This window comes from Scomber scombrus, chromosome 19 (genome assembly GCF_963691925.1).
Source record: "Scomber scombrus chromosome 19, fScoSco1.1, whole genome shotgun sequence".
Lineage (NCBI taxonomy): Eukaryota > Metazoa > Chordata > Actinopteri > Scombriformes > Scombridae > Scomber > Scomber scombrus.
Window position 1 is genome coordinate 14,389,907 of NC_084988.1, and position 58,707 is coordinate 14,448,613.

General features: G+C 39.4%; 5 protein-coding genes across 9 annotated transcripts; 3 read left to right on the top strand and 2 right to left on the bottom strand.

The window, feature by feature from the left end:
- Positions 1-688: 688 nt before the first annotated feature.
- bahd1 (bromo adjacent homology domain containing 1) lies at positions 689-31,759 on the top strand. The gene is made up of 7 exons (XM_062439835.1): positions 689-990; positions 18,349-20,124; positions 24,410-24,819; positions 25,133-25,292; positions 25,438-25,517; positions 26,717-26,808; positions 27,055-31,759. The coding sequence occupies exons 2-7, from the start codon at positions 18,471-18,473 to the stop codon at positions 27,245-27,247; spliced, it is 2,589 nt and encodes an 862-aa protein (XP_062295819.1). The 5' UTR covers positions 689-990; positions 18,349-18,470; the 3' UTR covers positions 27,248-31,759.
- Positions 31,760-40,276: 8,517 nt separating this feature from the next.
- On the bottom strand, positions 40,277-42,360 carry prlh2r (prolactin releasing hormone 2 receptor). Its single transcript, XM_062440876.1, has 2 exons — positions 41,476-42,360; positions 40,277-40,603 (listed from the first exon to the last, which is right to left on the bottom strand). Exons 1-2 carry the CDS (start codon positions 42,358-42,360, stop codon positions 40,277-40,279), a joined length of 1,212 nt encoding a protein of 403 aa, XP_062296860.1.
- Positions 42,361-46,021: 3,661 nt separating this feature from the next.
- On the bottom strand, positions 46,022-48,616 carry ccdc32 (coiled-coil domain containing 32). Its single transcript, XM_062439842.1, has 4 exons — positions 48,508-48,616; positions 47,969-48,228; positions 47,140-47,293; positions 46,022-46,820 (listed from the first exon to the last, which is right to left on the bottom strand). Exons 2-4 carry the CDS (start codon positions 48,213-48,215, stop codon positions 46,631-46,633), a joined length of 591 nt encoding a protein of 196 aa, XP_062295826.1. The 5' UTR covers positions 48,216-48,228; positions 48,508-48,616; the 3' UTR covers positions 46,022-46,630.
- Positions 48,617-48,734: 118 nt separating this feature from the next.
- Positions 48,735-52,592, top strand: pcmtl (l-isoaspartyl protein carboxyl methyltransferase, like). 5 transcript variants are annotated; one of them, XM_062439839.1, is made up of 9 exons: positions 48,735-48,782; positions 49,103-49,238; positions 50,329-50,433; positions 50,576-50,607; positions 50,723-50,827; positions 50,966-51,086; positions 51,174-51,259; positions 51,489-51,658; positions 51,875-52,592. In XM_062439839.1, the coding sequence occupies exons 2-9, from the start codon at positions 49,121-49,123 to the stop codon at positions 51,909-51,911; spliced, it is 774 nt and encodes a 257-aa protein (XP_062295823.1). In that variant the 5' UTR covers positions 48,735-48,782; positions 49,103-49,120; the 3' UTR covers positions 51,912-52,592. The 5 variants fall into 5 exon arrangements, with proteins under 5 accessions (XP_062295823.1, XP_062295822.1, XP_062295824.1 ...); XM_062439838.1 differs by having other exon boundaries at positions 48,746-48,782; positions 49,071-49,238; XM_062439840.1 differs by having other exon boundaries at positions 48,747-48,821.
- A 915-nt stretch (positions 52,593-53,507) lies between these two features.
- Positions 53,508-56,290, top strand: rpusd2 (RNA pseudouridine synthase domain containing 2). Its single transcript, XM_062440498.1, has 3 exons — positions 53,508-54,210; positions 54,629-54,925; positions 55,042-56,290. The coding sequence occupies exons 1-3, from the start codon at positions 53,617-53,619 to the stop codon at positions 55,885-55,887; spliced, it is 1,737 nt and encodes a 578-aa protein (XP_062296482.1). The 5' UTR covers positions 53,508-53,616; the 3' UTR covers positions 55,888-56,290.
- Positions 56,291-58,707: the final 2,417 nt, after the last annotated feature.

Genomic DNA, 58,707 nt, shown 5'->3' on the forward strand with positions numbered 1-58,707 from the left:
TGCTCACACAGGCCTTATATGACACAATCCTAGATGTAATTAAAGAATATAAAATGGTAGACCAGTAGTTTTCAAACTTGTTCCATGTCAAGGACCCCTCAACTGACACAAATTAGACCATGCACCCCCATTTCATAATTTATTTAGCTTTTAGGTGTTTTATTATGGTAAGTGTATGAAATCCATGACCACAATAGTTATACATTCTGTCATTGTGTTACTTATGGATGAAATTATAAAGGAAAAAAAGGATTCCCCTTTTTGCTGTAACCCCCTGTAACCCTTTCAAGGACCCCTGGTTTTCTGCGGACCACACTTTGAGAACCACTGATGTTGAAAACCTAAATACAATGTCACATGTAAGAGATAACTTCTTCCCTGTATCAGTGCTCCAGGAGGCACCATGCAGTCACATGTCAAAGCAGGTTTGGTCATGAATAAGCCACCGATCCCTCATTCAGCCCCAGCTCTTTCTGTCACTGCTGCCAGGGTTAAAACAAGTGTCAAGAGAACATGGCTTAAAGACATTAACTAGGTGAAAGCCATCTGTCAGTCACAGCGGGGCTGCCGGGGGACGGTGACATGTGGACGGCGCGTCCGTGGCCCTTTAAGAAACTCCATGTTTTCGCTACATGATGCGTCAACATAAAAAGCGGATGATGCTGTTATGTAAAAACATGCTGAAGTGAGCTGTAGTTTGCTGGAGCGCTGCTGAATGCTTGGCACACCTCACTTCGTCTTACCAACCAGGATTGTAGTTTAAAGTGTGAACGACTGGCGATTTTTACGCGTAGCGCATGGAGCAGCGCAGTTTGGAGTAAAGAAAAAAAAAGGGCTTCAGCCGATCAACTCAACATGAGTCGCCCTCCACTCTGTTTTCCTCCTTCACTTGCGGGAAGCGTACACCTGACGCATCGCTCTCTTGCCCTGTGGAAGTGATCTTCCTTTTAAAATCGTCTCTGCTGGGTTATTCTCCACTCTGCCAAAAAGGTAAGACACAAAGCCTTCAACTCTTTATCGCCTTCAGGCTAAACTGAAAGCGTCAGGCAGGACAAGACCGAGCGATGAGGCTGCTCGGGGTTGGAATAATGTGGCAGCTACAGAAATAACGCGATCCTTGCTCCTGGTGATCTTTAAAGAGCAAACTTTTCTAAATCCTGGTTGTGCAAGTGGCACAGTCGTCCTTTTTTCTCGCCAAAATGGTGAATAAAGAGCCTCGGCTGAGACTCCAGCTCGTGATCGCAGAAAATGTCACACAGGCAGCTTCTGTGCGGCTCAAGTTTGAGGCTCGACTCCGCCGCCGTGGAGTTTTTGTTTGTAGGTTTTTTAGGTTGTTTGCTGGGGATGAAAGATATGATGGAAAATAACTGCAGTATTTGTTAGGGTCTGCAAATATCACAGCACGTCTTTTTAGCCAGGAAATTGAGAGACACTGTAAACGTGCTGCTGGAATTTAAAGTGACTGTTTTTATGATCCAGAACTGAAACTATTCGACTAATCGATTAGTCAGCTGACAGAAAAGGGATCGGCAACAATGCTGATAATCAATGAATTGCGTATGTACATTTTGATATTTAAAAAGATCAAAAGCTCACAGGTTGCAGCTTCTATAGACGTCAAGTCGGCTGGTTTTCCCCTTTTGGTTTTGGACTGTTGGTCAGCTGTAGTACTTTTAATCAAGTGTCCTATTTTGTAACATTTTGAGGTAGGAATACTTCACATGTGCATTTTTATGCTGAGTTACACCTCTGCTCCACTACGTTTCAGAGAGAAATCTTGGACTTTTAACTCCACATGGGCTAAATTTAAGTGACAGCTGTACTATGCAGATTAAGATCTCAAAAACTCTAATGAGCATATAAACAATGATGCATTATAATACAGTCAACTGAACTTCCCAAAATCATATAAAATAGTTGAAAACATTTGCTTTTTGGAGTAATAACCCAATAATTTAATTATAAAACAGTAGCATGAGCCATTCTGTTTGCATAATGATTTTTACCAGTGCTGATAATACTTCTGTACACAGAGGTATTTGTACTTTTGCATAAGGATCTGAATGCTTCTTTTGTTGGTCAGACAAAACAAACACTTTGAAAACTTCAGTTTGTGCTCTGGGAACTTGTGTTAGACATTTTTCATCTTTTTGGACATTTTATAGGTGGAATGATTAATCAATAATAAACTGAAAATAAATCATTATTTGTAGCCCTCCAGTATTTGGATCAACGCTTCTGCTTTGTGTGGAGTTGATCATCTCCTGCTGTGAAAGGCCACTGGAAATTGTAGCTTATGACATGACATCAGGGTCATGATGCATGAAATACAAGTTGCCTGGTGAGTTCCTCAGTATAATGGCGTTTGTAAAGCCTCTCATGAACAGAAAAAGCCGGACAATAGAGCTTCAGTTTTGGAGGTTGTGGTAGATTTGTGTCTAGTCGGTTCTCCACAGCCTACCTAGACAGGCCTGTCATAGCAGCATGCTGAAAAGAGCTGCACTGCCCACACGTGAGCTATAAAGCTGGATATCAATCCTGGACATAATCCCATTAATTCTGAAGAAGTGTCCTGTTGTGGCCGTAGACTGAGAGGGGGTGGAGGGCGGGGGGGAACGTGCCTCCTGTCACCCAAACACACTGTCCCCGCTGTCCTGAAGGAGACAAATCCTTCCTGTGGTGGAAAGGACAGCAGACAATGGAATAATATAGAATACTGTAGGTGTTGATAAAATATAAACAAACAGGAAAGCTCTGAGATCACTTTGACAAGAAAACATTTTAAATATCAACAGTTTATTCTTGTCATTTTACACCTTAATTATACACAAAGGTATTTTAGTTTAGGGAATGATTTCCTGGAAGGGAAAACAACATGGCACGCAGCATGAATGGCTTATTGTTCATAAAGTGGCAGGAAAAGTACACACAGTGATGTTCAAACAGGGACTTTGATGGCTCACTGAGTTTGAATACCACTCAGTATAAGACACCTTATTCTTTCTTTAAAGAACAAAACCGATTGCTGTCACTTATTCATACTTATTTCTTCCTTTTTCAGTTGCTTCAGCTGTTTTGGTGAAGATTTGCATGGCAATGTGGGTGCAGTGAACTTGTATATACAAATACAGAGAATCTTACTTTAGATGTCCAAGCTAATGGTACAGCATGACATTAGGAAATATATGTTACAGCCTAATGTGAAATTGAACAATGTATTGTTTGCTGATTGTTCAAGTTTCATTTTAAAGGATAATTCAGCTTTATTACAACTTTGGTCTTCTTATTATAGTTTTGGTCATCATTTCTATTGGTAATAATAATACTATTAAGCAAGTTAATTAGCTGGGATTCGGGAAAACAGCAACATCATTAAAAAGACTTCCAAGAGGAAAAAAACATAAGCTTCCAGGATTTTAAAACATACCTCCAGGTTAGCCCGACTTCTGTTAAAAACAGTAGGAGGATAGTAAAATTATGACCCATACTGTCAGTCGTAAACATCCATTTCCTGGCTCAACTTTGACCTACTGTGTATACTTTTTCCTGCATGAGGAGAGATTATTACAGACATTATGGGTGTGTTCGGTGCACATTTAAAGTAGTGTAAAATAATCTGGCATGTTTACAACCTGTCTGATCATGACTTTTAAGCTGTTTTCACACTCTTGCCTCATTGGAATTGGTTGTAGTGTTGTCGGCATGTTCCCAGACCTCAGCAGTTACTTAAGTGAATACAAAATTAGAAATAATGGTCTTAAAACAGTGGTACCCACTCTTGAGGTCAGGACACCCAAAAGGTTTCCAGGAAAAATCTGAGGAGTCACAGATGATTAAAGCGATAAGTGAGAAAATAATAATTTCTTCCTGGACATCCACACTCTGGCCGTAACCTGCAATGAGGCATCACAAGTAGACATTTTAAGAAGTCGCAAGCCAAAAAAGGTTGGGAAACACTTTTCACGAATACAGAAATAAGACCCGTGTTGTAATAAACCAAGTTTATCCCTTGTGGCTACCATACAAACCATAACATTTGCAGGACTCTGCACGTGTATGTTTTGTAATGCTAATGAGTTTTGCAGTTGGATCTTAATCTTGCACAGTTGTTTGAATATTTCTCTGGTTTGAATGAGCAGTGAATCTTGAGTGGCTCAGGATTAGCAAAGCCGTGCTGCAGCCTGTAGTCCTCTAAAAGCCATTAGCCAACCCCTCTCTCTCACTCTCTTCTGTCTCTGTCTCTCTTTCCCTGACTCACCCTGGCACAATGCCCAAGACACAGCTGTGAAAATTACAGGTCTGTTTCATGGAAACATAGGAGAAGAGGAGGCAGGGTTGTTGGAGAAGGAAGGAGAAAGAGAGCATAGATCCACAGCTCGGCGTCAGCTGTCAGCCGGCCCACAGCTGCAGTGGATGTGGAGCTTACAGAGCCGGTGTGTCGATCACTTATCACACACACTGGGATTGTTTACATGGGGTGGGAGTGTGTGTAGGATGGGGAGGGAGGGCATTAAACCCTGTTTGGCTGAGACCGAACAGAACAGAAGCCCTCACTGTGACTGACAAACGTCAGACTCCTTCACTGAAAAGCACATGGCACCAAGCGTCCTTCAGTTTGGCAGATGCTAAAAGCATGACTGAGGCCCTGGCAGGTGGGCAGGCGGGTGACCGACCCCTCCTCACTCCTTGCTCAGCTGGGTTGAAAATATACAGCGACAGGCCTCTTCTATCAGCGAGACATTGTTCATGATGATGATGACAATCTCTCTCTGTCTCCACTCTCTGTGCTATCTCAATCCATCACTCTTGCCCCCCCACCCACCCACCCTTTCCATCACTGTCTCTCACACTTTCTCTTAATTTTTCTTCCCTCTTGTTCTCACCCGCTCTCTCAGAAAGTCTATGTCAGACGTCTGTATCTCTGAGGAGCTGTCAAACAAAGGAGGGTGAATGTGAAAAATTGCCCCTCTGATTTCTACCAAGTTTGACTTTTCTCCTGCTCGATGAAATGTAAGGTGTGAGATTCTCCTTCCACTCTCCTCACTCCTCTCTAGCGCTTTGCTTCGATCTTTTTTGAATTCAGTCGTCCTCACTATCTCTCTATATCTGGCTCTCCTCTTTTTTTTTTATCCTTCTCTCTCTCTTTGCCAGTCAGGCTGTCTGGCATCTTGCCCCATCTCTTTGAAGATGAACAGTAGAAGCAGATAATTACACTTCCTGTCCTGCATCTGCTCTGTAGTGCTGAACTGTCATCTTTGCATCTGTGGACTACATGCTGAAGCTGAGAAATAACAGCTGACTACTTGTTCTATTGAGCAGCAAATGTAAGGTTTTCACAGCATGATGTGCTGTTCTGCACTCATGTGAATTTAAGACATTTTGTGCACTTAAGCTGTTATCTTTTAAGCTAAGTCCCTGAGCACCAATTATTTTAAGAATATTGACTTTAATCTACTTTTGCACCATCAAGATCTCAGCTATTTCCAGGCTTAAGCATCATTCTGTGCCTTGTCTGTTTCATCTATACTTTCATTCTCACCTTTGGGCCTTCGTGCCATGGCCCAAAGCACATGGCTTTTTTTTGTCTGCTGAAAGACATGCTGCGGCCTAACAGGAAAGATAAAGGCCTCAATTTGAGTGTCTTCGGCCTTTAAACAAAGGGAAGAGCATCAAGGGGGCTCTCGACCCCCTCCCTGCCCTCTCTCATCCCCTCGGACTACGGTCAAATCACCCTGAGCTCAACATCCCATAATCCCTCGGTTCTCGTACTGTACAACGTCATTTTCGGTTTACAAAAGTCCGCTGCACAACGTAAACTCTGCCTTTCATAGTTATCCTGCTGTAAGAGACGTTCGTCCCCTCTGCCAAAGCGGGAGACTGATAAAGGTACCACGCGTGACACCACTTCCCCCACCTCCGGAGCATCTTCACCCTCGCTGGACGAAACAAGATTTCAGCTGTTTGACCAAAGGGTAACAGTAAAAAGATCCTGAAGCGCCGCTAGCTTTCGACTAGCGCCTTTAGAAAACGCTGGATTGATCCCAGTTTTGAATCCATGGATGATTTATTCCCACAAAGAGCCCATGGATGATTCATACCCGTGAGAGCTGGCTGATTTTTCCGTCCGTGGAGACCCGAAATCAGCACCGTTAGCCTGACGGACCTTGAACGCACCACTCGCCCATCTACCACACAGGTAGACTAATGGACAGTAAGAGGTTGTCGTCTGGGCAGAGTTATTAGTGTGTATAATACTAGCTATAATACTAGATAATTTTGTATTTCTGCTTAAAGTCTGTGTAAAGTAAAAATAAATGTGTTCTGAGTTTGACATACCACAGAAAAGTGTGTTGTTAACCACCCTGCCAAATGTGAATGATTAAAAAAATCGCCAAATATATGAAATTAGGCTTCAAAGTTGTGTAAAAGTCTGCCTATTTCTCTTCTCACAAATGCTGTGGGAGTGGCCACCGAGTTCGCTGAAACCCCGCCCCCTGCCAAGTGTCAATCAAAGTCACCACCTCTACCAGAAACATGGACTTGGTCTGAGAGCTTTCTGCTGCTAACTCAGCTGTTAGCTCGGCAGCTAACTCGGCGGCTAGCTCGGCGGCTAACTCAGCTAACTGGCTACCTGTAGACTGTAGTAGTAGTGTGCGCTGGATGTATTTATACCTACAGCAGCAGGGACGGGTTTATGCTCCGGTGTGTAACCGTGCTATTGGTTAACCGCGGTGTTACGTAACCCGGCGGTGATTTTCAGACCCGCCTATTAAATCCAGACACAGAAATCTTGAAAAACATTTTGTGAAGCCTAGCTCCACAATTCAAATCTAAATGGTTGAAATGCTTTTTACACCTTTTTTAGAAATGCATGTATGACCTATTTAATGTGTTTAGAAGAAAATGTCTGAATTCACTTTACACTGTCTTTAAGCTTGTGCTTTTTGACCTCTCGGCCCTCACTTGCTGGAGACTCTGACATTAATATTTTAATTAATAATTATTTATGATAATTATTTGTCATTATTAATAACCAAACGCATTCCTTTCTACTCTTACATGTATGGTTGCCTTGTAGCAAGGCTATCACCAACAATGCTACATTCCCATTTTTGTAAATTTCAAACAGACATGATCAGTTATGGTTCCTCTATTCCTCTCAGTATTCTGCCTCAAAAGGTTTTTAACCCTCACAAACACTATCTTGCATGAATATGGTGTTGTCACAAATAAATTAGTTGTGTACCACATTGTTGCTACCTGAAATGTATGACACTGTTACAGCTGTATAACTGGCTGAATGACAGGTTGCTAAAGTGGTTAGAATGGATGAGGGCTCCTGAATGATTTCACTGGATCGTCACACTGAAACTGCATTTCTATTTAATGTCAAAAGTGAGCTGTACTCTTCCTCTCCTACTCTATGGTAAAATTGACAGTAAACACTCAACCTCATATTTATGAGCACTGCCAGTCCATTTCCAGCAGCTATTTTCTACTTTACTCTATGTGGTGAAATTTATTGCACTGACAGGTTGTTTAGGCTACTTCAACTTTGGTCCATCATGCTCTTTGTGATTTTCTGTCATTTATACACTGTTGTGATGTCGGATGTCAAAGTTCCAAAATATGTGGTGGCATCAGCCTGTTCTGAACACTATCTTAGTAATGTTACCTCTACTTCCCCCATAAAACTGACATCAGATTGTTCACACACGGCCACAAATGGTCATCCATCTCGTAGCCTTTGTTGCCAAGGTTGTTCCACTGGTTCTTTATGTTGTCCAGTAGCAGATTTTGGACTGGATTTGGCCTCAAACATGCACAGATGTATTTGAGGAAGTTTAAGTTTATATTTTAAGTAAAGAGAAAAAGAATTGGAAAAACTGACTACATCTGTTTGTTTACGTAGCGTCTGTAGATGGCTACAGTCTGCTGAAGGTCAGGGGAAGACAAAACAGTGTATACCGTGTCTAATGGACACACTTGAAAAAGGCAAAGAAAGCAGCTGTCAAAGAGCGGCAGGAAGTGGTAAATTGTACAAATGGGGATAACTTACTCATTTTGACAGTCTCACCTCACAGGTATGAATGGTGCTGCACACAGTGTTACACACAACACATGTAAGAAATAGTTAAACAGGTGAGATAAACTTCCATACTCTGGACACTTTCAGAAAGTTACAAAGTTGTTAAGTTGTTGGGAAACAATGTAGGGAAAAGTGTGACAGGAGGGGCTGTTCTGAGATCTTACAAACTCACTGACACACTGAGTCATTACAAACTCTTGTGGACATCCCAGAGTACCCAGTGAGTTTCCAAGGGTGCATTTTGAGGAAATGTGTATAAAATTATGCTCAAGGCAACTGGAATATTTCAGTTTGACGGGATGATGCAGCTATAATGAATAATTAATATTTCACTCTTCATATAGCTTCAATGAAGTTACGAAATAGTACATATATAAATATATGCGATCCTGCTAGACAGTGTGTGATTTTTCTAGCCTTGAAGCTACTGAAAAATAAAAAGAGAAAGGGACTCTAGCAGTTGCAGAATAATTATAGTGCTAAAGTGTAGTGTGACAGTATTTAGAGGAGTCATAAATCAATCAATCAAACAAACTTTATTTAAAGCACCTTTCATACAGACTAATGTAGTTCAAAGTGCTTTGCAATTAGTTGATCGACAAGCTGATTAAAAAAAGTCAATAAACTGATTTAGAAATGTCAGTTATACAGCAATATCCAGCTTAAGAATGCTAACTAACACTAGCCTCCATAAGATGTGATCATATGTCTAACATCTTTTAAAATGATTGAGCAGAACTCACATGGCAGCTGTTCATGTTCTTTTGTCAAAGGTGCAGCTTGTAAAGTTGTCTCTTTATATAAAAACTCTTTTAGTCCAAGTGAGCAGAACTGAACTGAACCTCAGGCAGCTCGAGGGCGGCTGGTCTGTAGCAGAATAGGAGCTCTGACTTTTCAGGCAGAGGCAGAAAGGGATCAATATAAGTATAACAGCATTATTTCACTGCTATCTCTCTACCTTCAGTTTGAAGAATTCATCATCTTTGGCAAATATCTCCTCAGATGAGCTTTGAAGAGAGATCTTGTCAGATGGAGGTGTGAGCTAATGTAAATAACTTTGTATATGTCTGAGGTGTAAATGATCCTGAACATATTAAGACAACAAAGGACCATAAAACTGTTGATTTGCTAGAACAAATGTTTTTAAAGTGAGCCCAGGGCAAAGAAAATACACTTTGGTTTGTAGTTGCAGGCTAGAAGTATTTAGTGAATGTATGCATACGCTCACTTTTATCAGGAAATGATCACAAATTCCACAATGACCAAAGTAAGACAAACCATAAATGTGTTATTTCTATTGGAAATGTGTCATTAAAGCTTACAATATTTTTAAAATGACAACGGATTAAATTGCTGCGTGTAAGGTAAAGGAAACTTTCTCATCACTCTGATCAGTTAGCTGGTAACTAATGAACAAATAGGAGGATTTAGCAGCTAGAGACAGATATTTCCCTGATGGGGAGCAAACCAGAGGTAAAAGGAGAGTCAATATTGGACTTACAGTCACCAGGTGGCCAGAAACATGACTCCAAATGAATGTTAATGCTGCTCCGTGTCTGCTGGATGTGTAAAAAGGCAACTGTACTGCATACTAACCACTTGGACATATGAAATTAAACTTGTTTGGTCCCTAAGTAGCTTAAAAAAATATTATTGCAGTTTAATGTTGGATGAAGGAAGTATTAAATATCTGAGACATGCGCACAATAAGTATCATATTCAGGCCGAATGAAAGTGTCTCGATATCCATCATTTTCAGAATCACATTTCCGTTGTGCATTTGTCATTGTTTCAGTTGACTGGATGGCATTATGAATCGAAATGCAAAGGTTAAAAAAGGAATTGCCACTAAAAAAAACTGTTTCTGTATTATCACTGTGAGTGAGTGAGTGAGTGAGTGAGTGAGTGAGTGAGTGAGTGAGTGAGTGAGTGAGTGAGTGAGTGAGTGAGTGAGTGAGTGAGTGAGTGAGTGAGTGAGTGAGTGAGTGAGTGAGTGAGTGAGTGAGTGAGTGAGTGAGTGAGTCCTGCTTATAGGAAGCATTTAGTCCTGCGGGTCATTGTTGTGCATCTCTCTGCGGTGTGTTTATTGCAGTACAGGTCAGCTCTCAGCAGTCTATACTCCCCCAGTGCTCATGCCTCATTTACTTAACACGTTCAGCTCGTTTACAACTGTTAATTACTTACTGTTAAGCTGATATTGATGAGGATGATCAGCATTTATCCCAATTAAGGTTGATTTTGACTACATGCTAACTTGATAACATGCTGACTTTCCAAACAGTTTGTTGTTAAAAGATTTGAAGCTACTGTTTGGCGCAGATATTAAAGTTTTCCTGTACTGTAAATTAAGCAACTCCGGCATCCGAGTGGTCACCACTGACAATGTGTGATTTGTGTGTGTGTGTGTGTGTGTGTGTGTCGTAACAGGCTGATCTTATCTGTGTTTCCTCAAGGAGTAAAGTAATAAATGATGAGCAGCCACTCACTGACATTATTAGATTTCGTGTATCATTAAGAGAAGAGGATATACTGTAAATGAGTCTAATTAAGAAGGATGCATGCTTCTTTTATCTGCTGTCATCAATCTGGATGAAAAAAATCACTGGATTTATATTATGGAACACTCGTTAGTGAGTTGACAATGATCTTCTATTTAACAATGTCGTTGTTACACTGCAAAGTGTTAGTTTATAATGATGTTGAGTAATGTCATGATCATATTTTATAGTGTCTATTCAGAGCTCCAACTAACAAATCTTGTCGTTATCGATTCACCTACCAGTTGTTTTCTCAATTAATCAATTCACTTAGTCTATAAAGTGTCAGCAGGTAGTAAAAAAATGTCCAGTGTGATGTCATTAAGTGTGTGTAACAGACGAAAGCGTTGAGATATTCAGTTTACAATTGTGCATGTAAAAGTACACTTTTGCCATTTTTGCTTCAGAAAAATACTCAAAAGATTAATTGATTATCAGTTTTGCTGCTGACAAGTTTCTGTTGACCGACTAATCAACTAACAAACAATAATTGCAGCTATATAGTCAATAGTTTTTATTAACTGTATACATAGAGACTGCTTTACACACAGTGTGTTTGACATCATTTTCTAGTGGTTCTTAATTTACACAACAATCTTCAGAAAGATAAACAAGGACAACAAGCCAAAATATAATTAATTATAAACATCACTATTATGTACAAGCAAATAGGTGAATAGATACATTCATACACGTGAGTGCAAAGGTCATGTCTAGGTGGTAACCCTAGATTTGTGAAGATTTGTAATAGTTGTAAGTTTAACCTGCACCATGTTTCAAGTGATCATTTTAACCCAAACCAGACCATAACCACAGTGTTGTCACGCCATAAAACAGCAAATCTAGGGTTACCATGTAGACACAACTGCAAACAACCTGGAGATTTACAGAGTGGTGTGACTCTGTTGTGTAAAGTTGTAGGTAAATATACACATATCTTATAAAATGTTCCTGTGCAAATAGTTAAACAATGTTATCTGTTGATATTTTAATGGGATGGTTGGATTTACTGTAATTCATTGACTGCTGTGTTCTCAGATGCATGGCAAGGTAGTGTCAGTGTGCATAAAGCCATACTGTGCTATTCTACTTTGTCATTAGAAAAGTGGCACTGGTTTTATATTGATTTTAAGTTTGTTTGAATAGAAACAACAGTATTGAGTTATGCAATCTCAGTGAAGTTCCTTGTGGGTTTGGTGAAACGTTTTGGAACACAAGTGTCCTTTACAATTATACATTGTACGTTCCCCGGTTATCTTTGCAGGTTTATGGATGTTAAATATGTATTGATGGGGTTTTATGCTATGTTTTTTGTTAATAATCATAGCCCATTACCGTGTTTAGTTTTCTGTGCTTTTCTTCTTTTTGTTTTTTTTCTAAATAAACTGTGCAATAAACTGTGAAAGCACATAAGCTGCTCTGTAAAAGGACTCAGTAGCTCTTAACACACTCTGTTAAAATGACCTGTTGTAAATGTGGTCAACAATGAAATATAACCCACAGGAACCCCTGAAGTAACTCTGTCCTGTGTGGCATCTAATTCCACAGACTACATGTATATTACTGCTAACTGTTCACATATAGGGACTTACTGACTTTATAGCTACACAGTGAGTTTATGGTGAATCAATAGTTTTTTTTTTTTTTTTTTAATTATTTCAGTATGGATTCAAAATTCAAATTCATTCTGCTTTATCAAAGTCAGAATCAGTTTTATTGTCCAAGTATGTAAAAGCATAAAAGGAACCAATTACATTTTGTAATTCTTGCTTCAAAAGGAAATGTAATTGATTATCAGTGTTACTGCTGATATCTTTCTATTGAAATTAACTAAATAACTAATATTACAGCTATATACTGAATAATATTTATGTTACTGTTAACTATATACATATAGGATATACTGTGCTGTATACACAGTGAGTTTATAGTGAATCAATAGTTGTTTGTTTTGCTTTTGTTTGTTTTTTGTTTTTTTTTACAGTATTTTAGTATGAACTTGTTAGATATTAATTCTGCTTTATAATCAGCTTCATTGACCAAGTATGTTAAAGCATACAAGGAATTTGACTCTGGTGTCTAGTGGCTCTCAATGTATTTACACACAACAATCTTCAGAAAGACACACAAGGACAACAAGCTGAACAAGGATAACTAAACATAAATATAACTATTATGTACAAGCAAATGAGTGGGGGAAAAAAATACACATGGACAACAACATACAGTGTCTATATACAGGTGAAACGTTTATGTGAAGTGTAAACAGGATGCAAATGTGCTGAAATAACACTCACTTTCCTGCATTTCTCGTGATTTTCCTTGTGCGTGGATCTTATTTTAGGGGCAAAATGAATTTCTTTCATTACACATCTCCCAGATGATCACTTTTTTTTTTTTTTAAGGAGTGAATTTTATAGCCTATTGAAGGAAGTTTGGTATTTTCCAGCGGGGTGTTTCTGTTCTCACTAAAATAGAGCTACTTTCCTCTCATAAAAAACGATATTATAGAACACGGTGCAGAAGGAGGAAATACAAGCGCCTTTTCTATTAGGGATTAAACATAGTGTGAAGTGTGGAAAAATCCCCACTAGATAATTTCAGGCAGTTTAGTTCCTGCAGGACTATGCCGGGAACATGATTTTGCGTTATACAGACAGAGGGATGTCCCGGTGCAACGGCGAAATGTGAACGCAGGCAGCGCATGAATATTATCTCCAGCATGCTGCCACTTCGGAAGTAGGTCACCGCTCACCGATTTTGTTCACCATGTCTCCGGCTACTGTGGGCTGCTCGGTCCGCGGATCGCTCCCCGGGTCGACACACGGAGCCCGAGACTGACCAAAAGAAAAACAGGACGGGATTTTATTTTATTTCTTCTTTTATTTTAATCCTCTCTCGCTCTCTCTTCATTCCCGACGGGACACGCAAGGTAATGATGAATCCGCGGCTGTAATTCCCGTCACAGTTGGAGATGATAGGGTCGGTGGGTCGGCTGTAACACGAGCTCCTAATGATATTGATATTAACTAGCAGCCCGCTTCAAACCCACTCCCCACGATTGATCGCCGATGCTCGGGTTTTTTGACTCGTTTCCCCCCCGCTGAGGAGATTTTTTTCGGACTTCTGATAGATATCACAGCCTGCACTCTTGCTACGGCATGCTGTCACATTAACACTGTCCACCACCATGGCAAACTACAAGCTCCAGGAGGCGAGTCTGTTTCCACAAACCCTGCTTCTTTACAATATATGCATAACGCTGCCCTTAATTGCATTTTCTCCCACCCCCCCTGCTTATTATAATACTGCTAATTGTGTGTGTGTGTGTGTGTTTGTGTGGGTGGGTGGGTGGGTGTGTATGTGTGTGTGTAACTGCTGCTGGTGCCTCAACCTGCATGGAGGTGGAGGAGGATGGTGGTGGAGGATGATTATAGTGTTGTTGGTGGTGTAGGACTGCTGATTATTTGCTCCAGGAAAAGTGTGTGTGTGTGTGTGTGTGTGTGTGTGTGTGTGTGTGTGTGTGTGTGTGTGTGTGTGTGTGTGTGTGTGTGTGTGTGTGTGTGTGTGAAGCTGCACACACAGCAGCTGAGATGCCTGAGAGCTATCCTGCCTCAGGGCTTTTTCTCTCTCATGATGACAGCTCTACACCATGTACTTCTTCTGAATGAGTCTGTGTGGCAGCCAGTCAGCTCTGCCGCCTCCTCTTCTGTGTGGCATGAAATTACATTCAATTAATCAGGAGGAGACAGAGAAATTCACAGCACAATAGTATTCTTAAACAAGCTTTATAAGTCTACTTTATATATCCTAATTGTTGTAGGAAGGTTGTGAGTAGAAATATGTGTTTATGTGTGATCTACTGAATCAGTGTTTTGGGGTCAGCATGGAGTCGCAGGGTAGTCTGAAGGGTCACAAGGTAATTACAGGGATAAGAAAAATACATAATATCTCTGTTATGTAAAATGATGCTTATTTTTTACCGACTTTTCTCTCTTTTTGGGTTGCTTTTTCACTCCTTCAGGGCTCTAAAAATCTTTGATGATGGTTCACAAATTGGCATTGCCTTATTTTAAGGGGTTACACTCCACAAATGTTCTACATCACTGGTTCCCAACTATTTCTGACCTGTTTCCCTAAAACCAAGTCATGTCTACATGTGTGACACCTCATCACAGGTGTAATGTGTTTTTTGATCAGTCAAAGATAAGGGACTTTCTGTTCTCACCATTTGAATCATGTTTAGAGGCCTGAATGAGTCAAATTAGCCAGAATTTCACACACAAAAAAGAAGTTGAGTAGGTCGTGTTTACCACTGTTTAAAATAACAAAATTAAGCCTCTGAGATGTTACTCTCTGTCATTTCTTGCACACCTGTAGGAGTTCTTTAAGGTTAAAAATGGAGGAAAAATTGTCAAAAGTTTTACTATATGTTGAGAATAAAGAAAAAAAGAATGTGTTTAACCAATAGTCATTGGTTCATATATACATTTTAAAGATGAAAGCATCCAAAATCTCCTCTATAAAGGAGTCAACAAGAAATATAAGAAATGCGTATACAAATAGAGAAACTGGAAAAGAAGAGTATATTTCTAAACTATATTATTATCAGAAGCTTAAAAGAAATCTCAAAGCAGCATGTCTTTGTGTGTATGTGGCTACATGTATGTTAGGCTCAGTGTGAAAAACACTTGCACAGCACACTGGTTTAAATTCTAAACAGTATGAAAAAAAACAAGCAAATACTGTATATGACCACTGTATTAATTTTACCCAAAAATCTATGGTGTTATTGGTTGCGGTCGTTGTGGTAAAGGTCTAGCTGAGGGGAAATAATGATGCTGCTCTTCAGTGAGCTCCTTTCCTTCCATTGTGCATGCTTGTCTTATTCAAATGAAGCAACTTGATTTGATATCCACAGACAGAAACTCAATGCGAGGCTCCTTTTGTCCTCTTGTTATCTGGAAATTAAATTTCTCTGTCATGGATTGCATTTCACGGTTCACTGAGTCATTCGGCAGTAAGGGCAAACTGAGCTATGAGACGGTTTGAAGATGTCCAGCCAGAGAGTTCTGTCCACTGCGGAGTCAAAGTGTGTTTTCAGTACCGCTCAACTCTGGGTATGTTCTCAATTTTATGAAAAATGCTGCAGCAGATCAGACAGCTTACATGAAAGTAAAGGATTCCTGCTGATTCCAAATGTTGGGAAGGATTAGAGTCAAAATGTATTCAGTTTTTAGAAACATCCTCTAGATGTTTCCAGCATTTTTGTGGAGGATATATTACGCACGATGAATATTGTTAGTGACATACACCAAAAAATCCTCGAGGAGCAGAATAAAACTCCTCACTCTGTCTGTTCTTTGGGGAACTTCAACAAGAGCCACACTTTGTTTTGTTTTTTCAGCCCTTCATTAGATGTTACACGATAGCAAGTTGTCATAGTAAAAGAATAGCAGATTTGTTGCATATTCGGCAACAAGGTGAAGTTGTGTGAATTCCTGAGCTGTTGATTAAAAGATTCCCGTTGTTATTATTATGCAGTGCAGAAACAGTTTCTAGCCGAATTTGCATCTTTCAGTCAAAACAAGTCATTATTCTCTTTATGGCGCATATTGCTTAGCTGCAAATGGTTGTTACCAACATCAGATCTCTTCAAATCTAAGAAAACTTATGGTACAGTGCAAACGGATGTGAGCATTGGGATGTAGAGCATGATATTTTTGTCACATTTGTCATCGCACACTGCTGCTCCACAATCATTTTAAGCCCAGTTGCAACAATGGCTACAAAAAAGATTACAGCATGTGATGTACTTTGATTTATAGAAAGCAAACATCTGTAATGACATAAATATTGTTACAATGAGCATATCCTTCAGTTGCATTCCATTATTGTTAATCGTAAATTACAACCAAGAGATGCTGCTGGGAGACATTTTTGCCCTGATATGGGATTTTTAGAGTAACATTTCTGGACATTTGACCAAACTGTCCAGTTAATTAGGGCTATGTGCCTCTCATAAAGTATCATTGCAGATAAATTTTCTTACGTCAAAGTGGGATTTTATATGTGGGTTGACGCATTCTCAATGAAAATAAAATAGAGGATGTCGGTATCACATAATTTGTCGATGAGGTTTCCATACTCACAGTAAATCCCAGCTTTCTCTGTCATTTATACTCACATGGTGTGTATAATTTTTGCTCGACTTCATTTGTTTGATACACTTAAAGCACAGCACAAGCGGTGTGTCTTGTCAGTCCAATATAGGAAATGTAATTTAATACCACTTTTAAAAATGAAGTTGACAGATGCATGAAGAATGAACAAAAACACATGAGATTGCTTGACAGCTACAACTTGAAAGAATAATTCTTCTTCACATTAATTCATTTTTAAAATGTTTGAAAATGGAAAAGAAAAAAACGCCTGTTACAATTTCCAGGAGCACAAAGTGATGTCTTCACATGCTTTTTTCATCAATCCAAAATTCACAGATATCAAAAGTACAATATATAACAGCTAATAGCAGCAAATCCTTAAACAATGTTTGTCATTTTTGGTTGGTAATTGACCTAAATAATTAAGTATTATCAAAGTTGCCAATTTATATTTTGTTACTCGACTAATCGATCACTGAACAAGGTTTCGTGGCTCAAGAGTCAACTTAGTTCTTGGAGGTGAGGTATTTTTCTTGTACTGCGAGAACAGGAAAACGTGTTAATTACAGGAGATTGTATAGCCTGTTACGCATCTTTCTACGATCAAGTTGTTGGAGACCAGCCTGTTGACATGGAAACTGAAGAAGCTCATGTGCCATCAATATGGGTGGAATAAGGATCAATTAACAAATCATTGCACCATGTTTGTTGTTCAACTTCATATCACACAGTGATTTAAAATAGTTTGTGCCCCCTTTTGACCTTGTAGATGATTGAAATATGTTCTCCTGTGGAGTGAAGCAGCCTTTTCATGTTTAATCTAATTACATACTCTTTGGTTACACCACACCACTCGCTGTAGACTGCAGCCATGGCTAAAGGTAAATTGGTGTGGCATAAAGATCCATATCACTTCTTAAAGCATCAATCATATTGCACATTAAACACATCACCTAAATGGCTGATCTGGTTTGTTCTTCTGTGTTTTCGCTGTGAGTGGGTGAATACTTGTAATGTTGGGCTCCTAGAGGATTGTGTGAGTCATTAATCTGCTTCAATATGGGTTCAATGAGCTGAAAATGTTCTGTAGTGATACAAAGGATGAAAAGGCAGGGATTTTATTATTATTTGTCTGCAATCTTAAATTAAAACAACTAGAATACAGAACAATTAATATACTGTGATCTAAGTGTTCTAACTGCAGATTTTAAATAACTACAAAAGAACTGACACATTGGACAGAGGAGTGCATATAGCCTCAGGCTTAAATCTATACCCTGGTATAATATAATGTACTTTTATCTCAATTTCTTCACCATCCTGTGTGTGCAGAGTATTTGCATGTTAAGGAGAAGGGTTGTCTAAGTGGTCATAAGCCTCAGGGACCTGGAAACTGACAGCAAACTAAGTAAAACCGGTTGTTAAATAATGCATCAGAAGATCCTGTCTGATCCTGTCTCTTACATTAAGTCACACTCACATAAAGATTGCAGGGAAGGGGGGGGTCTATGTGTGGCTTGAGCTTAAAAGTTAAATGTCTACTCTTGTCTCTCTCCAGAGAGTGTATGGACCCAAGTGATGATCCGTGATGATGCTCGCTGAAGGGCCTCTCTGAGCTCAAACACACCATCGTAGGACCCCGTGGATGAAGAGGTGGTGGATCTGCTCCAGGACGAGATCATGGTGAAAGCTCAGCGGAACCAGCCAATGAAAGGCGGGATGCCCCGGAGGGAGAAGGGAAGCAAGGAAAAAGGCGGTTTAAAGAAAGGGAAAGAGAGAAAGAATGAGCTGAGAGGAAAGAAACAGAAGGATAAGAAAGAATCACACAGACAGAAGAAGAAGACATTGGCAGCTGGTGATGGCGATGCACTGGACTGCTGTGTCCTGCTAACCCGTCTGGAGGAGAAAAGAGTTGTGGGTAAAGAAAAGGATGTACCAAAAACTGGGAAACAAAAGACTGTTAAAGTCAAAAAGAAGCTCCACTCCAGCTCCACTCAAAGAAAGACCAAATGTGGTAAATCTGGACTCAAGAAAACTTCCACAGCCAATCAGCACGCACTGGAACCAAAAATCAACCAATCTGGCGCCTTACTCATGTTGCCCACACCCGTCCTTGAGCCACGCAGGCGGAGAATGGCCTCTCTTAATGCTGAGGCTGTCAACAGCTTGCTGCTCTACAGAAACAAGTATCTCACATCACATCTCATGAAGAAACAGCAGCCTTCCACTGAAGATTCAACTAAAGACACTCTCACTAAAAAGGAACATAGAGATCATAAAACCAAAAAGGTTCCTCCAAAAGTTAAAGCAGATGTCAAAGAAAGACCCAAAAAACAGAAGCGGTCAGCAGCAGAGGCTCAGAACATTGACTGGTTGAGTTTGTTTGCGCCAACGCCTCGGCGTCAGGCAGGCCTCACTGCTGCAGCTCTGCTCAAACTCACCAGTACCCAGTACGGGACCAAGAGGCAAAAAAAGCCAGAGTCCAAGAAAGTGAGTGAAAGTGAATCTACAGCTTTGACTCAGGATGAGATTAGTAGTAAGCCTGTGTGTGGAGGAACAACACAGACCAAAAGAACAACACATCCAAAACATGACGAGCAACTTAAGCACAGAAAACAGGGTACAGAGGATCCGGTTCTTTCCCAGCTGGGCTCTATTGTCCAGGGATGCTGTAGTTTATGTAGGACAAAGGCTTTGGATCCAGAATGGAAGGGCGCCTCAGGGGGGCAGGAGTGTCTCAAACATGCGCTGCACCATGGCTCCACGCTGGGATTCTCCTTAAAAACAATCAAAGAGGAGCAGGTAGAGACCGAGGTGTCTTCCTGCTACTGCTGCTCCCAGGAGAGGTGTGTCGAGTACTGTCATAGACTGGCCCTCTTCCTGGAGGACAAGACCTTCAAGGAACCCGAGGACGGCTCTGTGTCTGAGGTGTTCCACCACCACCACCATCACCATCATCATCATCACCACCATCTCCAGTCCCCCCACTCTGTATCCCACCCAGCAGCCATAACCATCAGCCCACACTCATACACCTGTTTCCCTAGCTACTGTGTTCACTTCAGCCGCCCGGACACCTCCCCCTCCTCCATACCACCCCTTGCTTTATGCCCAAGGAGCGGCAAGAGACCCAAGCTGCTCCCCAGCTCTGGTCCGCAGCCCTCAGGGATTTCTCATCCAGTATACTGCTGCACCTCAGTGGAGGCGTGCTACGGAGAGCCCTGCAGGATCAACGGCTACTCCGCCTATACCAGTGTGATTCCAGCCATTGCTAGAGGAGGGTGCTCCTTCAGCCCTGCAGACTGCACCAAATGCAACCATGGCATCAAAAGAGGTAAGCGCATATAAAGTTGATTTAACTAGGCTTACTTTTTGGGAACATCTAGCAATGTATTATAATAGTTTTTTTCAGAAATCACCAAGATGAGTTAATATACAGTTATCTGTCTTTGTGGCAAGTATGCACTGACAACTTCCTCATGTACCTCAAAAATAGAGCAATAGGATAAAAGTGTGTTTGTTACCGGTTTTCTTTTTGAATGATCAAAGGGTGTGTGTATGAGTAGCCTGACGTACCACAGTCATCACAGAGAGGAAGACAACATTATATAACAGAAAGTAAAGCAATGTTGACTTAAGAACAGACATTAAGGTAACTTTTTGAGCAACTTGATATGGCAGCATACCTACCTTAACAGGGATTAAATTGAGTTGTAGGGAAAATATATAATGTATCTGTTCCACAAGATATTACCATAATAAATGCTACTGTGTTGAGATATCTGCTCTTGCATAATATTGCCTAAAATATTGCTCAAAGGATCCGTAACCCAAGGATGGCCATAGACAAAGCAATATTATGGGCAACTTCTGATGTTAAACAGTTACCATAGGAGTTGCCTCAGCATATTTGATAGATTTTTGATTCTAGCTCTCACTATTGCTTGTTGCCTGCAGCATTGCTCGTAAAATTTCCAAATGTGTCACTATTCTAAGTCATCCCACATCAATAATGGAGGGATACTCTGTTAGTTAAAGCTAGATTTTTGAGGTGCGCCCTGGTGTCCAGTGGTTAGAGCGCATGCCACATAATTGCAGCGTCCCTGGTTCGAATCTGGCCAGAGACCTATGCTGCCTATGCTGTCATTCCCCCCTCTCTCTCTCACTCTCTCTCTCCCTGTTTCCTGTCGGCATCTCTGCCAGTTACTATATAAATAAAAAGTATTTTTTTTAAATGTTTTTTTAAAGCTAGATATTTTGCTAGTGCCCTTTTTAAATATGAAAATAAATCAAAGAGTCGAATATTAAGTCAAATATTATTTATATTTACATTACACATTAAAAGTTTGGTTATTATTGGCCTTGTGGTTTGCTATCTTGCTCATGTTTACCTAGCTAGCTAAGTTCAGACAGTTGTCTACAATGCTTACCATGCAATTACAACGACCCCAGTTTGATTCCAATTAGGGACCTTTGTTGCATGCTATCCTTTTTGCTTTCCTGCCAGATCAAGGCAAAAAAATCTTATCTTATCCCATAATTTAAAGACTGATATGCATTTAATTTGTGTCAGCTCTTGAAATATACAGACTTGTGCATATTGTAGTAGAAGAAGCCTGCAATATTTGCTTATACAGTATAACTACACTGCATGGAGAACATGGATGGTGTCCAAACTGTTTTGTCACATGGTGAAGGCCAGAGATCATGGGGCTGATCAGAAAGGCTGATTAAGACAATGGGATTAACTTATAAATTTAAGTATTAAATGTTCATGAGCACACTGTAGGTTATTAGGTTATTCTGTGACCTCCCCTAATCCAGATGCCAAAGCAGTACAATGCGCTGAGAATAGCATTTTTTATCTCCCATTTTGGAATGTTACTTCAGTGGGAAGTAACCAAAAGAATATCAGATAAGGACAAGACCTCTTTTGTCTCCGCTTTCAATACAAGCCGCGGGACAATGAAAACAAGGCCTGTGCATTTGAAACCTAATGAGCTGATTGTATGAGTGTCAGCAGTTAGTGACTGAGCTCAAGTCAGATGTGAAGCAGAACAGGAAAACTCTGTGGTGTAACAGCTCGTGTATGTGAGTGTCTGTGCTGTATGATGGGAGGGTGCGTGGTTAACAACACCTGAACATGACCCCAAGACTGACTGTACTAATTAAACATGAACACACACACACACACACACACACACACACACACACACACACACACACACACACACACACACTCTCTCTCTCTCTCTCTTTCTCTCTCTTCCTCTTTTTCTTTCTGTGGTCTCCAACAGTCAAAATCAGGTCAGGCTGTGAGGGTTCAGGCGCTTCACTTTTGTGTACAAGAGCGCTGTCAGCCTTCATGTCAGTGGAAGTCTTTACAAATGAAGTCAGTCATTCCTTACTTAACACAAGGGAGGAACGGTTGTGTAGCTTTAAAGGCCATACACAGCAAAAGGACTCCATTTTGACGTGTCACAGGAAGAAAAAGTACAGGCGTAAATAATAAAGTTAATGATGGCTGAATTCCATTTAGCTGCTTCAGTTTCAGGGTCCTGGTAGTGTGCATGCTGGCTCCCTGTCACTAGAACTGCCATAATGTTATTAATAAAAACACCTGTGCTTTTCCTACTGTGACAAGTTATTGTCACCTCTGGGATTGTGTGGGCGAGTACAGATTAGGTCTGACACCTCCCTCACTCCCTCTGTTGATTTCGTTACACCTGTTGGGATAGAACAACCTACTCGTTATTTTTCATTATGCCAACTCTATGCTTCCGCGCATCCTCTCTCCTCTGTCTTCCGGCTGTGACCCAGAAGTCGGTCCCCCTCCACCATCATCCTCCAATCTTTTAAATGCACCTGGAGTAGACATGGGGCAGGAAGAGAGGAAGTTCATGGAAAAGCTTAGAGCAAGGAACCACAGGTGTTGCCTTCATGGAAGATTTTTACCGGACTGCAACACCCCCATTAATCCAATGAGGTTTATTGATTGGTCAGCTGATCTGACAGGACAGTAAATAGTCGGGCTGTTGTAATACAGCAGATCAGAAAAACTACCTGTGGAACAAATGATGGCACCAACAATAGCTTTTCATATTTATTCATAAAATAAAAATGACTTAATCATGAATCAATCACAGAAGACTCTCTTGACTTCTTTTCTGCTTAGAGTACTTCACAGCTGCGTGTCTCCTGTAATATCATCCTGAACCCAAAAAGAACATCAGACTCTCACAAACTAAATAAGTAATATGTGATTTAAATATACTATGCAGGCTACAGTTGTTTTTGATTGCTCTTTTTCATCAGTTGTGTTCTTTCAGTAATTAACAGATTTAATTACTCAAATCCATTAACATTTGTGTCTTATTCTCTGACAGCCAGACACTGCTATAGCTCTATAATCAAATGATCAGCAGTTATCAGGTATTTTCCTTACACCTATCACAATGTAAAATTATTAAGTAACAGTTTAAAGTGCTAATTAACTGTACATGAATGTTAAGTGTAACTTTAGAGTTGAAACTGTTACCTAATAATTTCTACATATTAATAGCTGACTTATACATATTTGGAAATTGAGGTGCTGTGCATCATGAGTATTTGCCGTCTCCTCAAGATGATGCTGTAGTGAGCAAGGACGTCTTGTTTAATGAATTAAATTCCTCCGTCCTCTTGTCTCTTCCTTGCATTTCTCTATCTCTCGTATCACCGCTGGGATGAGCTGAGATGCAAGGATGACGAGACATGTTAGCTTAACAAAAAGCACTGCCTATAGTACTTGGATTTTGGTGACCTCGTGTAATTGCCAGCAAGGTTTTACCCAACTTCAACTAGAGCAGAGGTCTAATTAGCCAGTATAAGTGAAAAAACCTGTGTGAAAGTATATGTGCCTAGCGTTTAAATTATAGCTGCTAAAACAATTAAATCACCATCCTTATTCAGATGTTTTACTCAAGGCATCACTACTTCTGTCAGCAGATTTTCTTTTTCCTTTTAAATTGAATAAATTAATAAATAAAATACACCGTTGTCAATTCGACAGACTGGACACAACAACAGACTGTCTGCCATAGGCTACTTTCAGGGACAAATTTCAGACTTAGTATGAGTTAATTGGGTCAAAAGCTCATTTTGGGTCAGTGATGAAGGTTAGTGGTAAGTGAGGGTGAGAGTTAGGGTTAGGCAAGTAGTGGTTATGGTCAGGGTTAGGGTTAGGGTAAGTCTCCAGGAAATGAATTGAAGTCTATGTAATGTCCCCATAAGTGACTTAAAAGTGTGTGTGTGTGTGTGTGTGTGTGTGTGTGTGTGTGTGTGTGTGTGTGTGTGTGTGTGTGTGTGTGTGTGTGTGTGTGTGTGTGTGTGTGTGTGTGTGTGTGTGTGTGTGTGTGTGTGTGTGTGTGTGTGTGTGTGTGTGTGTGTGTGTGTGGCTATAATTGACCTTAATTGAGGCCCTGTTTGTTTTTTCTGCTTCTTCAGTAGAACTGATAACAATTGAATTGTGTAAGCTTGTTAAACGCTGCTCGTCACTGTGCCTTCTCCTTAGAGGACTGTGTGTACATGTTTTACTGTCACTCTGTCTTCTTCATTATCTTGCCTTTTCTGGTCCACAGATGATTATTCATCAACCCTCAATGACCATCACAGCCCCTCCTCCATCCCCATCTGTCCCAGCCCAAGAATACTAACTGGCTGCCCCATTCCCACTGTGCCTCCAGCCGGCCAATCAGTGCCCCATGTTCAGACTCCACTGTCCGACCCCAGCCAACCACAGCCTCCACTGCAGGTGGCGAAGGAGTGTCCGCAGAGTGCCAAGCAGCCCAGCGGGTCAAGGTCTGGCGCGCGCAGCACCAGCAGCATCAGCTCGGCTGTCTGCCCTCTCAACAGGGAAAAGAAACAGAAGCTCAGCTCTGCCAGCGTCGGAGGGCGAACGGTTGCCAAGCAGCCAAAGAACGGCCGCCAAAAAACCACCAACGGCTGGCGGCCAGTTGGCCTGCCCTTTCAGAAGGAGGTTTTCTCTGTGGTACGTTGATAAAGTCATGCTGTTGTTTTTGATGCAGCCATGATGGCGCTGCTTGTAATTAAATTTGGTGTAATTTAACTTGACTGTCCTAAGAGAGTTTGGAATGATTTATCACACCCACATCATTGTCACATCAGGGCTTATTCATTGTTTTCTGAATTTCATCCAAACTGACTGTCCACATTACTGTCGAGACACAGAAATCACTCAATACAAATCACATCCTACAGCTTTTTACTCCACAGCCTCTCACAGCTTATCAGTTTCTAGCTGCGTGAGGAGTCAGTATTTCCTGCTGCCTTTATTTTCCCAGGGAGAGGAAGCTATGGTGCTGAGGAAGTGTTTCGAGGGAGTCCAGAGGGACGGGGATCTGATTCGGGTCAGAGACACTGTCCTGCTGAAATCTGGACCTAGGAAAAAGACTCTGCCTTATGTGGCCAAGATCTCAGCTCTGTGGGAAGAGCCAGAGTCAGGTAGGAAACAAACAGTAACACAGTGTTTACTTACACCACAGGAAATGCAGAATTGCTTCGATAAACACTGGATAAAGAACCGACCCTATATTTATGTTTAAGTCGGCCTTGATGAGTAACTGTGTGTTTGTGTCTTTTTACTCAGGAGAGTTGATGATGAGTTTGTTTTGGTACTACCGTCCAGAACACACACAGGGGGGACGAAACCCTAGTGTACATTGTGAGGTGAGAAGCTAATGCTTTTGTACCAAAACCACAGAAAAGATTGTTTCTGGGCACCTGAAAGTGAGGTCTAGTCACTCAAATGCTTACTCAAGTGTGTACTCAAATCAGCAGGCAAGCAGCAGACGTATTTTAAATTGCATTTAAGTATAAGTGTAATATTTATGCTTCATTACATGTTAGATTTTATTACTGACAGCTGAAACTAGCACAAAAATTAATTTAAACATTCAAACATGAATGAACACCCATTACATTCAAGCCCTTACCAAACGGATTCACACAATGCTGATCATTGGCCGTTTGGCCGTTAATCATGCAGCTTTTCTAGACTTTCAAAATGTTGAAATAGTGACTTGATAGTGAATCAATCATTTCGCAGTGGCTGTGTGGCGCTCAAAATGATTTATATACTGTCCACCAGTGGTATACTGGCCATCAGGCATACTGGGACAAATCCCGGAGTGCCAGTGGACCGCCAGAAAATATGTTTATGGCAGGGCGGACCATCAAAACATATCAGTTTTTACCAGCCCTGTCTGTGCGGAGTCTGTCTCATTTGGACTGTGTAAGAGAGCATGCTGCATGCTTGTTTCAGGCAATCACAGCCGAGCGCCCCAACACTTTAGTCCAGACTGATATATCTCAACAACTCTTTGATTGACTGCCATGAAATTTTGAACAAACATTCATGGCCCCCAGGTGATGAAGTTCAAGAGAAGAATTCTGAGATTTTGGATTAACTCAGTGACTGACAACTTTTCAGTTTCAAAGAGATGATTGTGTCTGAATATATACACAAACACAGGCACACACACATGTTGAAGAACAGCTTCTGTTGTGTTCGCTTCCTGTTGTCAGTAATCTCCCAGAGGAACAAGTTGCACTTTATTCAATCTCCAGAAACAATAAACCACATCAAGTCTGTCATTTCTTGGCTGTGCTAACAAACAACAAACACATCAGAGCAGCGGTGTAAGAACAGTAACAGGGCTTTGGCTCAGAGGAAAGAGTAAAACATCTTCCTCCTGTGAATCTGTTTTTACATCTAGAATTGAAGTGACACAGAATTGTTCATGTTCACTGTGGAAGATGCAGTCTTTCAAAGTCCCAATTTAAAAATGCAGACTGTGAAGGTTCACTGGGATCAAATGCTCCATTTTGAGTGCTGGTGGGTGATGCTTTGTTTGTTTGTTCTCCAGAATGAGATCTTTGCGTCCCGTCACCAGGATGTGAACAGTGTGGCCTGTATTGAAGACAAATGCTATGTCCTAACATTGGCACAGTATTGCCGGTAAGACATTTTTTTTACACTTTGTGGTGGCTTTAGTTGTTTCTTTTGAAGTACATTTCTTTTGCATTAAACATAACTGCCGTTAAACGATTACATGATCATGCTGTGAAAATAGTTCAGCGCTGGTTTGTGAAGCTTTGTACAAACGATAATGTTCAAATACTAGACGGTTTGAAGCTACAAAGATACATTTTTAGTTTTTTGCTGAATGCTTTTTGAAGGCGACCTGTATTTTGCTGTTTCCAGATTTTGTGCCTTGGTAAAACGCCGTAGGGAGGGCGTACGTGACAGTGCCGCCTCTCTTGTGGTGCCACCCGTTATTGGCAACACCATGCCCACCCACCACTGTGTGCCCGATGACGTCGACCCAGAGCTGGTGTTTTTCTGTCGACACGTCTATGACTTCCGCTACGGACGCCTCCTCAAGAACCTGCAGTAGCTTCTGACAGACCATGAAACATGCAGTATGCCACAGGACGTGAGATAATGTTACTCTGGTTTCATCCTCCACAACTTTAATTAGCTACATAACAACCTTCTGCTTCTGTCAGAGAGGAACTGGAAGTTTAGGATGAAGGATTTGGAGATGAGCTTATTTTGTTTTTAAATTTCATATTTACATGCCACACATTTATGAAGTAAGAATAATGGTCTGACATGTTATTATGGCAGTGTAAATGTTCTTAATCATACTGGTGTTGTAGCAGCTGTATGGCTGGAGCCTGGAACGTACTCTGCTGTAGAAAATGCTACTGTAGCTCTTAGATTTCATAGATATGAAGAGAGGTCGGTGTTACATGTGAATAATGTTACTATCTGCCTGACAGATATCTGACACACAAAGTGTTTCAATGATACGCCATAGACAAAGAATATCTGAGGCATATCTGCTGCATCGGTCTTGTGAAGAGACGAGAAACCAAGAGGATGATTTCTAAGTAGCTGAAGACTTGATCACATTGTCATTGGATTTCTCTGTAATTTATAGTTACTCGGTATCCATGCAGTTGCCTACAAGGCACTGTGTACTGAAGCTTTATGGAAAGCTCTAGAGCATTTTTTAAGGAATAGTTTTGGTAATGTGCTTACTTAATTTCTTGCCAAGAGTTACATGAGAAGATTGATACCACTGTCGTCTGTAATGTAAATATGAAGCCAGCGCCAGCAGATGGTTAGCTTAGCTTAGCAAAACTAATTGGCAGTTGGTTCCGGTATTTACAGTATTCACCATACAGACATGGAAGTGGGATTAATCTTCTTATCTGTATTAAATCTGTGTAAGAAATCTATTGTAGGGCTGCAACTAACAATTCTTTTCCTGCATGCAGATTAATCTGCTGCTTGTTTTTCTCAAATAATCAATTAGTCAAATCAGAAAAAATAACTGAAAATATCCTATTTATGAATATAAGACCAAGAAAATCAGCGATTTCCCACATTTGAGAACCTATAATTGTCAAAAGTTTGCTTGAATGACTAATGAATTAATCAACTAATCATTGCATCTCTTAACTATTCCTTTACATTATCCATATTCATGTAATTCATGTAAAGATTGTCTTTAAGAAACATTTCCCAAACCTTTAACATTGCTGTTAAGAAAGTTGTTGATCAGAAAGTTTGATTAAAGCTGCAGTGTGTAGAATTTAGTGGCATGGAATATAATAATTCATAAGTATGTTTTAATTAGTGTATAATCACCTGAAAAACATTTTTTTGATGTTGTCATTACCTTAGAATGAGCCCTTTACATTTAGAGAGGGTGCGGGTCCTCTTCCACAGAGTCTGCCATGTTACACCACCATGTTTATACAGTAGCCCAGAACGGACAAACCAAACACTAGAGAGGGTTTTTTGTTTTTTACAGGTTTCACAGCAACCATAAGTTCTCCTACATGCTTAAAAGGGGGGGGGGGTGTATTCAGTTGGCTGCAATCTGCAGCCTCACAGCTAGATGCCACTAAATCCTGGACACTGGTCCTTTAAATCCAATTCTTTATTACCACACAATGAAATGTTGTTTTGGCTACATCTCTTGTGAGTTTCTGAGAGCATCTATAACTGAAATTTACCTTGTCGGACCGATCTGAACCCTGCAAAGAAAGCCCAGGTCAGTTTGTTTGGTTTTTGCAATGTGAAGATGTCCAATGAACTGAGCATTGAGGGGATTTATGTTATGCCATTGTTGAGGAATATTTTACTTTCTCAAAGCTGTTAGCCAGAGGTGTGATTCAACCCTGGTGTCAGCTAACTGTATATTTGCATTTATATATCTGGATGAGTGTCATGTTCATGGCAGATGGCCTCAGTTAGTCACCTATATTCTTGTTTCTTCACCGATGAGATGTTGAGTAATGTATTCAGTGTAGCATTTAGATCTGTGATGATGATTCATTCCTATGTTTGAGAGAAGATATGTATTTATTTCTGTACTGAGAAAATATAATTTATTTTCAAAAGATAATTTTAAAGAATAGAGTTTTAGATGAGTGGCTTTCATTCCTGATTAGAGAGGAGGTATCTCCTTAGCTGCACTGTCTAAGATGAAAAGTGTGTGAGTCATTTGCAATAGTATTTCTGTGACTGATTGAGCTTGCTTGCCCAGTAAGAGCCTATTAAATGTTGTGTTGCAATGTTGAAGTCCTTCGAGCAGATTTGAGGACACATATTGAGTAATTGGAAGCAAATCTGATATAGTTTGAAGGACGTCTGTTACCATTTGACCAGAGATGCTTACCCGCAGGACCAAAAAGTAGTTTGGCCTCTCCCAGCTTCCTGTCATTCTCCTTTCACTTCTCCTCAAATAATAAAGCTTTGCAGCTTCACCTTTAAATGCAGAATGCTACAATGATTTAAAAGTACCTTGCCATTAGCCTGTGCCCTTGATCTTGCTGCCTTATAGAACATTCCCAGCCTTTCATTTAGATATGTGCACCCATCTCAGCCTGGACATACAAAGGTTCTTAGTGCGCTGATCTTGATTCCTGGATGCTTGAGACGCATCTGAGGTCCATCTCATTCATGTGATCTGTTTGCTCAAGTTTGAGTTTAATTTCAAACTATTTTTAGTATCCAACACCTGTAGACTTTATGGCTGTTAAACTAATGTTTGTTTTGAGAAATATGCTTATTTTCTTTTCTTTTTTTAATAAGTTAGATGAAGCTGGTTAGCTTAGCTTAGCATAAACACTGGAAACAAGAGAAACAGCTACAAAATCCACCTACTTACACTCATTAGGTGACTCATTAACAAGTTAAATCTCATTTGTTTAATCTGTACAAAAAGTAAACTGTAAAAATTATAATTTGTGGTTTTATGGGAGTAATGTGCTGGGCTATTTCTTGGCCAGGTGCAGTGACTTCTTAGAGACGCGCATACTGTAAACTGACATAAAACAAATTGTCTTTAGCTTTTTCAGATTGTTTCCGGTCTGTATGCTACGCTAAACTGACCTGCTCCTGGCTGTAGCTTCATATCATACATATGAAAGTGCTATCAATCTTCTCCTGTAAGTCTCAGCGAGAAAGTGCTTAGCAAAAATATCGAACCATTCCTTTAATAAGATTTTTTTTTTTTATTCCTCTCAAGTAACAGCAACTGTGGTCAGCTTAAATTGTATTAGCTGTGATGAATTTCAGTTTTGACAAGTTTTCATGGCAGATAAAATTCATCAAAGCACCCAAAGAAATGTTCTCAGCATAAGCCACCTCTCAACTTTTTGACTTGTCTGCCCACTATCACATTTTGCTAAAATATGACAAACTTCAGACCGAGCTTCAAGGGTGATAGCACAACATTAATGGGTAGAATTTGGTGTATTTTAGAGAAATTATGACACATTGGACATACTGAGAGGCAACAGAGAAGCTGCAGGACTGGTTTGAACTATTTCTATGGACACTTTCATTTTAAGCTGACTACAACCCCTGTACTACATGAGGGAGGGAACTACAAACTATTTACAGCCACCTTACACACACACACACACACACACACACACACACACACACACACACACACAGGGCCAGGAGATGATTATTTGATAGTCAGAAGATAGATTTTGGGTGGAGTATCATTTTAAAATACCCACATCCTGTCTGCTTCTGCTTTACTCCCTGTACAAACGGTGGGCCTAGCTCATTTTGTTTGTTGAAGTTTCATTTAAACTACATAATGGATAAATAATGATTTTCATATTATATTTGACGCTGTTTGGCTGAATTGGAAAGACTCCAACCCATGTGAATCTGCCTTCTCCGTAAACCAAAAGGTTAGCAGTCAGTCTCATAATTACAGCAAACCTTCTCCACTTACTAAATCATGTTATTGAATATTGATTGATGGTGGATGTAGTGAAGCCCACACAGCACAAAACAACACAGCAAAATTAGGCAAACCACATTTGGTTTGATTTAGTTGTGCCATTTTAAATACCACTGGCTGTTCTGGATCAGAGTTAGAAACCACACACAGCACATACTGTATTGTGGCCTTAGGAGTCACTCAGCAAACTAATTATGTTTAATCAAGATGTGTGATACTTATGTCTTAATTGGTCCTCTGTGCCTGTTCCCAGTAACCCGTGTAGATTCCAAGTGTTTTCCACAAAGAGAAGGACAAGCAGTTACTGTTGTTTTTACACACCTTCCAAATGCCTTTCATTTTTGTCAGATGACGCTGGTCCGATCTTGAATCACCGCAAAGAAATGTTTGCACCAAAAAGATAGAGGGAGGAGGGGGTAGTGACACATGAATTTAATTTCATTCCCAGGTGTACAAAAACCTAAACATTGGTTCTTCTGATGTGAATTTATGTTCATATTCTTTGCATGGCGTTTTGGAAATATCTTGGAAATATTAATCACAGCACAGATTATTTGTATGGTTTCAAATGGACCTCTGTAATATAAGAAAGATATTTAATTGTAATAAATAATATATGAGTTTGAATGTTTGTGTGAGAGTTTTATTTATGGTTTATACTGTATGGTTAAATCGGTAAACACTTGTAGTAATAGTTGTTGTCCACATGGTGGCTCACTCAGCCAATATTTTTTACATTTGAATTTTTATCAAAAACACTTATTGACACTGAGAATTTATAGGGTTTAAAAATTAATATTAATGTGTCGAATAATGTATAACACAAGTTAATTCTCCACATAAAAGGTTAATACAGGACTTTTAATGAGTTACATCTTGCAGGATGTTTGAGGCAGTGAGCTGTATCCATACATTACATACCTAATGAGATTTGTCAAGCTCCATGTGTCTTCTAGATGGAATCAATCAATCAATCCTCACAGCATCTGGCTCGCAGCTTTCTGTCAGTCAGCCACATGTTTATTGTTTGTTTCTTTCTCTATGGACAATTTAATTAGAAGTGCATTCAGATTCCTGCATTGAGACTGGTTAGTGTGGTTAGCATTTGTTTTTAGAAATGACGTCCTTTTATTCCTTTGAAACCAACACAAAAAAACCCATAGCCTTCATCTTTCTTTCTTGTTTGCATTTTATTTAAACAAATTGATATCACTCTCCACTGCCCTATAATGCATTGAGCCTTTCCCTTGTGTTTCTACGTATATATGGTTTTGCATGGGGGCTTTTAAGGCTTTATAATAGGGACAGTGGAATGACGACAGAAAAGGAGAGAGAGGTGGGGGTGGAGAGGCTGCAAACAGCAAACCACATTTTGTTCTGGTATCACCCGAACAAGATGTGGACTGAATGCATTAAGAAACACCCCAAGTTATCCATTCTTAAAGACCAGATCACACAATACATTAAAACAAATTTAAAATTTTTAAAACAAATGCTGCAGACAAGAAGACTGGTTGGCAGTTTGAAAACTTAAGCACTGGCACTAGATGGTCTTCACTGTTTCAACATCAGAGTTCACAATCCACTCACATAACTGTGGTAGCATATGAAAATAAATTAAAAGAAAATTAATTCAACAGGTCAATCATTAACATTTGTACACCTCACACTTTTAATGTGTCCGGATCAGAGCATCTTTTCTCTCAGGTGTTTCACTGGTTTGACTATTTACCTGTGTGGGCTCTCAGCTACATGGAAGTTGGTAGAGAGGAGCTGGTCTTCACTGTTTGGTTCATGTTTCTTCTCTGCTGCACTATTATTTCATCAGGACTCCAGTCCAGAGTCTGATCTTCACTGTTATTACCTTCCTCACAAGTAGCAGTCACAATAAAGGTTTTAGTCTCAAGTGTCTGTACTAGCTGTTCTCCGTCCAGACTGGTGCAGAGGTTTTCCTGTCCCTCTTTAATCTGTGAAGGCTCTGTCCTCTTGGTCCTCTCCTTTTTACAGAGCTGGTAGTCAGCGAGAGTCTCCTCCTCCGCAAAGACAAGTTGCTCTATCCTGTGTAACTTTATTTCAGGTTTCCAAATGATATGCAGCAGTGTGTGCTGATGATCAATCTTTTCCTCATGCTTGACAATAGTTCTTTCAAAAATTGAGAATATTTCTTCAGCAGTAGCAGGTAGTCGCTTATTGATTAACTCTCTCAAACACTGAGCTGAAGACATTTAATTACAGGTAAAATGTCCTACTGAGAGATTTCTTCAAGCATAGGATACCAACCAGCTAACACAACTAGATCATGTGTTGTGTTTCTGCTGGATGTCATTCATCTTTCCACCTGAAAAGATTATGATCCCATTTATCACAGATCATGACACGAAAGACAAGAGTGTGAGCATCTTGAAAGCAGACACAAGACATAAATCATCTAACTTCAATAATCAGACGTCACATGAATATGTATGAGGCTTTTAGCACTTCTCAATCATGTTATGAGGTTTTAAATGGCACAAAGAGGTAAATCATTTGCATAAGTAACAGCAGGCATGTGTGGAATGAGAGTCAGAAAGTTCAGCTGCTGCTTCAATTCACAAGGCTGTGGTGTGTGTGCATGTGTGTATGTGTGTGTAGTAGCTAAATGTGTTTATGACTTCGCTGCTATATATATTAGCCTTGTTTTCTGCAGTGACAGCTATACAGATATTATAATGATTCTATTATTGAAATAAGCAGTGGTGGGAGGAGTATTACCAAATAAACTAAAGTGTTAATGTAAAAGTCGGCTGATACATGACCGATATGTTGAATATATTACACAAAATACAAAATTAATACTAATGGATCAATGCATACTCAGCATTTCATTTCATTGTAGTTGGTTGAGGTTCACTGCTGTGTAAGGGTCATAATATTATTGGGTAGAAAATATGAAAAAGCATAGTTCAGCTGCATAAAATTGATTCCTTTTGGTTTTCTTTCATCTTGCACTCTGCACACAGAGTTTTACCTCTTTAGGCCATAAATAGTTACTTAAAACAATTATTTAAAATCATGTGAGGGGAAATGTTTGTTTGGTGGAATTGCTAACAGCTCTAAAACATGACAGAGAGATGCAAATACACGTATAATTTGTGTAAGGTCCAACAAACCCATACAACAAAATGTTTGCAAACTATCAGTTTAATATTTAACAATGAAGTGCAATTTATAAGCTCATCAATGTCATTTTATAAAAAGAATCATCAGAAAAGTATCTAAAGCTTTTCCTCTGAAATCAATTGAAATAGAATGACCACCAAGTAACATAAAATGAAAATACAGCAAAGTACAAGTAATGTAAAATTGTACAGTGGGTACTTGAGTAAATGTACTTAGTTATATTTGTGATGACCAGTGTTGGGGAACGTTACTTTTAAAATTAACCAATTATATTACAAAATTCCTGCCATTAAAAAGTAACTAATTACATTACAGCATTATCTTCTCAGAAAAGTAACTCGTTAGAGTACTTTTGCGTTACCGAAAATGAAAACCCTTGTCATTCTTCGCGCGTGTTGTTTTAGTCGAAACCTCCTTTCAATTTAATGACTCTACCATCATCAAACAGCCAAATCCAGCACACAATCTGTAAATCGTTACACTAATAGCAGGAATGACACACACAATGTCCCATTTAAAGCTCTTTATTGTACCAAAGTGGCTTCTCAAATTATGCCCACATACAAGTTATAAAATTACGTATTTCAAACACATCTCTACATCATTTACAACAGGGCAACAGGCTCTTGTTACCTGGGCACAACTTGCTTGTTACTGTAATGTTATTGCCCTTATTTCCTCCCACAAAGTCAAAATAACATGAATATTTCCACTAAGTGAAAGTTGTCTCTTCTTGTCATCTTGCTCGCCGAGCTGCTGTTCATACGCGCAGTGATATAACCGCAGCACGTATTCCGGTGCCTGCCTGTCTGCCAAAAAAGTAGTAACGGTGCGACTTTGTGGCGGATTTTCTTTTGGTGTGGCAAAAGGTACATGAGTAGTTGGTTAAAAATAACGGATTACCTTTTTGAAGATGTAACTAAACAACTGAGTACTTAAGTGATAACACGGGTGGTGACCCTGTCAACTTGGACTTTCTGTTTATTCACCTGTCTGTCTGCTCTGCTGTACAGGTGACTCCTTAGCCCAACTGGGGAAAACTGGTACAGGTGTTGTGTCGAGCTCTGTTTCCCCGTCGAGATGTGTTTCCCCTAGTCCCGCCCCCGTCCGAAATGACCCGAAGGGCGAAGGAAGCGCGCGTTCACAAAAAGCTCGCCCACGAGCTGCTGTGCTCGTACCACAGAGGCACTTTGGAAAGAGCTAAGGTTAAAAACTGACTTTTTTTTAGCGAGTTTTATCTGAAGATGTTGTATTGTAGAAGTGAAATCCAAATTTCATGACTGTCTAGTTATATTTTTTAACTGCACATATGTTTGCGTTTGTATGTCTTTATTAACACAACCAACGACTGTTATTTCTATCAATAAAAAATATTATTTTTGTGAGAGACTTTTCATTTGGAATGTTATGGACTTTTGGAAGGAAGTGTGCTCATTCATTTATAGGCTAAATTTAAATAGCTATTTTATCATATATGTCTTAAATGCAGCTCCATATAACAGGTAAAGCACATCCTGACAGCTTGGAATATTACTGTCAGATACTGTTCCCCTTCTGTTCACTATGAAGGGAGGCTCACACATCTTTCAAATTCATACTGCTGACTTCTTTCCTCACAACAGATAAGTCCTGTGATTTTCAGGCTGATATCACTAAATTTGACCATTTAAAACAGGGGGAACGCATCCTGACAGCTTGGAATATTACTATCAGATACTGTTCCCCCTCTGTTCCATAGGAAAGGAGGCTCACACATCTTTCAAAGCTCGGGTCATTTCGGACGGGGGCGGGACTAGGGGAAACAAATCTCGACGGGGAAACAGAGCTCGACACAACACCGGTGCGAACAGGGAATAAAACCTAACTGCAGCTAGCAGGCTCTCTGTCATTCCCCTTTGACCCATTTTGGTTTGGCTTAGTTAAATTGCTTTGGTTATGTACTTTGTTTTCAGGCACCTACCCACACACCCTTCATTCATGGATCACACACCTAACACTGATCCTACTGACATCCAAACCCCATGTTGTGAACATGTTAACTTGTTAAAGGTTGACAAATTGTATCTAAATTGTATTTTTTTGTTGTGGCCACTTGAGCTATAGGTCATAACACATTCCACCACTGGAAATAATGTAGTTAAAGATTTGACCAATTAAATCACTGGGATTATCCATTTTTTTGAAATTACAAATACTGCATTTATTCCTGACGACTCTCCAACAAAAGATGTCAGAATGTCTGGAGACAGCAGATTTCAGCAGAGGTACATCGTGGGGTTGGTAAATTACACACCTGGCATAGACTGACTCATTCCAATTTTGCACCACTCTCCTGTCTTCTGAACCTTTTGTGTCCTCTGTGTAGCTGTACACACCAGTGAGAATCACAGTCACATCAGCTTTACTTTTTGTCACATTATTATTTTTCTGCATTATTTAAATAGAAAATGCTACAACCCCCTACTGCTTGTAAAATTGTAAAATATATGGTACCGCTTTAAGAGCTGAGGCAGAATGTTTCTCTTGAATACAGATTAGTTGTCCCGCTGCTCTTTTTTGTACAAAATCGTCTACACATGGAGGCAAAGGAAGCAATTAAGACATTACTTGTCTGACATTCAAGACTGTCATGCTCCATCAAAACTCTCACTAATTATTCTGTAGTGTTTTAAAACCTCTGCCTCCAGTCAACCCCCAGGTGAATCTGTGACTCAATGGGAGTTTTTTTTTCTTTTTCTTTTTCCAAGAGCCGTCTAGAGAATAAACAATAATATACAAGAGCAAGTGAAAGCCTACAGATTGTTTTCTTCGGCTCAAAATACCCTCAAAGGATATTCCAGAATTGTCTCATTTGATGATCGCTGTTTTGTGCTTGTAGCATCAGACAATAAAAATAGACATCAGAACAACACCATAGTCTAATTGTTTTATATGGTTTTCTTTCTGCTCATGTTTCACAGGTTTCATGAGTTTTTCTTCTGAACATTAAAAATGCATAGAATTCAACAGATTTAGTGAAAGAGGACCATCATCTCCTCTAAATCTAAACACACAGCACACAACTTCCGGCACTTGCTTTATCAAGACCACTTACATTTACATGTGAAGACTTTATTAAGCCTGCTCACATTTGCATTTTCATAAAGGATGCTCAAAACACGAGCAGACATGAGGACAGTAGGACACCTTAGTAGAAGAACTCCTTATCCTCTGTTGTGAACCTATATATTCAGTCTCTGCGGCTCATCCACACTTCTGTTGCCTGCTCTTGGCCGTTTTCTCTCAGATATCAGCTGCTAAAATATATACTGTATGTTTACTCAAATTGGTCTAAAAGGGAGTTGTGGGCGTTTAAAATTTAAACACATCCACATTCGTAATGTTTCGGGAGAAAATGAGAAAGAGGCTGTTAAGAAAGTTTAAAATTTGATGCATTAGGTCTTTTTTTAAATTATGACTCAGCTACTAAAGCAGATATGGAATAAAATGAGATATGTGCACACAAAGTGTTCTTTTTGCTGCATAAAACACTACTAACTACATTAGTAGTTAAAACACTACTAACTACATTAGTAGTGTTTTCTGTGTCTCTTTATAATGATTAATTAAATAAATTACTTTCAAAAGATCTAACAAAATATGCCTTCTTTAAATGATTTTTGGTTTTCAGTATATAGTAGTACACAGCAACTGTTGTATAACATCATTTTTTTAAAAGTGATGAACCTTGGTGTTGTAACTCAGTGCAAGCTTGCTTGAGAAGAAATTTCCCAGGCTGTTCCATATATTAGGTTTGGAATATAAAATGAATCTTCCCATTATTATTTTATTTGCAGCTTCATGTATGCTTCTTGTAAGAGGAACTTAATGGATTATAACACACTCGCAAGTCAAAAACATCATCAGGCCCTGAAACGCCACAAACAAGGTTGACAGGTGAGAAAATGCTGAGAAACTCTTCAATGGTGCATTACTTACCAAACTGCCAGTTTTGTTTGCTTGTTGTCATTAAAAATGTGACTCATAATTCAGTAGAGCTGCTTTGAGAAAGAAAAACAATTTTAAAACTGATATATAGCTGTCAACAGATTTTTTTTTTAACTTAACTGATAGAATAGTTTATGTTCAGACTTCTGCATATTTCACTGTGCTTCAAGAATCAGATTCAGCACACGTCATCATTTACTGTGCTGTTTACTTGGAACAGAGGTGTCAGGACATGACCTGAACAATGGATATTTAAAAAACTCTTTTAATTTTCTATGTCATTAAATTTGAAATTTAAAAGTTGACATTTATACACACTGCAGATTTTGCTCTAATACCATGTACTACTATGTTTATCAAATGTCACAGCTGCAGCAAGTGTGAATAGCATTTACTGACTCAAGGCCAGAATGAAGTACAGGAATACACTGTTCATTCATTGTCACAGATAATGACATGTTCCGGTTTTATCCTTTTAACAGCATGAAATAATAGGAGAAAGGACAATTATTTAAATCAACCTGTTTATTTATTGACATTTAACCAAACTGATGCAATATTACATACAACACTTGACATACAGTATCCCCCCATCCAACTAACCCACTAACCCACTACCACTATAAACACACTATTAATAAAAGTGGATAAAACAGCACATAAATATGTAGATAAACAGGCTAAAAAGATAAAGTACAGTGTAGAAATGCATATGAGATATGAATATGTGCAACAAGTACTTGGAGAACATTTTTTTAAATCACATTTTTATTAGTTGCATTATAGACATAGAATATATACATGAAGAACAACACAGTATACATATGACGGACGAACATGCCCCAATCCCCACCTACCCTCCCCCCACAGGACATACAGATCAATAATACACTACAGTAGCACCTTTATGCTTTCTGCAGCATTAACTAAAGCATTTAACTAATATAGTTTTACACCGTGAGTATTCACAACAGACTGTTCCATATGGAGAATATCCAAAAAAATCAGTAACCATTATTGTCTCAGCAAAGAATGCGGGGTCTGCCAAGTGTTGCACAATCATTTTTTAAAGCTGCTGTTAGACCAGCCAACCATATTTTTTGTTTTTGCAAAGTAAGTTTCAATAAAAAGTCATCGTTCAACAATAAAACCAAAGGAGGGCATGGTACGAGGCGTTCAATAATCTCTGACAGACATGAAGAGACACTTTTCCAGAAAAAAAGACTTCTGGGCATTCCTAGATGATATGTAAAAATGTGCCAGTAACTTCATAAGGACAAAATGTGCAATTTGGGGATTGTCTGGCTTTCATCAAAAATAATTTACAAGGTGTGCAGTATGTACTTCAAACAATATTATATAATGTATCATCAGATTATTTGGATTTCTTGAAGAAATTTATGTATTGGACCAAACTCTGGGCCAATTAATATCAGTGTGAGTTAATGATAAATCGTTTTAGAATAGAAACGGTAGAACAATGTAAACTTATAAAATCTATTACATATTAATACAAAGACAAGCTCAAAATCACATTCTAAAGCACATTTTAAGCTTAAAATTGCACATATATAACAGCACGTTTTTTTGTGTAAATTAGACATTTAGTTCATAAATATAAATACATTTGTTTAATGTGCAAATCATTAGACACATTAATTAATTTTATTCACAGCAGGTGGATATTTTTACACCAGTGCAGAGCTAAAGAGATGTAATGTAGTTTTGTCAACTTGACCAACTGTGTACACTGTGGCCGTTGTAGCACTCTAAAACCTTGCTACCTAACTTTGAGAGTTTGGCTTTTTTAATATCAGTGTGCTTTAAATACATTTTCCAGTCTCTCCTGGTCCATCTGTCTGTCAGTATGAAGACAGACAAGATTCCCAGCACATTAGGAGTGAATACGCACTACATCATATCCGATGCAACAATCCAACTGTACTGACAAAAACACCAGTGAGTACAATCATTGTGCCAATTTAGCTGGAAAACATTTTAAACATAGTTGTCAAGAGGAACAATATCATTTACAACAGCACCTGGTAAATCTGTCACAACTGACAAAGTGTGAAGGCGTGGAACTCTGTGCGACATTGTCTTAATGCTTGACCCTTGACCCCTGTCCTTTCCTTTTCCTCTCCTCCTAGACAGAAAATGACGACACAGATAGGACAGAAACTTGTTGTGTAATGAGGCGTAAATAAAAGGGTTGTAGCAGGCAGAGCTCATGGCAAACAGGTGACTCGACACCTGGATGATGTTAACATAATTCTTCCCCAAGATGGAGAAGTCTGTGTCCAGGTCACGGATCAGATTCACCACCTGCAAAGTTAAACTATGTTATCCAAAGCATTAATTCATTTGATGATTAATTCAAGAATTAATTTCTTCAGGATATTAAAAGTTGGCCCTTGACTGTATATAATTATGGATGTTATGACAGCTCCCCAGAAAGTGAAGCCAAAACATCTTGATTGCCCCCTGGTGGCTGGCATTATAGATTATAAATGCCATACTCTTTATGTTAGCGGATGGGACATGAGGCAAGCTAATGAATCAAAGTACACGTCAAATGCATTTAATTTTAGGTAGATCTTATCACATTTATGTATGTCAAAGTACTCATTTTACTGATAAGTTTGGTTTTACTTAGTTTTTGACATTATAAACACAGGCTGTTATCCCACCGCCCAACTCAACTGGCAGACTCTGGCTCCAAATGACATCACACAAGTAAGATGGCAGCTCCTGGAAAGGAGATATTTTGGCTTCACTTTTGCGAAGTGGAAGGAAGTGGAGACATGTTGACCATATTTATATATAGTCTATTGTCAATGGTCTATTGACAACACATGCCAACATTTAACCATTCACACACACATTCACACACTGATGGTGCAGACATCTGGAGCAATGAGGTTCAGTATCTTGCCCAAGGACACTTTAATCCAAGCCATAGCCAATCCAAAAACAAAGGAGATGTAGCCTGTTAATGATTTGTGGATTTACTTATACATTTCTAGAGCACCAGACTAGCTGTTTCCAGTCTGCTCTGTTAGCTATAATTTCATATTTACCACTTTTCATCATGACTAACTTCCAGCAAGAAAGCAATATTTCCCAAAATTATGAACTGCTCCATCATTTACGAATTTTTTCATCAACTGTCAGTCTTTCTTTCCATTCAACTGTACCTGTAAAGGGAGCCAGGAGAAGGCGAAACAGAGGACGGACACCAGCAGCAGGAAGAAGGTCTTCCTCCTACTCTTGCTCCACGTGGCTCTTGCAGATGTCATTTCTGGACATGCCGTCAAGCCTGACATGGTCCTCTGCTTCAGCTGACAGGATATAGCACAGTAAGAAATGGAGACAGCAGCCAGTGGGACACAATAAGAGAAGAACAGGATGAAACAGGAGTAGATGAGGCGGCCTCGCTCTTGGCCATCCCAGAACTCCTCACACACAGCCATCTGCAGGCCAACAGCCCGCAGGTCCAGGTAGACGGTGTGCAGCGCTGTGGGTGTGGATAAAGCCAGAGAGGACAGCCAGATCAGGATCACTAGGCAGCAGCAAAACTGGCAGCCTACTCTCTTGCGGATGGGATATGCCACAACAACATAACGATCCACTGCGATGGCCATCAGAGACAGGACCGCCGCATACACAGCTGCAGACTGCATGACAGCAACAAAGTGACACATGTGGGGTCCAAACACCCATCCACGCTTGTCAAATGCGTAGGATGCAGTCAAAGGGACGCAGAAGATGCACATGACCAGGTCAACCAGTGCCAGGTTGCTGATGAGGAAGTTGGTGGTGTTGTGTCTTTTCTTATTGTGCCAAATGAGAAAGAGCAGGAGGAGGTTGCCAGAGCAGGCGATCAGGACCACGGCGGAGTAGAGTGGGATGAAGAGTAGCTTCAGATTGAACAGGAGGTCCAGCCCAGAGAAGGAAGGAGCAGACAACAGCGAGGTGGAGAAGAAAGGGCCAAAGGAGTTGTTACAGGAGTAGGACAAGGAGGATGATGAAGGAAAGATTGGAAAAGAAGAGTTCACCCTGGATTGGTTCTCCCAGTCCATAACTGAAGACAAGACAAGACAGAATAACAAACTACTCATTATAAAATCATTCTAAATAACCTGCTGGATATTTTACAAACATATATACTGTAAATATATATAATTTCATGAATAATATGATTAAAACAAAGTTGGCCTATATCAACTTCAAGATGAAATACAGCATTAAGGAGAAGTGAGTCACATTTGGAAAGACTAATTAGTGATCAAAACCCTCAGCCAATCAATGTCACTAAGGGCCTGAAGCAGGGCTTGTATGTCTACCTTTAACAATACATCTGTTTGCTTTCATCTGTTACATGTTCACATCATTTTAGACTCTTCACTCTACACCTTTCAGTTTTTTCTCTCTCAGCCACTTCAAATCTTTTCCATCTCTATCCTTTTTGTCTCTCTCTCTTCTTTTTTTCATAACCAGCCAGCAATCATCAGGCCAGCCTTTGTGAGATTTTTTTTATTTTTTATGGCACTTCTTTCTCTATCAGCTCCAAATGTCCTCCTTTACAATCAAGCAGAGTCTTGGAGATTGCCATCCTGAGCATCTGCTGAAACACCTGCTCATGTGATCTACACTGAGACTGACATCAAGGATCCAGTTATTGCAGTTATTGAGCAATACTCATTCTGACGCTGAACAGACACTAATCACATATTATGCAGGAACATGAAAATGGGCAGGTTTGGAAAAGCAACATGTTTCTAATGACTTCGAATTGTTTGGTTACTTTAAAAAAAAAAACACGACAGACTGGTGCGTTTCAGTGTATTTTTTATATTCTAAATATGCAAGATAAGATGAGGATGATAGAATCTGCTATCTTCATTTTTGTCTGCTTCATTCATAGAAAAGCAATATATCTGATTGGATCACCTGTACAAAACCAATAAACAAAACACCCCAGTACCTACAAAACAAACCCCATTACAGTAGCCAAATCTCAAATAGTTACAAGAGAAAGGGGGAAACTGCATCATTACAAAAATCTTCTCTGAATAGAAAGGAATCAATTTATTCACCTAAAGCTATGACTAACATTTAAAGACATGAAAAATATATTCTAACAAACGCTTAAATATTATACTTGTTATCTCTAAGAAAAAAAGATCATGCAAATTTGACAACTGCATGAAATTTCATAAAGTAGAAATGAAAAGAAGAAAGAATACCTGTGAGAGATGTCATGCAGACTTTTTCGACTGCAGACTCCAGCACCTGTTAGTGTCCTCTGTCCGTAGGGAGTCCCACTGCTTTGCACCGTAGCCTGCTCTGCTTCAGAATAAAGAGGTGTGCTCTTTCTCTCCCTCTCACAGCATACAGTAGGTATTCATGTGGGTGAGTCACCTCCAGCACGTTAGAAGTAAAAAAAGAAAAGAAAACATGCCTTGTCTGTCATTTAAATATCACTCAGCATCATCCACAATGAACACTGTTTAGAGATTCCCTATTGGGATCTATAGTGGCTTCCTGGTAATAAATAATGAATGTATAATGATCATGCCCCTTTTTATGGTGTAATTTTATATTCCTTAGAATCACTATTATGTTCCTACTGGGACTTATAATGTGTTGGTGGTATTAAACAGTCAATTTATAGTGACCCTGACACATTTTGTATTATTTCTTCTTAAAATGTCACTGTGTTAGCAGGTGTCCCACACATATCCTGTAACAGATATCTCAACTGAGAAGAAGACCTGGCTTGTGTTTGAATATTATGATAGGAAAAAAACAGAACAGATTATTATCTTAAATAGTCTACGCCCCCACTTACCATCAATCATTTTTAATGCTGCAAATCCCATTTCCAGCTGAGATTTTTCAATATGCAGCAATATTCTTGACAAACAGTCACATAAATCCAACTCTAATGAACAGAACAAAAATGAACAGTAAATTGACAAACCATGATGTTTCTCATGCATCATGGTCTCATGCTATTTGATACGAAAACAGATTTGAAAATGATCTTGGTAGTGTTAGTGCCAGAGCTAGACATAAAACCAGTGTGACCATGTGATTCATCAAGTGAGATAAATCTAGGACAAAATTCATTAGCATAGAACTACTTGAAAGAAACAGAGGGCTGATTATGAAGTTAACCATGTCCATGAAATGGACGATGTGGAAAACATTTAAATCATTTTTATCATCATTGATTTTATATACATTTAAAGAATAGCTTTTGTGGTCCATTTCAGTCTCAGTTTACAGTCAGATTCAATACAATTAAGGATAGCACTCAATTTCACAGCATGTACTAATTTTGTCATGTCATGACTTATGTTAATAATAATGATCCAGTATTTAGTATTCAAGTAAGGCCACATTTTTATTTGAGATATTGAAACAAGGATGTTTTCAGTAAGATTTCAGTAAGATTATTTACATGCAATCACCTTTTTCATAACACCAACAGTTTTAATATATTATGAACTCTGAATTGTTTTAGTAGCCATGTTAACCTAAATTCAATTGTTTTAGCATTTATGATTCCTGTAATATTTGTCACTATTTTTCTGTTCATGTCAGTTGCTCTGTTGTCAGTTTTCAGTATTTAGGTTTTTTTTGTATGAATTTTTCCTGATAAAATGTTATTAAAGTGGGTTCTCTCATGGACTCATGTTTGTGGGCTCTGTTCTGTTTTTCTTGTGGTGCACTTTTGGTTGCTTCAGTCTTTTCGGTCATTTGGTTTTGTTTGTTTATATCTGGGTAGTGTACATGTTTTCTGGGTTTTGATTTTCAGTTTGCTCTGTTTCCCCTCTGTGTTCCTACACTCACCCCCAGTCCATTGCTCTCTCCACACCTGCCCTGCATCTTTATCATTAGCCCTGCCCTGCTCCTCATATCTTCCCAGCCAATAACTCACAGCCTACACTTGTGTCTGGTCACCTGTTCCCCATTCCAAATGGTTTGCAATAAATCCTAAATTAGTTAAGTCATAATATTTAGTCTTTGTTTAAACTGTTTGAGGCTGCAGTTTGTTGTTTGTAATATTGCTTTGTAACCACACATTTTTCTCATGTTTTGATGAACCGATTTTAATGGATTGGGGCAGACAATTTGGTCCTTGTCAAAGTCATTCAGATCCTTATGCTTGCCCATTTTTCCTGCTTCCAACACATCAACCTCAAAAACTGAGTGTTCATGTGCTGCCTAATATATGCCACCCATAGACAGGTGCCATTTTAACGAGATAATCAGTGTTATTCACTTCACCTATCCCTGGTTTTAATATTTTCACAGATCAATGTATTCTCCTGGTTTGACAAGTGGTATAGCGCTCCCAGAGACTTGTAAATTGAATTGTGCACTATTACACTTTGTGGGTCAATAAAATTTGGTTTGTTTCTGCCATCTAATTACACTGCAGTCAAAAATGGTCACGGCAGGGAAGTGAGCTATGTTCCTGACACTGTATGTCCCCTTTCTTCACACAAACAATCATTTAATAATCCAGCCCAGAGGACTGCAAATGTCCTGTTTGTCCTCTTAAAAATATATATAATAACAACAACATATATACAGTAATAATATAATAAAGATATACAAGACACACACACACACTCTGAATTTTGAAATTGCATTTCAACTGCACCTCAGCCATATGGCTAAATATAAATGTGCCCTTGTTTCATCTTAGAAGCAGAAACATGAACATAATCAGTTCTACCTGTTTTTATTGAAACAAGGATAAAACTTCATATGTAAAATCAACATGGCAAAAATAAAGATGTTACACAATATGTTACAACATTTTCAGGTAAAATATCACAGAGTATTCCTAGACTAGATATCACAATTGTTTAAAAGAGAAAAATAACATCTCTGTAATTTAATGCATTGGTTATGTTATTGTGAGTCTAATTTACAAAATGATACTGCATGTGGACCTGGATAACATTTGCATACGTATTTAAGTGGAGAGTCATACTTGTGACAGATACAGTAAGAGTCACATACGAAATGCTAATTCTGCCACTACAGCACAAAGAAGTCTAATTTCAAATTCTTTATTATATATTTTATGATGTGATGTGATTGAAAGGATGAGTAGCAAGGACAAAACACATGTAACTGAAATAGTACTTAACACTCAGTTGCTGGGGATACAGGCGGTGATGACAGGCTGTAATTGCTTCTTTGACCATTGACAACAAAAGCTTCGGCCAAAACACAGCTGTGACATGACGCTCAAAATGAGCGTGCAAGTCACCCTAACTGAATGCATCCTAAATTAGTTCTTCTTTCAGTGTAACTATTTTAACACATCTATTTCTCTGGGCTGTGAGAGTCATCTTCTTCAGTGTTGTGTCTCTCTCCCTCCGCCTCCTCTTCGTCTGGTGTCTGGTTTGCTCCAGCTGGTTCCATATTCTGCGATGGCCTCAGGAGATATTCAAGCTCCTCTGCGCTGATGGCCACCTTCTCAGGAATCAACCACCGCTTGAAGTGTTCGAGAGCACTGCAAAGGGAGAAATGTCAAGGGTGTTAAGATAAGAAGTGGTCCATTTCAAGCTCTTTACTCTTTGCAAATGACACAAAGTCTGGTTAATATAGAACTACAGGAGAGCTGCACCTGAAGTTAGGAAATTAAATGCCGGAAGTTAGGGAAATTAAATGTCAGTGTGGAAGATACAGTCTATCATTTGGGCTTTAATGGGGTAGCAGTTGGCTGACTAGACAGCAAATTGAGAATAGAAGCACTCTTCCACCAGAATGATCTTTTAGGTCATGTCCATGTCTTATCAGTGTGTATCTGTGGTGGCATAATCCCACCCTACCTATCATCCATGTCACTGCCTTGGAAGAGCTCTGAAGTCTGTGCGTCATGCAGGAATCTATCCCAGCATTCCTTCTTGGCTTGAGACAAGGAGCGTAGCATGTCCCTGGAGGTCACATCACTGGACTGGCCCTTTAGTTTCTTCAGGCGGTTCTCTGAAGCAAAATATAAACAAAAATACTGTAAAACAAAGTTATCATTGGCATTTGGGGGTCTAAATTTGAGAAGAAAACACAGCGTAGTAAGTTGAGTTAGTTTAGATGTAATCACATGTATTGTATATTTTGTATTTGTGGTCATTCAAAATGTTTCATTGTGGAGGTGGACCTCATGTTACCTGAAATGAGATTTGATATTGTTAAGACTATTATCTAGAGATGCAAGGATTTGTCAATTAATAATTTAATTGATTGTAAAATTAATCTGCAACTATTTTGATAATTAAATAATTATTATTTTTGTTTTTGTTTTTTTAAGCAAAATGTTAACAATTTCCTTTTTGCAGAGTCTTGCACGTGAGGACTTGAAGCTATCTGTGTCATACGTGATACATACATACTGTAGGTTTTGGACTGTTGATCAGCCAAAAGAAGACATTGAAAGACATTAACATGAGCTCTAAGAAATTATAAAATCTAAAACTATTAGTTGACTGAAAGAGATAATTACCTGCAGATGAATCTATAATTAAAATAATCATCAGTTGCAGCCCTATTTCATGTTGTGTATCGTCTCATCCACTTTAAAGACAAGGCTGAATGTGGGGGATAAATGATGGATAGTATGATCAAGTGGATGAAAAACAAGGGGAGCTAAATGGACTCATGTACCTAAACTGGCGATGTAGATCTCTGAATCCTCCATGGGTTCCCATTTGGCACCGGGAGAACTGCTATTCCCATTTGACTGTCCATTGACCTGCACTCCAACTTGTGCTGCCGGCTGGAAAGAGTCGTTAAACTCGGTGTTGTTGTTCTCCGGGGTTGCCTCAGCTTGCACCCCCGGCAGGCTGGAGCAGATTTGGGACCACAGCTCCCCGCTGGTGAGGGCCTCCTTCGTCTCAAAGTCGTCAATCATCCTTCTTCTGTCTCTGAATGAAACAGATGTCAACATCAGTTAGCCTGTGTAGGTTAATGTCGTGGTTATTACAGCAACATTAAGACAGGTGTGTTCTGCAGATATTCGGATAAAAGACTGAAACTGAATATCAGCAAATGTCCACTTATGAGAGAAATCAAAGCTGATTTTAACTTAATTTACATCAATATACCGAAGCTAAACTGAGTTTTGACCTACTTTGTTGAATATATTCACACATTTCAAACTGTTCGTCATTGTAATAACGCACAAATATGTCTGAACCTCTTACCTGTGTTAAAGGCTCGTCAGATTGACTGATATTTCCTCCAAAGTTTGATTTGAAAGATTAAAGATTAGCTCGCTAGCTGGCCGACTGTGTCCATGTTCCACAATACTGCACAATCTTTTAACGAAGGACAGCCCACGTTCTTATTTGGGGACGTATGATTGGACACAGTAGCTGCCAATCAAACAGTCTGAAATGTGATTGGATGTCTACTGCTGCGAACCAGGAAATGCGTCCCAAGGCAAGGCTGCTTGAGGAAACGGTGGCGAGCAACACAGGTAAACAAACCCTGCTGACCTCCGCTGAATTCTTTAGTCGTGAGTGTTGCTAGTTTTTAACAACTAATTCCAATATTAACAATCGATCTCTGATACTGACTGATTATAATGTAACGCTAGCTACTTGCATAAGCCTTAAAATGTCAGGTTGGCTAACTGTCAAGGTTAGTTTAAGATGGGAGTAATTTGCTTTGGCACTAATTCATTTTCGTTTGCTTTATTATCACATGGAGGATAGAGAAAGACATTTAAATGCATGTTACAGTGATGTGTGTGTCATATACTCAGGTTTGCGAGCGCTGATCATCATGTCACTGCAGGGAGATCCAGTGTAGGAGATGCGAGCAGTGTTGAGCCTGGTAGCAGTGGCAGTCCCTATGGGTGTACTGCTGTCCCGGACCATGGCGTGGATGTCCAGTGGCAAAACACATCCAGAGCTCATAAGCAGGCTGAGGGGTAATAGCCTGATGTCAGAGCCTTTGATAAAAACCTTCAAAACTGTAAAGAACAGGTGTCAATTTCAGTCAGGTGCCCAAATGAATACTGAAGCATGTTTTTCTTACAACGATCATTCTTTCCTGTTCATGTTGGCCATTAGAAGATCCCTTCATAATTGCACCTAAAATGTAAGTGGTTGGGGGACAAATTCTGCAAGACGTCATTCTGTATAAAACTATTTAAAAGTTTATCTGAAGCTAATATGAAGTGTCTAAATTAGTCAAATCAAGTGGACACCTTTCAACGTTAGTTTTTTTTGTTACTATGCTTCCACTGTAGCTCAACAGGGAAACACAAAGAGGGAATTTGATGCTTAAAAGATTGTAAATGTGGCAGATATCCACTTGATGTGACTAACTCAGACTGCTGAGGCATCATTTAAGCTTCATATCAACTTTTAAATTCATTTTTGCACAAAATGTACACACTGTGGATTGTGGCCTCCATCATTTACATTTAAAGCACATTTGAAGGAGATCTTTTGAAAAGCCTTTATGAACAGGACGAATGATGACAGAGATGAAAACCACTTTCATGTGGGCACCTGACTGTTTTCAGACAGACTGCTCCTAATACTGGGTTAAATGCAGAGACTGAATTTCATTGTACAACTGTATGTGTGATAAATAATGTACCTTCACTTTACCTTACTGTCTCTGACCATTTATAGATAAAAGATTGAATCAGTTAATCAAGAATACGATAGATCAATAATTAAGTTAATTGTAGTTTTTACTCAGAAAGCAGTTGAAATGTAATGCAGGAAAAGACAATATGTGCTATATCATGATATTACGATGACCACAATCCCACATAAGATCACTTCTGATTCAAACATGATTAGTATATTGATCTTAGAAGCCTGCATTTTCCCTGATTCCAGTGTTGGATCATTATATTGCAGATTTCCTGAAACATATATTGTGTCTTTTCCCCTTCATACAGTGTGTCCTGTTGTGCTTACCCTCCATGGTTGGGTTTAGGTAAGGGGAACTTTCACATTGTTTTCAACATTTTACAGATCGCTGCCTCCTCTTTTCTCCTTCAGATCATGGGGTGATCCACAGCGACAGAGTGTTTGATGCCATGCTGGCTACAGACAGAGGGCTCTACTCTAGAGATTATCCTTATGCAGACTCTCCTCAGTCCATAGGTTTGCATTCCAGACATTTTTTTTACAAATACATACACATGCGAGCTTATCAGTGTGGTTACAGTTATATAGTTATAGTTAGAGAGAAGCCGTTCATGAGCAGTTGTGTGTTGTGACTCTGTTATGAATCTTCTTATCACAGGCTACAGGGCAACCATCAGTGCACCACATATGGTGAGTATCACCAGGTGTACCAAATACTTTACTACAGTGTTGTATTATGCAGTTGGAAAGACTAAAACATTTACTCGTATACATACACACCATTCACTGATTGCTTTCTTGACAGCATGCTCACGCTTTGGAGCTGCTAAGTGACAAACTACATGAAGGGGCGTCAGCACTGGATGTGGGTTCAGGAAGTGGCTATCTCACCGCCTGCTTTGCAAGGATGGTAAAAACTTAGCAACAAGCATGTTTCTCACCATATGCTTATTGTTATTTATTTAGCTATTTATTTAAGTTATTTCCAGATGAATTGACATAAAATACATGACTGAGTGCAACAGCTGCATTTTTCTGCTGTGTGTAGACAGGACCCAGTGGTAGAGTGGTTGGCATTGAACACATTGATGAACTGGTTCGAATGTCAATAAAGAACGTTCAGCTTGACGACCCAGAGCTGCTCTCCTCCGGACGCATCAAACTCATGGGTGAGTCATGAGTCAGCAAGATCGTACCCACTCAGATTTACAGATACACAACACTGTAATAAAAGTCCCACCTATGTCTGTCGACAGTGGGAGATGGAAGGCTTGGGTACCCTGAGGGAGCGCCCTATGATGCCATTCATGTTGGTGCAGCTGCAGCTACTATTCCTAAAGCTGTATGTATCACTTTTACTTTCATGAAAAAAGAATAGAAAAGCATAAAATAGGAGAAATGCTTCACTTATTCACCTACTGCCACAGTCCTCAAAGTATAGTAAATGATGAAAAGAGATGAAACACTTTGTAGTGTATGTACAGTACATGCAAAGGAAATAAGTGTCTTGACTTATGAACTGGATGATCACCTCATGTGAAACTTCTGTTTTCTGCCCTCTTTTTGGGAAGCTATTGGAGCAGCTGAAGCCAGGCGGACGGCTGGTGCTCCCGGTTGGCCCTGACGGTGGCAGTCAGGTGCTAGAACAGTATGATCGCCAGAGTGATGGGACCTTTCTCAAGAGAGCTTTGATGGGAGTGGTCTACGTCCCCTTAACTGACAAGAGGCATCAGTGGCCCGGGTAATTCACACATTTTTCCCTATAATAAATGAAACGAAGGAAAACATCTCTGTGTTTTGCCAAAAACTTGCATTTTTGCGTTTTACCTTGATCTATAGTCTTGTGTGCAGCCATCAGTCACACCCGCCTCTATCCTTTAGCTCGTTCCTCATGACATCCATGCAATCCCTCTCTCCCCAGAGGTGAGCTCTGACTGCAGTTTGGTTGCCCCTGCAGGAGGTGGCGTTGGTGCTGCATCTCCGGGGTCCCGTAACACTTCTCATGTTTTCACTGAGCTCTAAGGCTTACGGCCATCTGCCCCGCTGGTTTGTCACCTAGCAACACACAAGGAGGAACTCGCTCTGTTTGCCTGACCAGATTGTCTTCCTACAGTAGAGTGCTAAACAGTGACTGACTGAATGACTGACCGCCGCTGAACTGTCTCCTGATGACCCACAGTCCTTGTAGTCAGAGAATAGTTGTAGACAACGAGATAGTGGTTAAAAAAACAAAAGGTTGTCTGAGGTTTTAGTGATTCACAGAATTATTTGTGAAGTTTAGCAGTGTGAACTTTGCAATTACAGCTTCAAACCTTTGAGTATGTGTTCTTCTGGATGCTTGTGAGGTATTCAGATAAATGGTTAACTTAAATCTTGTGTAATCTTAAGGGAATACTTTGGTTTTGAATGCAGTCATAGTTGATGATGAACCCAAGTTCAAGCCAAGGATTATTAAGTAAAAGAATAGCAAATTAACATAAGTCATTTCTATTTTATGCTAAGTATTGCTACTTTCTTGCTTCAAATACTGTATGTATAGAATATATCCTGTTTGAGACTGTAACCCAGTAGAGCAGAGGGGATGCTGTGCCAAATCATGATTAATTTAAGCACAAATTGTTGTTATGTGTATGCTTATCAAATTTATTAATAAAACTGATTTTTTTTTTAAATGATACTGTATTGTTGTCAATCTTTACTGAAAATCAATGTATGATTATTGACACACAAGCTCTGAAAGAAATATTCTCGCTACGATGGTAACAAAGGGAAGACGGTCAGTGAGAGCTACAGTACGAACAAAAAACTGAAATGGGGCAGGACAGAGAATGGGACTGTTTTCTTCTGGGTTTTTTTTTTTTTAAATACAAGAAAATGTCAGCAGAAGAAATATAATAATCACTTCTGTGTACATATCCAACATGAAATTAAATAAAATATTATTATTATTTTTTTTTTTTTTAAAGAGCAGAGAGAAGAAAAATCTTGCATTACCAGCCCCCCTCTCACAATAAATAACATAAACGACTTGCCATGAATATCTGCCTGTAAAATATGAACTCATATCCAAACACACACATACACAAATAATGACATCAGTATAAGCATAAGCATTAAGTTGATCTCTAAACATTCTAAATCATTTCCCAGAGATTTCCACATAAACAACATAAGAACATGTACTTGAATGCCCTCGCTTTTCACACAAAATACAAACTCTTGAAAATCTGAAAAACTGGGATTAATACTTCTGCTTCTTATTAAATTACAAATATCTAGGCTTATACAGTCGTATCTTCACATACCTGCTAAAAAACTTGTCATCCACAGTAAATATTTTTTTAAGTGCAGGTATTGAACAGTTGGTGGTGATAATACTTCAATGAGAAGATCATTTGCAGTTAAAGAGGAAATAGAAGAAGAAATGAGAGGATTTGGCAGTCTGGACTACACACCGGACTGGTCGGACTACAGATTGACGTCATCACTGCGCGCTTTTGACGTTAAGGACCTCTATCGAGAAAGCAATACACACGTGAGTGTTTCTGTTAGAGGTTTTATCAACTATACCGCCAGGTCTTTCTTTCCAGGTGAACTAAACGATGCCGTTTTTGAAATGTAGTCGTATATAATTTGCAGAAGAGTGCTTCTTTGCGTTCAGACTCCAGATTAAAGTTTTTTTGCAACGACAATCACTACATGATACAATTCAGCACAAAAGTTAACTGGTGTGTTTTTAATCAAGTGTGGCGCCATCGTATCACTCATTATAACTTCAATAATTCTCTTGGTTTGCCGCGGTGTCAGAGGAGCAGCTCCGCGATGGAGCAGCCAGCTGTCGGCAACGAAACACCGGCGGAGGTGAACAGCCCGGTATCATCCGAGGGAGTTCTGGTGAAAGACGCGACGGTGCCCTGCAAACGCAAAAGCGACGAACCGGACAAACCTGAGACGAGTGGCCGAGGGAAGAGGCGTAGAGGAGCCGGAGGAAAGAATCTCCGCCCGGGCGAGAGGTACATCCCTCCGCCGCAGAAGAGGAACCCTGGTGTCAGCTTCAGCCACGAACACTTCAACGAGACATCCTACTACTTTGAAGGTGGCCTGCGTAAAGTTCAACCGTACTACTTTGACTTCAAAACCTACTGCAAAGGTCGGTGGATAGGGAAGAGCCTTCTGGAGGTGTTCAAGAGCGAATTCAGAGCTGAGTCTATAGAGTATTACCAGAGGGCTGCCAAAGAGGGCCGCATCCGCCTGAATGAGACCCCTGTGGAGGACCTGTCTGTGGTGCTCAGGGTCAGTATCATCAGTGTATGCTTTTATGATAATGAAAGTATGATATAATGATAATCGTGTTGTCCAAGACTACAACATAATTTTTAATATAGGAGAAATACTGGACAATGACAGGTCCAGATGATTTCCCATATACATTTCTATTATTATGCAGTTATTTTTCAATATCAAATCTGGTGAACTTCAGAGTTGCCGGGCACACTGAGCTTAAACAATAAAGTGTTTAGAAGTGAGTCAAATTCACACTCATTGTGTTCAATTGTATTGCCTTTTTTACTAAGAGTTGTTTCTAATATTTTCTCCACACCATTTATGTCAGTGAGAGTAAACTCTGATTTTAGAAACTTTAGTGTTAAGTACTACATGAGGAGTTTAAGATTGTGGAAGTTTTCATTTTATTCTGTTTAACTCTCCATAGAATAATGACCATATGAGGAATACTGTGCACCGCCATGAGCCGCCTGTCGTCGGCAGACCTCTGGAGGTTTTGGTGGATGATGGTGAGGTGCTTGTGGTGAATAAGCCTGCTTCCATTCCAGTCCACCCCTGCGGCCGTTTCCGCCACAACACAGTGATTTTTATCCTGGGTAAAGAGCGGGGCATCTCTGAGCTACACACAGTGCACAGACTGGACAGACTCACCTCTGGAGTGCTGCTGTTTGCCAGGACACTGGAGACATCAAAGAAACTGGACCAGTTGGTGAGAGACAGACAAGTAAGTTCAGTACTCTTCTGGGGCTATTTTTTATTTGTACCATACTGTTTGTATTACAGTGTATTTACTGTATGATACAGTACTCCAAAAAGTCCTTACATTTGTGTTTTCAACAGCTTGAAAAGGAGTATGTGTGCCGAGTGGCAGGGGAGTTTCCGGAGGGTGAGCTGATCTGCGAGGAACCCATCCTGGTTGTGTCCTTTAAAATCGGTCTCTGCAGAGTTGATCCCAAAGGAAAGGAGTGCCGAACTGTCTTTCACAGGCTTAGCTATAACGGAAAAACCAGCGTGGTCCGTTGTTTACCTCTGACTGGCCGCACACACCAGATCAGAGTGCACCTTCAGTACCTGGGCTTCCCCATCATCAATGATCCCATCTATGGGTCCTCAGCCTGGGGCCCTCACAGGGGGAAGGGGGGGCTGGTTGGAAAGAGTAATGAGGAGCTGTTGCAGGCTCTGGTGGACGAACATCAAAGTCAGGAAAGTCTGTACCTGCTGGACATACCTGATCACAAAATTGGGAGTGCACAAGAGGCAGGGAAAAATAAGATATCTGAGAAAATGGAGACGTTAGACGGCTCCTGTGAACCTGACAAGAGTGGAGAACATCATCAGACACAGACAGATGAGTGTGGTGGTGACAAAAGGCAAGATGCAAAGGTGCCAACAGGTTGTAGCTCCAGCTGCACAGACCTGAACAGTAACAATACCTCACTCAAAGAATCTCCAAGCCCTCTACCAAACAAATCAAATGGAAATCAAACGGAGCAAACTGGCTCTACTCAAAAAAACCCTCCAGTGGCAAAAGATAGCCTGTGTAGTGAATGTAAGTTAGTGCGACCAGACCCCACAGAGAAAGAACTCATCATGTATCTCCATGCCTTACGCTACAAAGGACCAGATTTTGAATATTCTACACCTTCACCTGATTGGGCCAAAGAGGATTGGTCTGAAGCTGACTAGACTGGTGAACTGCTGTTGATTTATGAGTATATTTAGGTTAGTGCACATTTATCAACCACACGCAGTATGGCCTCAAATCCGGATTTGATTTTAATGTGATCCATTTCTGTTGATAATTCTTCAGTAATTTCCCTGGAGGTGGTAACAATGCCTCAGCATAATTGATGATAATGAAATGTGTTGTAGCATATGCTGTTTCTACTATAACTGAGCATGTAGATATATTTTTCCTTTTCTGGAAGGTCTGCCTTAAAAATAAATACAAGGAGTAATCGGATTCCCTCTCATTTCGCTTTGAAGGTGGTTTTACTATTAAGAATACAGTTTTAATTTAAAGATCCCCTCCAAACATAAAAACACCTAGCTTGGAATATTAAGTGTCTGATTTTTTTGCAAATTACTGTGTATAATCCTAAAAAACTGCATCGACTCATGCTCCCTCAATGAAAAATCCTCAATGTATGAAAATAAAAATAATTTTAAATTCAAAAAGTTTTCAAATATTTTACTGCAAGACACTTTAAAGTCTGTGTGTATTGGCGACTTCAAGCCTTACATCTTGCTGGCTCTCAAACCAAGGTATAAAAAGAATTAAAAAACACTCTGCAGGAAAATAAATGTTTTATTTCAGTTTAGTGAAAAATTACAACACTGACACCTGTAAATAATAGTAGGTGGTGACCTTTCACTTATATTGTTCATAGAAAGCCTGTGGTTGATTTAATTCAGTTCTAAGGCAGGTCAATCTGCTGCGTGATCTGTAGTGTAGACTCACTAAAGAATTGTGACTGAACAGTCCAGATGTGCTCATAGGCACATTTGACCCCTCTTGTCAAGGCATTTGTGCTAAACCATCATCTCTGAAACTCTTCATTACATACTTAATATATATGAATATGAACACATTTTTTTTTACTGTAAGGACACATCCGTTGCACAAAAAAGTAGAAGAATGTGACACATCCAAATAAACCAGTGGGTCACGTGCTGGATAAAAAGGGTTAACATGGGGGTTTATAGGGACTGGCTCGCCTTTGCTACCAGCCTCAAATGGCCACCTGATATAGACTATTAGAGACTATTCTGTACTAGGGCAGGGTAATATATCAATATTATATCAACATCGTGATATGAGACTAGATATCGTGTTAGATTTTGGATATCGTAATATCATTATATGACAGAAGTGTTGTCTTTTCCTGGTTTCAAGGGCTGCATTACAATAACTGACGAATTTAACAGACTGTTCTAACTGTTCAATTATTTGCCTTTACCCACCTAGTCATTATGTCCACATTACTGATGATTATTTATTATTATATTTACAATCTCATTATGTAAACATTTTGTGAAAATATCAAGATATTCAAGGTATTTGGTCATAAATATCATGATATTTGATGTTGTCCTCATTACCCCCTATCAGTCCTATTCTGTTCTCATTTGTACGCTGCAGAAACAGGGTCTTAACCAATGTTGCCTGATCTGAAATTTGTAAGAACAAACCACATTTAAGTTTACTGTATTCTGCATTTGTTAAAAATAGATGCATGTCACGTAAATAAAATATATTACTAAAGAGGAAAAACACATTTGGTTTCATTAAGTTTTGTTCCTTCATTATTATTTAAATGGTAGAAAATAATAAGAGAAATGCCATGAATAGAGAAAGAATTTAAAAAAAAAAAAGAAAGATTCACAGACACTTGTTGAAGGCTTTGTGATTTATAATAAATTTGTGATTTTATATTGTTATTCACTGTCCCCCCCCCCCCAAAAAAAACAATTCCTCATAAAGTAACTCATTTGTCAGTCCCTCCCAAACAGTCCAATATGACATTTACAGAAATTATTTATACAATCTGATCTTCTGCCTCTATATAAGTTGTTTGGTAAGTTTAGCAAATAAGTGAAATGATGCTGCCATTGGCATTTGTTCCATGAAAATCGCCACACAGAAGTAACCTGATTACACTCATAGTAATCAGGTTACATAAGTACCCAGATTACACCCACAGTAATCCATTTACATATGTAATTATTCATCAGAAACATTTTGATAATCTTAAAATTAATAAAAAATATTTTCTAACACTCAGGGTTCATGTTTTATCTCTTTACCTAAGTAATCAGATTACACCCACAGAAACCAGATTACACTCATAGTCACCAGAATACCTATGTAATCTTATGTAGTCTGATTACATATGTAATCAGATTGCACCCGCACCACTTGGGGGTACATGAGAGATGTAGAATCGGCTGAGAGGAGGAGAGGGTTTTGATAAAAATGTTCTTTTCTTTTAGATATTTGCGAGTTGGATTTTCTTTTAACAGTGCTGCAGTAAGGTTTATGTACAAGCCGAAGCAGCGATTTGTGATGCTAAAACTACTGCTGCTTCTTTTCCAAAGGCAAAGGTATACACAGACAATTGACGGATCCTGAACAGTACGCACCATAACTCACCAAAAGTGTATAAACCCACATATAGAGTTATATTTGTATTAAAACCCTTTTTTGCCTTTTTAAGTAAACATGACATTTGTGGGCACTGACATTGGGATAAACTTTAAATTTTTTAATCTGACAGCGAAACATTAAATGCAAACAAGCCATGACTCTACAAATAACACATCGCAAACCTCAGGTTTCTGATTTTCTACGCCATGGTCACAGAGGACATACTGTACATGTTATCATCACAAACCCAATTGGTGTAGCTTGGCTGTAGTAAGTGACAACTGACGTGATAATGACAGGTTCTTGCGAACATACTGTATGTAATTCTGCACACAGGCACACACAATGTATCACTTTCT

What these genes read in the sequence shown, in the direction of transcription:
- bahd1 (XM_062439835.1), top strand. Translation starts at nt 18,471, where the DNA reads ATGGTGAAAGCTCAGCGGAACCAGCCAATGAAAGGCGGGATGCCCCGG. An exon ending in AGAAGGAGGTTTTCTCTGTG is followed by an intron (nt 24,820 to 25,132) that starts GTACGTTGATAA and finishes TTATTTTCCCAG; the next exon opens with GGAGAGGAAGCTATGGTGCT. An exon ending in ACCCTAGTGTACATTGTGAG is followed by an intron (nt 25,518 to 26,716) that starts GTGAGAAGCTAA and finishes TTTGTTCTCCAG; the next exon opens with AATGAGATCTTTGCGTCCCG.
- prlh2r (XM_062440876.1), bottom strand. Translation starts at nt 42,360, where the DNA reads ATGGACTGGGAGAACCAATCCAGGGTGAACTCTTCTTTTCCAATCTTT. An exon ending in TCTCCTGGCTCCCTTTACAG is followed by an intron (nt 40,604 to 41,475) that starts GTACAGTTGAAT and finishes TTAACTTTGCAG; the next exon opens with GTGGTGAATCTGATCCGTGA.
- ccdc32 (XM_062439842.1), bottom strand. Translation starts at nt 48,215, where the DNA reads ATGATTGACGACTTTGAGACGAAGGAGGCCCTCACCAGCGGGGAGCTG. An exon ending in GATCTACATCGCCAGTTTAG is followed by an intron (nt 47,294 to 47,968) that starts GTACATGAGTCC and finishes ATTTTGCTTCAG; the next exon opens with AGAACCGCCTGAAGAAACTA. An exon ending in GGCAGTGACATGGATGATAG is followed by an intron (nt 46,821 to 47,139) that starts GTAGGGTGGGAT and finishes CTCCCTTTGCAG; the next exon opens with TGCTCTCGAACACTTCAAGC.
- pcmtl (XM_062439839.1), top strand. Translation starts at nt 49,121, where the DNA reads ATGCGAGCAGTGTTGAGCCTGGTAGCAGTGGCAGTCCCTATGGGTGTA. An exon ending in AGACTCTCCTCAGTCCATAG is followed by an intron (nt 50,434 to 50,575) that starts GTTTGCATTCCA and finishes TTCTTATCACAG; the next exon opens with GCTACAGGGCAACCATCAGT. An exon ending in CCATCAGTGCACCACATATG is followed by an intron (nt 50,608 to 50,722) that starts GTGAGTATCACC and finishes CTTTCTTGACAG; the next exon opens with CATGCTCACGCTTTGGAGCT.
- rpusd2 (XM_062440498.1), top strand. Translation starts at nt 53,617, where the DNA reads ATGATACAATTCAGCACAAAAGTTAACTGGTGTGTTTTTAATCAAGTG. An exon ending in ACCTGTCTGTGGTGCTCAGG is followed by an intron (nt 54,211 to 54,628) that starts GTCAGTATCATC and finishes AACTCTCCATAG; the next exon opens with AATAATGACCATATGAGGAA. An exon ending in AGTTGGTGAGAGACAGACAA is followed by an intron (nt 54,926 to 55,041) that starts GTAAGTTCAGTA and finishes TGTTTTCAACAG; the next exon opens with CTTGAAAAGGAGTATGTGTG.